At 38.8% G+C, this 67,421-nt stretch overlaps 1 protein-coding gene and 1 non-coding gene across 6 annotated transcripts; one reads left to right on the top strand and one right to left on the bottom strand.

Moving 5' to 3' along the window:
* The first annotated feature begins 13,164 nt into the window (after positions 1–13,164).
* On the top strand, positions 13,165–13,238 carry TRNAN-GUU (transfer RNA asparagine (anticodon GUU)). The gene has a single exon. It is a non-coding gene; the product is annotated as a tRNA-Asn (tRNA).
* Positions 13,239–22,349: 9,111 nt separating this feature from the next.
* On the bottom strand, positions 22,350–65,698 carry LOC149818830 (Biotin/lipoate A/B protein ligase family). 5 transcript variants are annotated; one of them, XR_016427011.1, is made up of 6 exons: positions 65,370–65,698; positions 64,055–64,293; positions 50,977–51,125; positions 39,082–39,144; positions 38,349–39,001; positions 22,350–22,737 (listed from the first exon to the last, which is right to left on the bottom strand). XR_016427011.1 is itself a non-coding variant. In XM_089984180.1 (4 exons), the coding sequence occupies exons 1-4, from the start codon at positions 65,549–65,551 to the stop codon at positions 22,519–22,521; spliced, it is 789 nt and encodes a 262-aa protein (XP_089840306.1). In that variant the 5' UTR covers positions 65,552–65,698; the 3' UTR covers positions 22,350–22,518. The 5 variants fall into 5 exon arrangements, 2 of the variants coding, with proteins under 2 accessions (XP_089840306.1, XP_089840307.1); XR_016427012.1 differs by having other exon boundaries at positions 22,620–22,737; positions 38,349–38,444; XR_016427013.1 differs by lacking the exon at positions 38,349–39,001 and having other exon boundaries at positions 22,613–22,737.
* Positions 65,699–67,421: the final 1,723 nt, after the last annotated feature.

Genomic DNA, 67,421 nt, shown 5'->3' with positions numbered 1-67,421 from the left:
AAATCGTTGTAATGCTCACCCTTTGTAAATGAAAATCGTAAAGTGATTACCGTTGTATACAGTGAACAAAGGTTTATAATGTTTGCCCTTCGTAAATAAAAATCCTATAAGCGATTAGAGATGTGTATTGTTCAGGAACTTTTGTAATGCCCACCCTCCATAAATGAAAATCGTAAAGCAATTACCGTTGTGTATAGTGAACAAAGGCTTGTAATGTTCGCCCTTCGTAAATGAAAATCCTATAAGCGATTAGAAATGTGCATTGTTCAGAAATCGTTGTAATGCTCACCCTCTGTAAATGAAAATTGTAAAGCGATTACCGTTGTGTATAGTGAACAAAGTCTTGTAATGTTCGTCCTTCGTAAATGAAAATCCTATAAGCGATTAGAGATGTGTACTATTTAGAAATTATTGTAATGCTCACCCTCCGTAAATGAAAATCGTAAAGCGATTACCATTGTGTACAGTGAACAAAGGCTTGTAATGTTCACCCTTCGTAAATGAAAATCCTATAAGCGATTAGAGTTGTGTATTGTTTAGAAATCATTGTAACGCTCACCCTCCGTAAATAAAAGTCGTAAAGCAATTACCGTTGTGTACAGTGAACAAAGGCTTGTAATGTTCGCCCTTCATAAATGAAAATTCTATAAGCAATTAGAGATGTGTAATGTTTAGAAATCATTGTAATGCTCACCCTCCGTAAATGAAAATCGTAAAGCAATTACCGTTGTGTACAGTGAACAAAGCCTTATGGTTTAGGTAGTAGGGTTTAGGGTTTATGGTATAGGTAGTAGGGTTTACGGTTTAGTGTTTAGGGTTTAGGGTGTAGGGTTTATGGTTTAAGGTTTAGGGTTTAGGGTTTAGATAGTATGGATTTAGTGTTTGGGTAGTAGGGTTTAAGGTTTCAGGTGTAGGGTTTAGTGTATAGGCTTTGGGGGTTAGGGTTTAGGGTTTAGGATTAGGGTTTAGGGTTTAGGGTTTAGGGTTTAGGGTTTAGGGTATAGGGTTTTAGGTTTTAAGAAGCTACCACGACAACGATATATCTTTGTTTGTCTTTGTGAACGATAGCGATATATAATATCATGATTTGACGAGCTTTGTGTTTTAGGTTTTTGGTTTTTTGGTTTAAGAATTTGGGTTTAGTGTTTAGGGTGACGAGTTTTGTCTATGTGAATGATATATCCTATCACAATTTACAACTTCATGCCAATTTAAGTCATACTTGCAAATCGATTTCGCTCCAACGATTTGTCCTATCGCGATATGTTTTGATTGGCTTTATCTAAGTTAACGATTTTCCTATCGTGATTTACATAATGTCATATAAAAGATGAAAAAGAGTTTGAAAAACAAATCCACACAAGACATGCTATCGTGATTTGACTGATACATCCTATCGCGTTGATTCATTTTTTAAAAGCTAGATGAAATGACATTATTTAATTAAATTAATGCACAATATAATTTATTTGCTCATGCTTTTTGAAAGCTGGCATTAATTTTTTTGAAAACTGGCGGTATGCGAAATGATGTTTCATTTATATATGAATGACACATCGCACAAGTTCTGATTGGTGTGGCTAAGCTTTGCTTCGTGAACAAGGAACAGACAAACTGATGTTTCCTTTATAAATGATGGGTTCGTGAATCGAACATATAACCTGGTTCATCGCAAAGGGGGTATCAATATCGAAGAAGGAGAAGACAACAACTACACGACCAATGATGGCAAATTAGGCGTATATTGTCTAAACATCGTGTCAATTTTCTTAAAAATTTATCTCTTTTATGGCGTTTATGTGATTTGTGTTGTGTACTGTATAACGAAATTTCAATATCATTTCTTGAATATTATGCTACTGTCAGTGGAACATCAACAAAAGACGGTGCCCAAAAACTCAGCAAAGACCTACAAGATAACATCAAACAGATGCAAAACGAATATGTAGAAGGGAACTTTTTGTCAAACCCTGTCTTTTGATTAAATATGTGTCCTATGTTCTTTGCTGCATTTTGAAAGACATGCCACAAATATAGGCGATGATGTGCATCTGGCCACACATAAGACATTGCAGCTGCAATTATGTGATCATTATCTATAAGTACAACTTCAGGTTGCTTCTCATTCATTGCCTGTGTAAATACTCTGAACAACCACTCAAAGCTTTCCTTGGTCTGGTCATACAAAAAAGTGTTGCCTAATATATAACTCTTTGAGTGATGGTTCACTCCGATAAACTGCGCAAATGCTCATTGTTCAATATTAATCTTCACTGTCATATAAAAAACAAGCACATCATTAAAGTATTCATAATCTACTATTGACTTTGAATCTGCCAAAACATATTCATAACATATTCATCTTCATCCAATTGCATTGCACTAAAGAAACCAGGGTCAATGCTTGATTTCTTCTGTAAGTAATCAACCAAAGAACACATTTCTCCATTCTTCATGTTATCTGTCATCTTCCTTCTCACGTGGTTTCTTAGATCCATAGGTGTGAATGGCACATTCACGCGACCACCATTTATGTGCGTGAACAAATTATATGTCTTCCTTGGTGCAATGCCGCCGCTATCAGCTATTTCAGCAATTGCAACATGCGCTTTAGTTACTTTACGATGTGACCTTAACATAAGAGTCATAAATGAAGCAGATAAATCATGGTTATGATCACTGATTAAAGTACGAACTATATATTTTTCATTCAGAAGTCTTCTTAACACCATTCTCGTTGGACATCCACATCTTGATTTTGTCATGCTTCTTGTTGGATTTCCACTTGACTTCTTCCAACCTTCCTTAGAACAAACATATATCTTTTTCACCACGACACCCTATGAATTTTTTGACCAAGAATACCTTCTAACACTAAAGCCAAATTTTAAGGCATAATCATTGTAAAATTTATATGCAATATCCTCATTATTAAACTGCATTCCTTCTACGGGAACAGAGTCAGGTGTACTATCATGTACATTCCCAGTGTCTGCACCTTTATCAAGTGTATTGTCATGATCATTTAACTCATTATCGAATTGCATTTCTTCTGCTGGAACATTCAAGTCAAGAGTGAATCCAATGCCTGCACCCTTGTTATCATGTGCATCATTAATGCACATGTTAACTTTTTTAGGTGCGTCATTAGTACAGATGTTCACTTCTCCATATCTTTCAAATGATTAAGATAGATCATCTTCATTACAATCAGATGATAAACTCACCACTATTATAAGTAAGATATCAATTTGTGTTAGCAAGCACATATGTTTACTACAATTTATTCAAGATGCATATAATAACAGATACTGATAAGGTTAAGCAAGTCAAAGAAACGATTGAATGAATCACAGTATAAAAGCAACGGTGATTTGTTATTTGCTTATACTATGCATCGAGTTGTTACTTACCATGCCAATAAAAGAAACAATTTGTCGTATATGTGTGTTGACGATAGCGATTTAATTATATCTACAATGTTGTGAAGCGATTTCAATATAAATCGCTAAATGAGCAGCGATTTGAATACGAAAATCGCTACCGCAAGCACGTAACAATGTATATTTGCACGCACACGTTTTAAAAGTCTTTCTACAAATATCTTACAAATTGATACTAGAAAACACATAATATCTTACAAATCGATATACATATCACATAATATATTACAAATTGATATGACAATTCAACATAATAGCTTACAAGTCGACACTACAAAACACATAATATCTTACAAATCGATATACATATCGCAAAATATATTACAAATCGATAAGGAAATTCAGCATAATAGCTTAAAAAATGATATTAACAAACAAAACAATATCTCACAAATCAGTAGTATGTTACTACAACCGCGATTTGTGATACATTGCATATACTGAGTGAATGGAGGATATCAGATGAGGTAGAGGCCCTTACTCGCATATGTAAACAAGCATTCTTGTCAACAGGTCCCAGCGACTTACAAATATCGTTAAGTTTTCAACCATAAAAAAGACAAGATCCACCTGCAATAACAAAACAATGCTTTAATGGCACTCACGACGACATACGTTCTTCAACGATAGCATGCTGACATGGAAAGGTACTCAGGATGCCTTAATGGCACTTGTTGGAATGTCTGTGCGTCATTGCTTTCTTCCATAATGCCTAATGACAACGAAAAATAAGAGAAGACTGTAAAAAGAGATGGCCAACAAATGCCCCTATGACGCCCACCAATGATCGAACCAGTCGACCGCGAACCCGGAAATGTTTCGTAACACAAGGCAGGAACGAGAAGGCGGCAATGTGTTATAACACAAGCTAAAAACCAAGGCAGGAACCTCGACTCGAGACAACGACAAAGGCTGCTACTCTGGTGGTAAAGTTTGTGTCATCAAAGGGAGCTCATGTTACAACAGATGGTGCAAAAATTTGCTGCTTAGGGCAAAAATAGAATGTTAGGACTTTGAAGAGTTAACATCATCCTCGACTTTCTGGCTGGAGGACTTTTTTGTCCTTTTCTCGAACCATTGTTTTCCTTTTTCTGAATGAAGGATATTTTTGTCATTTTCTCGAACTGTCATTTCATGGCGAGAATAACAGGAAAGGGTACTTAAGTCTTTGCAACTGCACTAGACTCTGATGCCAAGTGATGTCGACACACACAGGAATACGAGCCCCATGTGCTTATATATGTGGCGCTCATTGGGACCCCCAAACACGCATTGTGGCTAATGGCCATCTTCGGGGGAGAACACACACCACCCTCCCAAAACAAACATGTCTATGAATGAACCACATCAATTTTCCTATCAAAATGGGTTGGTACTGCCATGGTAACAATATAAGCTACATATAGGGATATATTTGCTTTAAAACTTATAAGTTTTTTAAAAAATAGTCGTGATATAATAAGTTTTGAATAAAAAACATGATATTTTTGTTTCTTTTATTTTTCTTTTTAGATTTTGTCTTCCAAAATGATGTTGAATAAGGAAGAAACTGATTTTTAAGATATCACTTTCGAGGGTTTATAATTACCCAATTTATTGTTATTTTGTCACCTATTTTTATATAATGTAATTATTTTTTTTATTTTTCTTTGGTATCTTTTTTGTGTTCGTTATTTTTCCTTTCACTTTGTGGGTTTGTTGTGGTCAAAGGCCTATTCTTCTTAATTTTGTGCAAATCTTTGCATGTTGCACTATATTCACCATTTTTTTTTAGTTTTTCATATCATTCTTTTCTATCTAAGCCCAAACTTTTTAATTCATGATATAATCTAAGTTTTTCTTTGTGTTTCAATATTTTGGCAGTTTTCATTTTTCATTTCTATTTTGCTTAAACATTTGCTGCAGTGAAAATTGCCTTCTAAAAGCATATATTTGCAGTTTTTTTGTCTTCATCTAGGTTCACGTGGGCTTTGTATAAGAACATTCTTTGTTTACATTTTTTTCTTAAGATTAAATGATGGTTGCAATTGATGAAATTAATTTAGTATCTCAATTTTACTGATTTTTATGTATTTTATAATAGTAAATAAGTTCTCGATAAATTAATGATATATAAGCTATATATAGCCGATATGCAATATGGGTGGCAAATAGGGGTGTCAACTGGTCGGGTTTGGTTTGGACCCAAATAAAACCATACCCAAACCTGACTTAAGATGATGGTATCGGGTTCGGACCCGGTTTCATTGGAACCACCATAATAGAAACCATACCCAAATCCTATAAAGATTACATGAACCTGACCCGGTCCAGACCCGATAAAATAATATTTTTTATCATTTTTACATTGAAAATTTGCATATCTTAATTGAAACTTGGGTTGGACCTAGGTTTCTTATGAAATTTCATAAACCATACCCGACTTTGACCCTATAGAGTTTCGTACAGGTCCCCTTCTGGGTCAAACTCGGCCCATTGACACCCCTAGTGCCAGACAATAAGTTGTTGATATATTAACTTGTGACCATGCATGCCCCAAACAGGTTTGGCATAGTGGGATGGGACCTAGGTTGCTAAGAATGTGATCTAGGTTCAAATCTCATGGGCGTCACCCTTGTGCAAGTCAAAGTGTAGCTACTTCTTGGGGCAAAGGGTAAGCCCCATGAATATTAAGCTGTCAAGACAGTGACTGTAAGTATGGTAGGCAAAGCCAACGCGGCTAGGTCGCTGATCCTTGGAGTGATTTCTTGGTGTAAATATGAAAAACAAAAATTGTGATCATGCATACCGCTCCCTCTCAAAAAACACTTTCCCTCTTCTGCAAACTTTTCCCCTTTCACCCTTCTTCTGCAAACCTTTCTCTAACATGTATTTTTTGGCTACATTTTCCATTGGAACGTGGGAAACTATAAAACCAGGGACATGCACCTTGTGCCTTCCATCCCATCCCTTCGACCCACCTCCTATCTCCCTTCACTTGTCATTCTTTATCTTGAGAGAAAATTCATTATTGATGAGTCAAAATTGTTGTGGTTTTGGCTCAAAAGTTTTAGCTTTTTGAACCATGCTTCTTTGCCCAATAATTCTCTTTCTCTTTTTGCCTAAATGGATTTTGAAGAAAATTTCACTTTATGAAATCTTTTTAGTTTCGGATTGATCATTTTTTAGAAAAGTCGTCTTTAAAATGTATAGAGTTGACTTAGAGGGCAAGGACGTTTGAGGACTTGTCAATTGAACTTTGAACTTCGATTTGGATTTCAATTCAGATTCAGTCGAGCTAGATTTGGTCTCGATCTTGACTTTGACCATTCTCTAAATGAGTGCACACTACACATTTATGTTAGGGTCTATATAAAACCCAGCTATGTCATATCTCACCCATTGAGATTTCAGCTCTCACCTTTCTCTTCAAAACATGTACAGGGTAGTCGTGTCATGGTAACTAGCCTTCTCAATGTTAAAGGTGACTTGTCCTGCACGTAATGTGCATGTTTAGTTATATCATATAAACAAGGTTGTATCAAACTCTTCTACACTTGAGTTTACACCTGGTGGGGCAACTGTCACTTTTAAGAAACTGTCATTATTGTGTACATCCAGGGTGAATGAAAGCTTCACTTTTGAGCAACTTCATATTGAAGAAGAAGCTCATCAAAAGAGGTTGTCACCAAGGTGAATATGATGAATTGTAAGCCAAAGTTCAAACTCAATTTTAAGTTTAAAAACAAAAAATTCAAATATTTCAAGAAACCCAAACATAAAATTATTTTCTACTATGCATATGACAAACCATAACATTATATGAGAGTATATAATCATGACAAGTGACAAGACACCAAGACGGAAGCTTTCAAAGAAAAACTAGTAATTGTAGTAAGTTTGATTTTCATAGTTCAAATAGACAAAGTGTAGTACATGGATTCGGGTTCGATAATTCACACTTGTAATAACTAAGTATGTTTAACACATATGATCTCATGAAAGAAAATAATTGAGTAAACATAAGAGACTCATCTTACAATAATTGAAGGAAAAGGAATTGTGGAACTCCAATTCCCATTTGATAAATGTCTTACCCTCACAATTATATATCATGTACCAACCGTGACAAAGAATCTTGTATCAGTCTTATTACTAACCACACATGATTTTAAGTTTGTGTTTGAATTTGGCAATTTAATATTATCGAAGAACCATATGTTTATAGGTAAGGAATTTGTTCTTAATGGCATATTCAAGTTAAATGTGATCAATAAAATTGCTTGTGCTTATGCTTACCTGGTTGACTTTCTTGAATTATAGCATGCAAGACTTGGTCTTGTGCATTTTGGTTTTATTAAGAAAATGATCAAGTCAATATTAATTTTTATATTTAAACATGGTTACGATGTGTGCATTCAAATAAAAAAAAACATTTTATGGAGTGAAAAAAGTAATAAAATTCGTAAATTCATGTTTGTGATTTGAAAAACACTTCAACTTGTGGGGGGATGATTTTTATTTCTTAACCTTTATTAATGACTTTTCTAAATTTACTTATGTTTATCCTATTAAAAGCAAAAATGAGTCTTTTAAAAAATTTAGAATTTTTAAAATTGAAATTAAAAATGTTCTAAATTACAAAATTGCATTAAGTTAGATAGAGGTGGAGATACTGATTTGAGAACAAAGATTATTTTATAAAAAAACAATCACATATTTGAGAGTAAATTCACATTTATTTAGGCAATCACATGTGTGAAGGGTAAAAAGGTCTTTTTAAAACTAAATATTTATGATTTTGGACATGAGGAGAATAGCAAAGATTGTAGGGTATTTCAGAAAATGCATCACATTTGTTGTATAGTATGATAATTTTTCATAATTTAGATGTCGTACAAGGTGATCGAGAAGGTCTCTCCCTATAAGAGACAATTTGGAAAAGAACCAAATTATGACATGTGAAGGTATTAGAAAGTACGTGTTTTGTTCTAATCTCTTAGCAATTCAAAGATAAATTGTCTCCCAAGGCTGTAAAGTGTTGTTTTATAGGTATCCTGAAGGACAAAATGACTATAAATGCTTTGATCCTATGAGTAGGAAAGTGTAGACATCGAGGCATATGGAGTTCTGGGAACATGTGTCATTCTACAGTCAATGATCCAAGGAAGAACATGGACTCTACTTTGCCCTTTTTGGTACCTTTTTCAGAGACTTCAGACAAAGGCAATGACAAGGAATGAGTCACGTCCAGCAAAACACCATTGAAGGGTCATGTATAGTCATTTCTTGATCAACATGATTTAGAAAAAGAGCCTTGCCTGAGTCAAGTCCCAATGTCCCTCCAATCGATCATCATGAGTCAGCGCCTTCATCTCATCTTGTTCCTCAAGTTTGTAGAAGTTTGGACAATTTGTTTATCCTTTTAGATTTGTTCTCCACTAATTGCTTCTCTACAACTCATCAAGCATTCCTAGCCATGATTCAATCCTATAGTAAACCAAAATCTTATATTGAGGTTGGGTCAAAGAGGAATTGAAGGCTTTGGAGAGGATGAAAGCATGAGAGTTGGTCAAAATGCAGAAAAGGAAAAACATAGTTGGTTGCATGTGGGTGTATAAAATTGAGACAAAGGCATATGAGTTTATTGAGAGATACCAACTAAACCTATCATACCAAGCTTTTGGAATTTGTTTTAAATCATATAATACTTTGTTCAAATGAAGAGCGTTTCCTTTGAGAATGTTTACTCCGATAGATGCTGCCATATAAACTTTCTCCACTAAATGTCAATTAAGAAACACATTTTTGACATACATTTGGTATATAGGTCAATGCTTAATACAAACAACAACCATTAAGATCTAGGGGCAAAGGTTCTCTCATAATCAATTTAATATTCTTGAAAATATCTCTTGGCAACTAATTTAGCCTTGTGTCTTTTTAGGGTCTCATCACTCTTAATTTTTACCTTTTATACCCACTTATAACCTATAGTTTTTTTTTTTGTGGAATGCCTTGAAGAGTCCAAGTGTTGGCCTTTTCTAAGGCTTCTAGTTTTATCTTCACAACATCTACTCATTCAGAATGACCCTTAGCTTGAGCATAGATAGAATGTTTTACATAAGAGTGAATTAAGGCAATACAAGCCTTGTACTTGGATGAAAAAGAACTATAGGTCACAATTTTTTTAGGTAGCTTGGAAGTTCTAGTTGATTTTTGTAATTGCCCTTCATATTGATCAATATATTTCTCAAGTGAACATAAAGGTTTGGAGACACTACAACCAGAATAATGGAGACAAGATTTATCACTAAGAGGTTGTTCTTCACTGTGGGATTTCTCTTCTCTAATCACATCATTATTAATATCAATCTCACAATCACAATTATCATCATGCTTTAAAGTAAAATCAAGTTAAAAAATACTCAATTACTTCCTCTGGTTTTTCAAAATCAAAGAATTTTTTTTTCTAAAAGGAAACATGTCTTGAGTTTGAAACATATAACTTTTCATTCTTATAGTCAAAACACTTATAGCCTTTTTTGTTTTCAACATAGCCAAAAAAGGCACAAGGGATGGCACAGGGTGAGAGTTTGTCATTTTTGTTGGTAAAAACAAAACATTTTCATCCGAAAACATGTAACTTAAAATAATCAGGAACAAGTTTCAAAAGTTTTTCAAAAGAAGATATGTTTTGTAAAGATGATGATGACATTCTATTTATGAGATGCACAGTGGTTAATGCAGCTTCAGCCCAACTAACTTTAAGAACATGACTTGAAATAAATAAAATCATGAAGGTTTTTATGATATGTCTACAAATTCTTTTTGCAAGACCATTTTGTTATAGTGTGTGCAGGCAAGATCTTTGTTGTGTAATGCCATGTAACTTAAGATATTATTTGATTTCTTTTGATAAAAACTCTCTCTCTGAATCAATACGAATGACAAAATTTTTTTCATTAAATTTATTTTTGACTAACTTATAAAAATCTTGAAAATGTAAGAAAACTTCATATTTATTTTTTAAGAAAGTACATCAAAGTATATCTCAAAAAATCATCGACAAAAATCACATAATATGCATATCCACCTTTACATAAAATTGGTGCGAGACCCCAAACATTTGAATGAACCAACTCAAGTGGCCTAGAAGAGAAAATTTCTTCAAAAAAGGTAATTTTTTTATTTTATCAGGTATACTGTTATTACAAGTAAATTCATCAATATTACAAAATCTTTTCGAATTTGGAAAATATAAAATTTTAGATACATTGGGATCTCCTAATCTTTTGTGCTACAAATTTAAGCCCAAATTTTGGATATTACAACAAAAAAAATCTTTAGGTATCTCCAAAAAATCCATGTAATAGATACCTCCTCTATGGCCTTCTCCAATCAACTTCCCTGACTGACGACCCTGCACCCAACAACCACTAGATGAGAAGGAAATATTACATCCATGGTCAAAATTTTAAGAAATTGATAAACGATTTAGATTGAGTTTGGGAATGTATCTATTTTTTTAAATCAATTTTTTTAAAGTTTTTAAGAGATTTTTCAAAATTCTCTATTCCTTTATTTTCAAAAGATGTCCCATCAACAGTAAAGACATTTGGCACACTTGAGTTGTTTTGGCATTCAGATAATATATCAATTTTGAGAGTTATGTAAAATGATGCACCAAAGACAAGAAGCCAAGGAGTTTTATCAAGAGTGGAGTCAAATGAAATTATGGTTTTGATTGAAGGAGATGGTTCTCTAAGAAGAGATTGAAGTGCTTTTACCAATTGAAATAAAGACATAGTTCCTATGAATGAATCTTGCAAGTTGCTCACATTCTTATCTTATGAGGCGATCCAACTGAAGCCACTCTTTTGTCCTCCCTTCTTAATTTGTGACATTATGGTTTAATGAGTCTCAGCTCATGACAAAATTGGTAAATGACTTTTCTTTTATCATATTCATTGTTATATCTCTCTGAGGTGGTTTATACCTACAAAGTAGGTTCTCAACCTATATACGGTAAATACAACATCATCATCATTCTTTTAAGAATATTTTTTTAACCTATTCTCCTCTATTCTTAGCTTTTTTAAAGTGTCCACCTTAGAGGAAACTTTTCTTCTGCAAAAGAATCGATTTGGTAGTATCAAATGCGAGCCTTAACCTATTAACAAATTGGTAGAAGTGTTTTATATCAAATTTTTATTGTCAAAACTTGATATCCTTGAAACAATGTAACTTTGATTCAAGAAGAGTTAACTTTTTTTCAAAAGTTCAAAAAGGACATTATAGTATTCCCTAATACTCATATCACCTTGCATCATAGTACAAGATTTGTCTTAAATATTGGACTTATTTGTAATGTCCTTGTGAGAGTACATCTTAAGATAATCTCAAGTATCATTAGAATGTTCAAATTTAGGAAGACTAAAATATTTTTTGATATCAATTCACTATTTCTTTCACTTTTTCTCATATTAGGATATAGCTTTGGTTTTTTTTTCCATCATTGAGAATCACTTTCTTTTCCATTCCGAGTATTAGTTTTTGCTCCTGATCGGATCCATCAACTAACCCCCCACTCATTTGCCTCAAATGTGATGTAAGACCATATTACACAATTAATATCATTAAGCTTTAAGGGCATGACTTAGACACTTGTCATCCATAGTTAAAAAAAAGAGTATCGGAGAGAGTGAGATAGAGAAAGAGAAGAAGAGGGAAAGAGATAGATAGAAGAGAAAAATAAAGAAGAATCTCTATGAGAGCACCACCATGAACCCCGCACCACTGGCACTTTGAGAGAAGGTTCACGACCACTCAAATCAATGTATCAGGGAAGTCTTTGAAGAGGTGTACACGAACACGAGCACATGAGCAAGTAGAAGTCAGTCACCAACACTCAAGAGCACTATGGCGGTGAATGACCATCAAGCACAAACAAGGTGACACTGTCTCTGCACTTGTCTTTGTGCTTCCATGACCACACAAGGAGCAAAAGAGAACTGCCATACTGTTACCCCAACAATATCAAGTTAGAGAAGAAAACAGAAAAAAAAACAAGAAACAAATTGGGCATTTAAGCAAAAACCAGAACACCCAAAGGAAAAGAGAAAGATGGGTGAGGAAACACACATTATGACCCAATTGTTAACCCAACAAATCCCTAAGCACACATTGCCCATCCTTGCATCAAGCATCCCAATTACAACAACCCATCAAAGCTCGATCGTTGTCATCAGAACACGATCAAACAAGAAATTAATATGAGAACGATTTTTACCGGAATACCTACAGGAACTTGGGGTGGAAAGGCTGTTGTTTCCCGTGCTGAACTGAGCCTTCGACGTGATGTTCCCAATCGACGCCATCACCACCTTCAGAAACACAATCGCGAGGTTGCTGCTTTCCGGCGGTTCTGGCAAGCTGGGGGGAGGTGCCTCGGATGTCGTCCCCAACTCACCCTCTGCTACAATTTACAAAGAAGGGCGAAGAGGATGAAAGTTGGGCCTTCAACTGCCCTCGAAACGTTCACATGCTTTTGCAGGGCATCGATCCAATGTGACTTCGAAACATACTCATGGGTTGGAGAGAATCCCAACCAAGTATGGCCAAATATTTTTGTTTGGTTACCCGCCAAAACTCTCATAAAAATGAAATTCAGAAGCCGGGAAAATAGACTCTCTATTTATTTATATATATATTTATTTTTATGTACAGTCATAACATGCAAGCTGGAATAGCTCAGTTGGTTAGAGCGTGTGGCTGTTAACCACAAGGTCGGAGGTTCAAGCCCTCCTTCTAGCGTGAACTTTTGCTGCTTCTCTTTTTTTTTTTCTTCTTTTCTCTCTCTCTCTCTCTCTCTCTCTCTCTCTCTCCCTTCCTGGGCCCTGGCCTACTTTTTTGGCTGCACTTTTCGGCAGCGGATTGGTAAAAAAAATTCGAGTGTCGCCATAATTTATCATATTTAAAATTTTTAATTTGGGAAAATATCGGCAAAGTTGTTCCCGTTACAATCGTGAGATACAGAACACAAAACTACGTTTTGCATTTGTCTTCAGTTTATCAAGATTTGGTCATGTTTCAATCTTTCCTAATAAAATTTCACTGAGTTTAAAAGTATCGGCGAGAGTCTATTTTGTCATGGACATTTGGTTACAAGCCATATCACAAATGTAGCTGATACTTTGAATTTCTCGCAGTTTGATACCGAGGGATTCACATGCCGTCACAAAGCCCTGATAAAATCATGAAAAGCTCAAAATATGTTTTTATTTCAATATATCGCAATATTGGGCCAGTTTTTTACGTTTTAATATTTTAATATATTCATTTTGTTTTCTCTGTCAAGATGTATTTTTCCAAAACGTGCAACTTGATCAAGAAATCATTTACCGTATAATAATAAAGAATATTTTATGTACTAAATAATTGGCAATGGCAAAGAAGGCGGTTTTCTTTTTTTAAAGGCAAGCTGGGGTTAGGCAGACCTCTACCAGTGGGTTTTGAACCTGCAACGTCCCAATACAAGGTGACGTGCACTAGCTGCTCCTACCAGCGGAGCCCCCATTGGTTAAAGAAGGTGGCTTTGGTGTGAAGCACAAAGAAAAAATGATAAATATTTTGTTTTAGGTGTCCTTCCCATTATCAATGATCACTTGAAAATAGCACCGGCAATTTTTTTAAAAGATGAAGTTCCTCCCTGAAGCAATTTATATAAGGGTAGGAACCCACTAGTGACAGGAACCCAAACAGCTGGTGGGGGTTGAACTTGAACCTAACAGGAAGAGGCTGGCACCTTCTTCCAATACCTGCTACCACTTGAGTAACCCAGGCCGGTGTATCTTGATGGCGAAGCAGAAAATCTCCAGGTGGGATCACTGACAACCAAGCCCTTACGAAGCCCACTAGTGAAAATCACCCACACACCTGGTGGGAGTCGAACATGGGGTAAACCGACAAAGGTGAACTTTTTATCACAATTTTCAATATTCTCTCTATTTCTAAAATCACAAATATCTGGATTTAAAAAGACCTTTTTATCTTTGGTACATATGAACTTTATCCTATATATGTGAACTTGGTTTTTCCATTTAGTATCACTTTTTCTACATCTTTCTCGCTTCTAAATGTGCCCTAAGTGACCTTGTTTTTGGCAAGGGTTCCTCATTATAAAAGAAAAAAAAAACTGAAGGAGTTCAAGCATCTTGTGATAAAATAATTCAGTTATTCTTTGAAATTCATTGGAAATGGTCATAATATATATGAAATTTGGTGCATTTATGCAAATACCTACTAATTGGTTAAAATTCTTCGCCTATCCAAAAATGCCAATTCTTGATTTTTTTTGGACCACTTTACCCTTTGTAGGTGTTTTGCATGAACCCACGACATTCTCACCAGAATGATGTGAATCTCCTACTCAAAGTGGATTCACACTTTTATGAGGAATACCAACAGTTGCCTGGAGCTCAACGTATCTTTAGCTAGTGTCCATCTCCCATGTGATTTTCTTAGCTTGTTTGAGTGGATGTTAGATGTTGTGCAATTAATGTTTTAGTACTTGTAAGGCTCTTTTTGGTAAGGTTTTAGTATGAATGTGCGCAAAATAGTTGTGAATCTCATTCTTTTTATGTGGTTCTTATTCTTTAATTTGAGTATGTCGGTCAATGTATATTTAGTATGCATCTCTCTAAAGAGATTCACAATTTGTTTCGGTTGATGTTAGATGTTTGCACATATAATGTACTAAAGTACTTGTGAACCTCTTTTTCATAAAGTTTTAGTGTGAATGTTAATATGTACACACAAAATAATTGTGAATCTCTTTCTTTTTTGGGTGAATCTCACTATTTAATTCAAGTATGCTTGTCATTCATGTGATATTTGAGCGAATGTCTAGGGTTTCATGCAAATCCGCTGAAAATTTTATTCCCTCTCTTATCATCCCCTCCCTCCCTCTATTCATTTTTTGTGAATTGTTCATTGTCATCTAAGTTTCTTGAGTATTCCGCAATATTAGAAAGTGGTGCAATGATAGGGATGCACATCTCTTCGTGTTTTAGTGAAAGACATGTTGCTTCGTGTTCAGACGAGACACTTTATCAAGAGATAGAAATGGGTATGGAGTGCTCCATTCACTCAAGCTCTCCTTGATTCTCCATCCTTCATTGCTCTCCTTGACTCTCCTTCGTCAATTCATGTTTCCTCAACAATGAATTTCTTCCCAACCCCCTCTAGCTCAATGTCAACATTCGACACCCTAGACTATCTTGAGCTCGAGGTAACTATGCAATGATCAACATCTCATCTAGGTGTCGTTTCAAGTGTGAGAGGAATTTCCAAATCCAATGGGTTGGCTGCTCATCGACCACATTCCTAGAAAAGGTCCTTAAAGGATTGAGAAAGGATTCAACTAATGGAGGTTGGTGAGCTTTGATTTGTAGGAGGACAACCTCAGCATCGGCATTATCTATGTCGTGTTTGGGTACATGAACGACATGGAGAAAGTGAAGGATTTAGTATATATGGTCAACGATGTTGTGTTCCTATTCAAGGACCTAATAGGGAAATTTGTCTATGCCCTTTCTCGTCCTATGTGGGTTTAGGTTAGTCTCAAGAGTAAATTTTAGAAAGATGGCATTTTTAAGTAACTTGGACGTGTCATTGGTGAGAAATATCTCTTTGTCGATGATTATTGTATTGACAAAAAGAATGGTGCTAGGGTATGTTTTAACCTTGAGCCTCTTCTATGTTTCCTCTATTGCAAATTGCAGGATATATGTCAAAGTTTTCCCAACGCTCCATTGTGGGCATAAGAGGGGGACTCAATATCTGTTTTAGGGAGGCCTGTCCACAAAAACCGGTCTCCTTTGCTCCCCAACTGTGATTCGGGAAGCAACAACCAGCTTGGTCGGGGGCTCGTGGGGAGGAGGATATGAATGAGGAGGAGGAGGAGGAGGAGGGAGGTAGTCATATGGATATAGATGAGAAATTTCCATCGCTCCACCTATCACCGAACAAACGGTACAGGTTTGAGAAGACCAGTTCCCAAACTACCTTCCACAATATTGTGGATCCCTAAATTTTAAAAAACAAAAGAGATTTTTTATTTGGATTAAAAATTGGATTTGAGCTTGAGACAAGTGATAGTTATGGGGTTTGTGTGTCTTTCCTCCTCCATCGAGTAGGGATCATCTGCACCAAGAACTTCAAATCTTCAATGCAAGATTCAACTTGTAGTGCTCGTACCTCATACGCGAGTCCTAGAATGAAAAGCTAGCTTGATGGTGTGGGCCATCACCAAGGATCAGAAAAAGGCAAGAAACACAAACACTATACGAAAGTTAGAAAAAATTTCATTTATAAAATGAACAAAATAAATAAAATAAGCATAGAAGGAAAACCAAATCTCATATCAGGCTTAGGTAGCCATTTTCTACAAGGATGACCAGTGCGGTGGGTGAGATTTAAGATTTGGGAGCTCTAGATGAGTAGGGATTTTAGTATAGTATGGGCACACTCAAAGATCCTGAATTCCTAATGTTGAAATGGAGGGGGGTGAACCCTTATTTATAGTTTTTTTGGCGGGTTTAAATATTAATCTCATGGATTTGAGATCTAAAGATACAAATGTGCCTGTGGATGGTGTGGCAAGGTCCTATTAGTTGTAGTCTAAAAGGTCTTTTTTTGATTGGCCATGGGTTTCCTAGCCTAGGATCGAGAGAAGGCATAGATTAGAGGGTATCTTAGAATTTTAGGAATGTGGGTAGGTTCATTGAATCCTATCACATGAGTTTGTGAGATAGGGATAGGACTCCAAGAGGTTTATCTCCAAATAATGTGCATTTTTTGACCAAATAAACTGCTAACAACACATGCTCTTAATGACACATGGTGCTAACGGCACTATAGAAGTGTTAACGATATTCTAAAATGCTAATGACACATTGAGATTCACTAACAACAATTCATCTTTTTGGACTCTCCTAACAGAACATTAAAAAAACTACTAACGACAATCCATGTGTCGTTAGCAGTTTTCTAATGGCAATCTAATTATCATTAGCAAAACTGGCTAAAAAATGCCTGAGAAGTTAAACTTTTTTAGTCATAACTTTCTATTTAGATGTTTTTTTAAGGTAATTTTTGATGCGGTGAAAAATCAACATCAATTACTTTAATTCATCTTTTAAATGCAAAGCCAAATTCAATTGTTTTGGTGGTTAAAAATGTGATGAAAGTGGGCCCTACTTGAAAACAAAATTTTTACTAAACAAATCACTTTTTTGTCATAACTTTTGATTTTGATGTTCAAATTGACCTAATTTTTGGCTTGCTTGACAAATAAGATCCTCTAGTTTAAGTGATATTTTTGGCAAAATTCGTGAGGATGTCGTTTCAGAGGCCAAAAATGAAGTTTAGGTTAAAATAACTTTGAAATGAACACAAAACACTAGATTTTGTCATATGACTTCTGACGTGAAATGACTTGGTCAAAATTGGGATGTCTACATATGCCCCTCAGTCTCAAGAAAAAAGTAGAAACTTTATTTCACACAAGGGCCTTTCAAGCATAATGAATAGTTGTTTAAAGTGTGAGGTCTTGTCGATGACCAACCATTGGTCTCAAGGTGAAAGAAGCATGATGAAATGTAGTAAGACAAATACATATTTTTAAAAGATTGACACAAAATGTCACTTCTTGCAAAAGCTATGACAATGATTTGTGCATTATGAAAACCCTAATTTGGCTAAAATTATCAAAGATTGCAAAAAAAAATCTTGTTCTCGGATCAACTTGTAGACCTTTGTGGGTTAAATAAAACCTGAATGATTGACTGCAATATGAATATTATTGATGAAACAATCAAATCATAATGCTAAAAAACTTCAAGATAAATAAATGACAAGACAAAGATGACAATTATGACTGACTAGGGTGCATGACATAATGTTGTGTGTCACGGTGGGACTTATGAAGTGCATTGTGAATTATCACCTAAGTCTAAAAATAATGCTCTATTTTGTTTTTTTAAAAGGAATTGCCCCGATGTGAACTTGATTCATTTGTTGTATTCGATTTCATCTCCACTATGACTATAATTCTACAGTTCCTTCTTAAAAGCAATGGGAAAAACCTTCAATTGGTCTTCTATGTTGTAGCTATATGTCTAGCTCACACAAGAAAGGGGTTTGGGTGCTAGCTGACCCTTCCCCAACTATCGGTCCACATGACTCGCTATTTGTTGTTCAACCTCGTTCATGTTGTACATCTATATGTTCTTTGTGTGCTCTCTTGTAAGACTAACTATGTTTGTAAAGCCTAACTATCTCCATAAAGCCTCCACATGACCTATAAAATGCACTTTCAACACTTAGGACTATACAATAATTAATTTCTTGCACTACATATATACTCACCTGAACCTTGATAAGATCACGTAAGAGACCAGGATAATGTCCTATGTTCCTTGCATGTGTCATGTCATGTCTATTGAATGCTTGTCGCTCACTCTTCTGTGGTGGGATGTACTTTCCTCCTCTTCCTTTGTCACCTCCTCAACCTCCTCCACCTCCTTTTCAACTAACATTACCCACATTGTCATGTGTGAAAACTTATGCATTTCATCACATTTGCATGGTCTCATGATGAGAAGGTGCTCCCATATCCAAACATGTTAATTCAATAAGTTGCCAACTTAGGTTACTACTTATTTATAGAAGATCATTAAAAGTTTAAGAACCACATAAACAATACAAAAACACAGTCATAACCTATCATACCTACAATACCAACAACCCAGCCATTTTTTTTCTTTAGTCTTCAATTGGAAGAGACTTTCATACAAGTGTGCAAGCCCAGCTATCCCCCAAGAATAGTCACTGATCATGTTCATATTAACCAAAAATATGATGTGCGAGGCATTAATTATTTTGCCATTGTTGTCGATGAACATACAATTTCCCCAAAAAGAGCAACAATGCCCTCAACTCCATTTCTTTGCTTACACCACCTTCAATTGTTGGTTTCTTAATTGTGGTTGCACCCTTTTCCACACCTCTTTAAATGTCATATCTCTCCCTCTACCATCTTAGCTTGATCCTATCACCCCAATGCATCATAGGTTATTTTCAACAACGATGCTTTGGTAGGCATTCTGTGACATGTTAATCATGCTATGTGTGCAATGTCCTCCAGTCAGGGTGAGCTCAAACCGAGGAAGGTGTTGGTTGTTAGATTCTAGATATGTGTAATAGCATCTACAAGAGGATGGGTGATCCTCTATGGCTTAACTTTTAAAAACTATCTAAAGTGCATGACATCCAATCAAATTTTTTTATTCTCAACCTGATTTTTTTAGTAGAACCAATATACCAATACTTTTGGTTCCTTTCTACAAACATGCTTATTTAAACTAGATAGATTATTTTTCATTTTTCTAACCTTATGTACATGTGTAAATTAAAGTTTCCTCTTTTTGAGTAAAGGTATCATCCAATGTTTCCTCAAGCTCAAGAGCACCACAGACTTCTCCAGTGAGCCCAACCATATCTTCATCAGAAACTCTATCATATACTTGTTCTTGTTTGACTACTTTCCTCCGCTCATGTGGATGTGCCATATTCCCTAATAACTCAGAAGCACGAGACATGTATCCACTTGTTGTCATCTAGAAACAAGCCTCAAGGTTCACATTTATTGAGGCCTAAACATTCAAATGCGCCTTGAAAGCTTTAACTAAGCTACTATCCCTACCCTCCTTGGAACCTTCCTTTAAGGGAGTCAATTTCTTTATGCTTGATCTTAAAACTCTTAGCATTTGTTTATAGTAGCTATATTTTTTATGAAGTAGATCATACATCTATGCTTGTGGACATGGCATAATCGGTTTCCAAACCACACAATCAATTTCACTCAAATATCAACATATGATGGATCAACTAATTTAGTGATTTTCAGCATAATAGAAGGCACAACGTACAAATGAAAAATGAGTTTGCAATGCTCATTTATTTGAATGTCCACTCATAAAGAACAATAAATGTGAAAACAACAAAATAATAACTTGGATTCCATGTGCATTATATGGAGCAACTGAGGTTTTTGATGAAAACTCTTCTTTCTAACAGATATTTGAGCCATTTTCTCATGATTTTTTAACCAACTAAGGTTATGGCAACTGGGTCGAAAGGCATCATTAAGGAAGAAGCAACACAGGAAACAATGATTAACATTCAATTCAAATAAACTCCATTAAAAAATATGTGGATAATGTACTTACCAATCAAAAACTCATTGGTGATGTGTTGAAAGAGGGATGAATGCCTTGTAGTAATGTTGGTGGAATGATAAAGATTGGGGAAATCAATGTTTGGTAATCGGACTAGAGATTGGGACCAAAATCCTAACTCATAACAAAACCCTAAGCAATTGTGAAAGTTCGAATGGGGAATTTCTTTATCTAAGGATTAGTATATGTATAACACTAGGTCTAAGACAAATACATGCTGATCTCTTTGACTAATACATATGCATCTCCTCAGGTATGCATTTAATAGTTGTTGACCTCCTATAAACGAGTGAGTGAATTCATAATGATCCAATAAATTTGCTAACCTTTTATTAAATATCATCACATCTGAAACTAATAAATGCATGTCTCCGCATATATGTATTGAGCAGTTGCTAACCTTCTATAAATGAGTGAGCAAATTTAGAACAACTAAATGACTCTGCTAACCTCTAATTAAATACCAACATCCCATACTAATAGATGCAAATTTCTCCTCAAGTGTACTGAAATAAGCTATGAATCTCATAGGAGAGATGCACACTAAATATATGCTAACCTCCGGACATCCGTTGGTATTCCTCATAAAAGTGTGAATCCACTTTGGGTAAGAGATTTGCATCATCCTTGTGTAAATATCACGGATTCATGCAAAACACCTACAAAGGAGAAAATGGTTCAAGAAAAGTCAGGAATCGAAGAATTTTGGCAAATTAGTAGGTATTTGTGCAAAATTTCATTGATAGTACGATCATTTTATGAAATCTATTTCCCCTTTATCTGGATTCTTCTTTTTCAAGGTTGTTGTTAGGGATGGGAAACATGATGAGCCCACTCGTAGGTTGTCTTATGGTTGGCTCATAAAGACCTCATGAAATAGGCTCAAAAAGCTTGAACATGAACAACCAATGTCTCATATTGCGTTTATAATATATTTTATATTATAGAAGGCTTAGCTTTTATAGACTTGTTTATAATATATTTTATATCATAGAATGAAAATGGTTGAAGTCAATAAGTTTAGAGTTCAAATCCTATTGCTTACAAGATTGAAACAATATTTATTTTGTAAATGAGCCAGTTTGAGCTTGGGTTAGTATGTTTACGGTCTAAATTTTATTGTTTAACTTTAAAAATAATATATATTTTTGTAAATGAGCTTGCTCAGCTTGTTTAGCTCAAGCTTTTCATGAGCTCAAGCTCACTTGGCTCAACAAAAGAAACGAGCCAAGCTTGAACCACCCTCTGTTCGGTTTGTTTGGCTCATTTGCCAACCCTAGTTGCCGTGAAAGAATAAACTTCTCGTCCGCCAAACCTTCGCCCTGGAATTCTCCTTCAATTTAAGCATGTCAGCTTTTAAGCACTTTCGGATTATGGGAATTGAAGGCAAAGAAGGGTCACCTCCTACCAAATATTTGAGAATATGCCTTTCTCATCTTATTTGTGGAACATCCATATAACCAGGCAGTGGGACAACTCTCAATGGCCCTTGCTGCTTAAGTAGCATCTGTTTCACTATGAAAAAAGAATAATTGGGGCTTCCAGCTTGCTTTTCTAAGAAAAGTAACAGTTTTAGATCTGCTTAAAACGTCATGCCCAAGATATAGAAATAAGCAAATTGAAATTTCTGAATCGTTGCAAACATTTCATAACACAACAATCATATGAAAAGTTACAGTTGAGCTAGCTATTAAAAAAAAATTAAGTCACAGTTGCTTGTGGTTCTCCACTCTTTGCAACACAGCAGGAAAAAAAATCTCAATTTGGAAATTGATCCTTCAATGCAGTAAGAATCAGGAAATTTGAGAAACAAGTGCTTGCTTTAATTCATCGACTGCTAGGAGCTTCGTCAAGCATTCCCATTCCACATTTGAATTTGTGGTGATATCCTCCAACTCCACGGGCTTTAAATGGAAATAGCTTCCAACAGCAGAGATTGTTCTCCTGATAAAACATGATCTTGATGACAAAATGTTTCTCATTGGACACAAGAAGTCAGTGTGATTCCTCTCCTGAAAAGAAGACCAAGACGTAACAACAATTATGGCATATGTTTCAAAGTGGTACCAAGACAGTAGGAAGAAAAAAAAAGAACTACAAGAACATCTCAGGAGTGGAATTGATCCATCGATGTCACAAATACAATCTCCAGTGTATACATTTAATGCAAGCATAGAAAAAAAGTAGGAACTGACTAGTTGCATCAAGAGAGTGGTCCTTTCAAAGCCTGCAAGAGCCGTCCTCATTAGGCATGTGCTTTGCAGTTTGCTGATTCGTTTTATGGCTCTTTTTCGTCTTCAGATTTAAGTGGAAGTTAAAATCGATAGGTGTCTTAGGAATTTTCTATGGGGAGGCAGTGGGCCTTCCAAAGCTTTGGTCGCTCGGCAGCGTGTCACCTGCAGCACTGATCGTGGTGGTTTGGATTTCAAAAAGCTAACTCTGCTCAATAAAGTCACTGCTAGGCCGATGGTTATGGAGAATAGCAACGGAAGAAGGCCCCATTTCATCTTTTCCCAAACTGAAACATAATCTCCCAGGGATGCTTTCTCAATAGAAAAGGAATTCCAAATGGTTCGCCAATTTGGAAAGGTATAGTTAGTAACTTTGATTCATTCATGCAGTTTGTTGTTCAAGCAGACCCACCAACTAATCTGAAGTGGACGTTAACAAAAGATGGTGTCTTTACACCTGCCTCGTATTATGGGGCCTTATGTGAAGCTGGGGGCCCCTGGATGCCGGATGATGCCTTATGGAGCGCTGGTCCTTCCCCTCCGGCAAAGCTCTTTGCATGGACGCTGATGGCTGGCAATATCAACACCCTCGACAGACTCCAAAAGATTGGCATTCAGTTGGCTAACATGTGTTATGTGCGAAAAGGACTGTGAATCGGCAATCCATCTGATGTGGGATTGCCCGGCGTTCCAATTTATTTTCAAAGCATCTTGGCCAGGCCTATCGATACAGGTACAACAGTCATCAAATACTTTACGGAAATTTAATGAATTTTATCTTCCCTCTCAAAAAAAAAAGACTGGTTGCAACAAGAAACTGCACATGCTACTTCCATCAAAAGCTAAAACATGTGCCTATTATGAGTCCACCACATCTATTACGGATCTAGACATGGATCTAGATCCAGGTTACGGTCCAACATAATCTCCCTCTTCAAAGGGTTCAATCAACCTCATACCATCTACCACTATTAAGCAAGCATATGACAGATCTTACAGAAAACAATGTGAAACAATAAATTGCTGGAGTTTTCAACCTTCAATTCAGTCCATCAAAATTGGATTACAAAAATTAACAAAGACGTTCAACATTTGCCCACAAGGCAGCCATATGACTAGAGAGCTTGTCTCCTTGCCATAGGCCCAGGGTAAGTATTGGCCTAAGTGCACCTCTTTTTGCTTTTCTTTCCCCGTGCTTGGTGCCTTTTGTGTGCTTTATTTTTTCTTTTCTTCAGATTTCTTTTTACACTTTTTTTGGCTTATAATTTTTTTCGAAATCGCTCAGTAGAATAACCATTTTTCATTTCTTGATATAAAGAATTATCCATTACAAAGTTCCTTAGTGGTCTTATGCCAAAATATCTTTTTTTTTTAATTGAGACCTTGCCATGTTTTGTATCTTTAGCTTAGAATTATTCAAGAAAATTTTAGGAATCTCTGCCTCACTGTAGGTTAACCATTGACATTAGTCCCACATCCATTTGAATTTGCAACAAAATTGACTTTTTCTTTCGTCAAATCATTTCCTTTATAAGGGAAACTTGCACAAATTGTCCCTAGTGAACATCTTTTAAGAAAAACCATTTCTCTTTTCGAAGAATTTTTTCTAAGAAAAGTCAAACAAAGAGTATGGAATTAAGCCCTTGTAAAATTTAAATTCATGCCATCATGATTTTTTTATATGCTAATGATTGTACTGATCTGGTCTGATACATCAATGTTCCAAATCAATAACGGGAAGACAACTCCATAAAAGAGAAAGCACTTTCAGGATTCCAAAAGGATGAAAAAAATTATTTATCTCCTTTGAAATAGGGAAGAGGATTTTGTTAGGGCAAAAGCATTATGGAAGAGGTGCGGAACCTTCCAGATAGGGCAGGGCCCTCGTCCTAAGCTTGATAACGAAAACCAACCCCCGCTAGCCTTCCGACCTTCCAGCATCGGGCAGGTGCCAAACTTGAGCTTGGGCTCCGGTAGGAGCAACAAGTTCGACGGATTTGACGTTTTCTTGTTTGTAAAGTGTGACATTTTCCTATTATCCACTCCAATATGTAGCATGTGCTATGCAAGGCTAGAGGTTGATGATGGAAGCATTATAGAAGACGTGTGGAACCTTCCAGAAAAACCAAACAGTTTCTTGGTTTTCCTGCAAATTTTTTTATATTTATTACCCTTTTTTATATTTTTCTTCCTTTTTTCTCTCTTTTTTTATGACTTGCGCATATATTTTCTTTATTTATTTATAATGATCCCGTCACAAAAGGCACACATCCTCCTGAATCAAAAGGAAAAGACAACCAAGAAAATGTTTCTCTTCCTGCATCTAAAAAATGAGGAGCCCAGTCCCTCTTCCTTGTTGGTTATGCGAGCCCTTGGTCTTAAAAAGCTTAAATCCAATTCTCAGGGCTTTTGGGGACATTCCATTGCCTTGAGAATCCAGAAAAATCCTTCTGTTTTCCTCTTTTCCAACCAATTTTTTCCTTCTTCTTCTGCCCCTACTGTCAAATTGTTGACATGTTAATAGCTGGTTGCAGTCATTCTGATAAAGTAATAGAGGTGGAGAAACCTTTCTGTTGAGGCTCTTCGATCGAAGTCCTGACCGGGTGACATTGCCATCCATCCCTTCCCCTGGGATTCGGTTTGGACTGAGATACTTCGAGGACCACTTTCAAGATGGGTTTTAGAAAATTATTTGGTTGAAAACTCTTGGTGAACCTTCCAGCAATAAGATTAAAATAGACAACATTGGGTTGGGATTTTGGATCTGACTCAGGCTCCATCTCTTTCGGTTGACAGGGACCTACTTTCCCTACAGGGTTTTGTGTCCTCTTTGAGACAATCTGCTCTTAGTCAACTGAATCTTGGGGAATTGCAAGGACATTTAAGGAAGCAGAATTCGATTTTGGCTTTGGTGAGGTAAAAAACATTATAATGGTTTCAAGCTGGGTGAAGAAGACAAAATTTTCATAAGAAGCTTCAGATGGAGATGCAAAAACTTTGATGGTTTCTGACAGGCCTGAAAAATTGAAAATTTCTTAAGTAGAAGCTTTGTTAGCACAATAAGAAGGATTTTTGTCAGAAACAGTTTGATTTTGAAAAGTGAAATTTTAATAGGAGATTCTGAAATCACATCTGTTTCAAATGGGCCTGAGAAGGTAAAAACCACATAGGTGGGATTGTCCATTGCTTCCAATAGGCCTGAGGGAATGGAGATCTAAATGGCTTCTTTTGATAAATTTTCAGAAACAGGAACTTCATTTTCGAGAGGAATAATTTGAATTTGTTTAGAGGATTTTGAATAGTTTCCTCTGAAGGAATAAGGATATTTTCTAGAATTTCCGCCAAATTTGAAGAGTTTTCTTTAGAAATTTCAGTTGATTTTGAAGGAGTTTTATTGTGAGAAATTCTTTGGTTGACTTTAAAATCTCTTTTTCTCCTGGAGAGGTAGACTTTGGAAAAGTAGGAACTTCGTTTTCAGAAGATAAAGAGGGAGGATCTTGTGATTTTGGAGAAATTTGATCTTTTGAAAATCTTTGAGTAACTTCTTTAGAGGATGAAGGCTCATTTTCAGGATATATTGGGAGAGTTTCTTTATGATCTTGAAGGGGGATAGACGCGAATTTATTTTGGATGGTAAATGAGTTCTGGGGGAATCTCTAAAATCTTTAAGCATGGGATGACTTTGACATTGGGCCAATCGGAGGGATACAAGGCTACCTCTTGGGGACTAATTCCATTTTGATAAGACTCTTCAAGAAATTGAATCCTCTCAAGGAGCTCCATTTTACTAGTGCCTTCCTCCACATTTTCTTTTTGCAAGTCATCTTTTTCCCTGAAACATATCTTCCCTCAAAATCATCACTCTCTTCCTGGCAAACTTTCTTCCTCCTGTGAGAATGAGTGATTTCTTTATGACTTTTCTTCATTATTTTTTCAGGTTTCTTTTCCTCATGATCATTCTCTTTCCTGCAAGGCCCCATTTTTGGAAGTTTTTTTACCCTGCTTGAACAAAAAGTCTGCAGTCATATATTCTTTCTTGAACAAGAAATCCGCAACTGTATATTCTTTTGGGGAATTTTTCTTTTCGATTTGAACTCTTATTTCACCTATCATTTTCTTTATTTCTTTGAATTTTTTATCATACCGAGATTTTTCTCCAGCCGCATGATCATTTTCTTCAGACTTTCTCAGGTTGTCATTCTCCTTGCAAAATTTTTCCTCGAAAGCATATCTTTCCTCTTCATAGTACCCAATTTTCTTCTTGGATTGGTGATTTATCTTCCTTCCACTGAATCTTCAATTCCTCTTTTTGGTTTTGTTCTCTTTTTGGGAATGTAAATAACATTTCTTCTTGTGAACATGAATTTTCTTCATAAATTTCGATGATCCTCCTTATTTTGGGTTTTTTCTTCAGAATGTCCCTCTATCTGAATCATAGCTTTCCTTGCGGGATTTACCTCTGTTAGTGACAATCTGTTAAAATGTAGCTCTTAAAAATCATTATTGTAAATATAAATATATATATTTATATACATAGAGATATATTTACATATAATACATTATATGTACATATATCTCTATATATATAAATATATATATTTATATATTTTTACCCGAAAGGGTATTTTTGTCATTTCCTGTTTTGCGCATATTCCCCTTTAGAATATGCTGTAAATTTCTTTTTGTTTTTTATTTTTGTAATTCTTTTTTTTTCTTTTTTCTTTTTGTTATTTTTAATGTGCATTGAGGGTCCCCCAATAGAGTCGTTGGGGACCCCCAACGGTCACAAATGTGACCGTTGGGGGCTCCCAACGACTCCTTTGGGAGCCCCCCCTTTGCACCTCCTTGCATTTGTATAAATAGGGGTGTTCCCCCCTTGTATTTCCTAAGCTTGAGAGTCTCAAGCATTTCCTCCTTCTTTATGAAACACATGCATTATTGCATGTTTATTATTTTTACGCTTTTTGCGTATTGTGTTAAGTGTTGTGAGAGTGCCTTCGTGCACTTCTTTTTTAAGTATTTATGCTTGTATGTGTATTGTCTTTTCGTAGACAATTTCACATGGTATCAGAGCTCGGTTGGTGATCAAGAATCGTGGGATTCTTCCTTTTTCGAGTGCCTCGAAAACCGTGCCTTCGGATTCTTAGAAGTTGAAGTGGTGGATCTTGCTTCTCAAATATTTTAGAAGGATCTTGTGCAAGCTAGAAGTTGAAACATTGTGTTGGTACGCCTCCTCTTTTTCTTTACTCCTTAATGGGTGAAAAAGAGTCTCACTTCGCCCTTGGCTTCAAGTTGAATGGGTCCAACTATCATATTTGGGCCGGGAACATGGAGGCTCACATAAAAGGTAAAGGATTATGGGGTTATGTGCAAGGCACTATTCCGGAACCGGAACCCAAAATAACCGTGATTGACGGAAATGAAATCAAGGTTCTTGAGGGAGAGGAAAGGATCAAAGCTCTTGAAGAATACTCCAAGAAGCACGACGAATGGGAAATGAAGAACTTCAAGATTCTTTCTTGGTTCTTCGCATTCGTCGAAACAAAGATTAATGCCAACATTATCAAGTTCAAGAAAGCATCGGAAGCTTGGCATTATCTCGAGAAAATGTATACATCAAGAGATCTATCCCATAAGTATTACCTTCAAAAGAAGGCCCTCTCCCTTACTCAAGGTGAAATGTCCATTAGGGAATATTATGCCGACCTCTCCTCCATTTGGGATGAGCTTTCCATGCTTGAACCAAAATGGAGTGGAGAGGCAATTGAACTCCGCCACAAGCAACTTGAAGAAGATCGGTTCTTCAATTTTTTGAATGGGTTAAGACCAGAATTTGAGCAAATAAGGTCATCCCTTCTATCTTCATTTACTCCTCCATCTCTTGAAGATGTTCTCACCAAATTAAGTGGTGAGGAAACTCGTATGAGTTTATGTAAACAAGGATCAAATGTTCTTGTGGTTCTTTGTAATCATGAAGAAAACAATGAGGTCAATGCCGTATCAAGACCCGAAAATAATGTAAAGACCTATCGTCCTCCTCATTTCAAATTCCAAAATCAAGGAGGAGATGGTGGACAAAGAGGAAAGAGGGACTATAGCAAGACTATTTGTCACTTTTGTAAGGAACCGGGGCATATCAAGCCCGTATGTCCCAAATGGAAGAGGCTTCTCGCTATGGCCACCACCGGTGTACCACAAAAGGAAGAGGCATCATCAAGTGGGTCACTCTCGTTGAATCAAATAGTGGAAGCCCTTCAACCTCTTCTCAAGGGAGCTACATCCGGTGCCGCCGTGTCTACCTCTTCCATTCCAGGTAAAGTTTCTTGGCTTTTAGACTCAGGTGCATCTTTTCATATGTCCCCAAACATGTTTTCACTTTCCGATTTTTCAAAAAATGTTTCTCCATCCTTTGTTTCCACTGCGGATGGAACCTCCCTTGAAATTAAAGGAATAGGTAATTTTGAAACTCAAGGTTTTTCCATTCCAAAAATTAGATTTATACCTAAACTTAACTTAAACCTTCTATCTGTTTCTCAACTCTCGGACCATGGATGCGATATTAAATTTTCATGTGACAAATGTTTAATACAGGATCGCCGGTCCGGGAAATTGATTGGGGAAGGCTTTAGAAAATGAGACTTATACTATATGGAATCTCTCCAAGTTCCAAAATCATTTTGTAATGTTGCCCGGAACAAAGATATAAACATATGGCACAAAAGACTTGGTCATCCTAATGTCACCAAGTTATCTTATTTACATTTTGCAAAGGATCTATGTAAAAGTTCATTTTCTTGTAATGATTGTATTCTCGGAAAAATGCAAAGTTTACCGTTTAAGCAAAGAACTATGTTCTCATCTAAAACCTTCGAAATTGTTCATTCCGATGTTTGGGGACCCGCACCTGTTGTTTCAAAAGGAGGCTTTTCTTACTATGTTATTTTTGTGGATGATTTCTCTAGGTATTCATGGATCTATTTCCTAAAATACAAACATGAAGTTTTTACATGTTTTAAAACCTTTCACTCAATGATCAAGAATCAATTCAATAGTAATATAAAGATTTTTAGAAGTGATTCTGGAGGAGAATATCTCTCCAACCAATTTAAAACATATCTTGAGGATCACAGAATTATTCATCAAAGGTCTTGTCCTAAAACCCCTCAACAGAATGGATTGGCCGAAAGAAAACATAGGCACATCATTGAGACCACTAGGACCCTACTTATTTCTCAAAATATTCCTAAGAACTTTTGGGTTGAAGCAGCCCTCGCTTCTGTTTATCTAATAAACCGCTTACCATCTAGGATATTAGGAAAAATATCCCCTTTTGAGATCTTATATAATCTTGAACCTGATTATAATAGGTTACGTGTTTTTGGGTGTAAATGTTTTATACTTACGGATAAAAATGATAAGCTCTCTCCCAAAGCTATCCCCTGCGCCTTTCTTGGGTATTCCGAAACTCAAAAAGGGTTTCGTTGCTATGATCTTCGAGATGATAAGTTATATGTTTCTAGAAATGTAACGTTTTTAGAAAATGAGAGTGGATTTAAAAAAAATGTTCCTCAACAAGAAAATTTTGATTACTCATTCCTTTTTTATTTATTGGCTAGTAATGAGGATATATCTAGTGATGATGATGTATCATCAAATCACGATGAGGAAAATGATGGTGATGTCGAAGAACATAACCCTCTCAATGATCAAGAAAACAGGATTTCAAGTGATCCGATAACCTACTCCCGTAGAAACCAAGACACCTTTAGAAGTGCCATTGACCAATATAGTGAGCTTGTACCTACTCTCGATCACCGAAGATCTGAGAGGAATAGGAGACCGCCAACTCGTTTTGTCTCTTTTGATTCTTTTTCACCCCGGTATAGGGCTTGTCTTAGTGCCATTCACTCTTATTTTGAGCCAAGGAATTTTGAAGAAGCTAAAAAATGTATAGAATGGCAAGAAGCCATGCAAAAAGAACTTAGTGCTCTCAAAAGGGCTGAAACTTGGGATTTCCAAACTCTACCCATAGGAAAGAAAACTATAGGTTGTCGATGGGTTTTTAAAGTTAAAACTAAAAGCGACGGATCCCTGAAAAGGTATAAAGCTCGCTTAGTTGCAAAAGGGTATGGGCAAGAGTATGGAATTGATTATGAAGAAACTTTTGCTCTTGTAGCCCGAATGGTTACTGTTAGATGTCTCATTACTATTGCATCTATTAAAAATTGGAATATTTTTCAAATAGATGTGAAAAATGTTTTTTTAAATGGTGACCTTAACGAAGAGGTGTATATGGAAGCGCCACCAGGCATGAAAATTCCTAAAGATAAAGTTCTTCGTCTTCGAAAGGCTCTTTATGGTTTGAAACAGACCCCCAAAGCCTGGTATGACAGATTTACCAGTGTAATGCTGGAAAATGGTTTCTCCTCATGTTATAATGATACTGCTTTATTTACTAGAAAATCTAAAGCAGGGATTGTAATATTGTTACTATATGTTGATGACATGTTAATTACAGGTGATGATGTTCAAGGAGTCAAGGGTATTAAGTCCGTCTTGACTTCAAAATTTGAGATGTCAGACTTAGGTTTTCTGACATATTTTCTTGGAATTGAGGTTGCCTATTCGCAACGTGGTTATTTTCTATCTCAGTCTAAACTTGCTTGTGAGATTATTGACAGATCAGGAATTTTTGATGACAAAGTATGCGAAACTCCTGCAGTTGTGGGAGCCAAAATGAAGATTGACAATGGTGTTCCTCTAACCGATCCTACTCCCTACAGGCAGTTGGTAGGTTCTTTAATGTATCTTAGCATTACTCGACCCGATTTGTCACATGCTATACACATCACCAGTCAGTTTCAGCATGCTCCTACAACTGTTCATATGAGCGTTGTGCTTCGCATCATCAGATACTTGAAGGGAACGGTGAATAAGGGAGTATTCCTATCCTCCTCTTCTGAATTAAAATTGCTTGCTTATACTGACTCAGATTGGGGAGGTGACCCTAGTAACCGTCACTCCACCACTGGCTTTTGTATTTTCTTAGGAGAATCTTTGATCTCGTGGCGATGTAAAAAGCAACAGAAGGTCTCCTTATCATCATCCACTGAAGCCGAATACAGAGCCATGGCATCTATCACCATGGAAATAGTATGGATTCGACGTCTTTTGGAAGATATGGGAGTAGTTGTCAAAGAACCAACAAAGTTATGTTGTGACAATAAAAGTGCAATCTACATTGCCAAGAACCACACCTTTCACGAGCGAACAAAGCATATAGAGATGGATTGTCATTATGTCCGAGAAGAATACTTGAAGAAGGTCATTGATCTACCATATGTGACATCTGAGTATCAACTTGCCGACTTCTTCACAAAAGCTCTATGTTCGCCTAGATTTCATTTCCTTCTTGACAAACTTGCGGTTATCACACCGTAAGTTTGAGGGGGGGTGTTAAAATGTAGCTCTTAAAAATCATTATTGTAAATATAAATATATATATTTATATACATAGAGATATATTTACATATAATATATTATATGTACATATATCTCTATATATATAAATATATATATCTTTACCCGAAAGGGTATTTTTGTCATTTCCTGTTTTGCGCATATTCCCCTTTAGAATATGCTGTAAATTTCTTTTTGTTTTTTATTTTTGTAATTCTTTTTTTTCTTTTTTATTTTTGTTATTTTTAATGTGCATTGGGGGTCCCCCAATAGAGTCGTTGGGGGCTCCCAACGACTCCTTTGGGAGCCCCCCTTTGCACCTCCTTGCATTTGTATAAATAGGGGTGTTCCCCCCTTGTATTTCCTAAGCTTGAGAGTCTCAAGCATTTCCTCCTTCTTTATGAAACACATGCATTATTGCATGTTTATTATTTTTACGCTTTTTGCGTATTGTGTTCAAGCGTTGTGAGAGTGCCTTCGTGCACTTCTTTTTTAAGTATTTATGCTTGTATACGTATTGTCTTTTCGTAGACAATTTCACACAATCCTCATCAGAAGATGAATCTTCATAGACTTGGACAAATTTTTTATATTTCCCTTTGATGTCCCGTTCTGAATCATAATATTTTCCCAAGAATTTGAATTTCCCAGGGACATGCACTTCTTCAGTGAATGAGGTTTATTCACAAACTTTCTTAGCCCTTGATTTTACAATATTCTTCACATCATCACCTTTCTTGAGAGACTTTGATTTCTTAAGGATGTGCACTTCATCTACACTAGAACCTTCACTGGAATACCACCTCATTTTTCTACAAAATTTCTGGCAATTCCTCCAAAACCACTCTCTTTCTTACTTCTGGTATTTCTTCAAAACCACCCTTTTTTCTTCCTTGCTTAACTCAAGAGACTTGTTCTTCTTATTTTCATACTATTCTTCCTGTGACTTCTCTTCCTTAAGGTTTCCTTGGAATTAATACCCCTAGAATCTTGGAAACTTGGATCCTCTTTCTCTTTTGGATCTTCCCCATTGACCTTGGATCTTGGGACCCTAACCTTCTCAGCCTTTAGGGTTCTGACATTATCCTCATTAGAAGAAGAGATTTGGAGATCCTCATAGACTCTAAGCTCCTCAATCGGGAGCCCACCATCATTGATCGGCTATACGAATGAACCTATCCTAGATCAACCCATGGTTTAGGACGACATACAAGGTTACACACAATACAACTTATAAGTAATTTTGAAACAGAGTTTCCTAGGTAAAAGGTTTCTCAAGAAAGTCCTCTTCAGGGTTTTAGGAAAAGGATTCCCTTTCAGACCAACCATGATATACCCAAGCTAATGCTTTTGATATGTGTGGAACGGTATCCGACTCCTTTGGTCCACTGCCAATATACCCAAGCTAATGCTCCTAGTACAAGCATGTAGATCTTTTGATCCAAATAAATGGGAGAAGTTCAAAAACAAGTGCATACAAGAAAAATGAGTGACTCTAGACCTAAAAGAAGAGGATAAAAATAGGAAAAAATCCTACCTTTTGAAAAACTTTTTATTTGAAAACCTAGCCCAAACCCAATTAATTAGTGCAACTAATTAAGTAAATAATAAATAATTAGCAAGTTCTCATGTACCAAACTAGTTATCTTCTAGTTTTCATAAAATTACTGCAACTAATTAGGTAAATAATATTAGTTACCAAGTTACTATGCAATTAATTTTTTATTTTTTTATATTATTAAAATTAATAAATAGCTCAGGGTTGTCAGGCCGGCCCGATAGCTCACGGGCTGACCCGAACCTAGCCCATGTATATAACGGGTCAGGTAGCTAATGAGCTCAGGCCTAAAACCTTAACCCAAACCCGGCCCATGGCGGGTCAGATCAGCTTAGCTTATCGCTTATCGTGCCGCCCGACCTGTTGCTCACCCCTACCTCTAACTTTTGAAACAAACTTCCTTTCACGAGAATGTAGGATCCTCGCTGGTACAAGGTCAGACCGCTCCTCCCTAAGTTGTGGGATAATCCAACCAAAGCTAAGATATTCATGAGCTAGAGCACCTGGGAGGTAAGCCAAGGGTTGTGCACCCACCCAAGGCTCAAGCAAAGAAAACAAGTGTGTGCACAATTAGTGAATGTGAAAAAGAGAATTAAAGGTAGAATAGATTTATTCGGCTTTTGGCGAGCCCTAACCCTTGCTTGTTGAACTAGCAGAACCTCCATGCTCTACCGCAAGCCGAAAATCCGATAGAGTAACACTACTCTAACCGGGAAGGACACTCTCCATAGGAAAAACTACTCTACTAAGAAAAGGAAATTGTTAAGCTATACTAGAGTAGTTCTTAGAATTTTCCCATGAATTACGTAAGAAAATCCTAAGAAATTAGTGGAAAGCAAACTACCCTAGGTGAGGAAGAGTGCTAAGCACTCTACCTTTTCTTACCTTGGTAGCGAACCAAGTAGGAAAATCTAGCCTAAGAAGATCCACTTAGGAAAACTATCTACTTTCATAAGAGGAAAGCTAGAGAAATTACCTAAGAGCCACTCCTCAAAGCGAAGAAAAAGAAGGAAGAAGGTAGATGCTACCGAACTCCACCAAGCACACTCAAGTATAGGAACAAGAGCTTGAAAAGATTGGAGATGGGTTGCAAAATGAGCAAAAGAGGGTATTTATAGGCATCGAGAACCCTAAAAATCTCAAAAATCTTCAATATGGGGCTAAACACTTTGGGCATCAAAATAGCCCTAAAGAGATCCGCGATATATACCATCTATGGCTAAGCTAGGCTGGCAATAGATGGTCCATCTACCGCTAACTTTATCAAGTTGGACCGAATCAGATCGGGTTGGACCTAGGTGCAAATCCAAACCCATAAGTCCATTGGTAGATGGATCATCTATCGACAAGCCTTCGAATCTGGATCTAAGCCGAAGTGGGTCGAATCTGGGTATTGATCCAAACCTGAAAGGTAGTCGGTAGATGGGTCATCTACTGACGAGCTTTCTGGATCTGGATCCAGATCAGATCCAAATCCTCTTGGCCTGTTTTTTACTATTTTTGGAAAACACCCATGTCTCATGAACAAGAAGTCCGTTTGACGAGCGGCTTGCAGCATTTGAAAGTTAAAATCCTCGTCTACAATCGGTCTTTTGGGCTTGAAACCAAATTCAATCATTTTGAATTGTCAAAAATGCCCTCAAAGTGGGTTCTACTTTCTGAACAAATTATTTTCAAAACTGTTGGTTGAAAATGATTGAGGATGTTATTTCACATGTCAAAATGTGATAAAAACTGGATTATCCTTTGGAAGATCCTACAACACTGAAAACCTTTAGAATTATTCTATTAAAAAGCACTTTATCAAGTGAAACTTTAAAATACCCTTTTAAAAATGCTTAAAACCCCTTTTCTTGTGCTTGGTGACGCTTGGTATAGTAGAAGACTCCTTTTGCCAAATACTTCGTATTCTTCACGAATAATGAAGTATTCAAAGGTCCACACCCTAAAACTCAAGGAATGTGAACAAACGCATCCTGATTTCTGACAAGTCATGGCAGGACATGATGCCGGAGACAAACAAAATTTTGAGTGTCAACAAGCCCTTAAAAAACCTGCTTACATGACACAATGACATGGTTCAAAACTCATTCTCTATTAAACTGCATCAATTAATGTTCTGAACTTGTTATGAACTTTGCCTTTAAATCACTTTATCTATGTGCTTAGATTGAGACATCAAATCTTTATATGATCTTATAGCAATATTATAGGGTGTGTTAGGATCAGTTCCTACATAGTCAAAAGTGCTGACTAGTCCGCCTAGTCGACCTAGGCATAAGTAAAACGCCTTAGCTTTGCAATTTCTAGGTGGGTACCTTAAAAGGTACTAATTTTACCGATTAGGGTGCCTAATCGATGACCAAGCTGCCCTCACCTAGGCATGAGAGTGGTTAGTCATTTTTTATTGTTATTACATGTATTTTTTTTTGTGTATATATATATGTGTGTGTGTGTGTGTGTGTGTGTGTGTGTGTGTGTGTGTGTGCGCGCGTGTGTTGTGATTTGTTCAATGACATGATGAAAACATGCTTAGTTAATTAAATATATTGATTATGTGAGATATATATATGTGTGTGTGATTTTTATTTGTATATAGATATGAGTTTCTGTAACATGTTACTCATATATGTATGTATCACTGTGCTTCTGTGATTCTTGCTATGAAAGGCTGAAAGTATTTTTTTTTTGTATATATAAATAAATAAATGTATATGCATGCAGGTATATATACATATTCTGATTATGCTATGAATACAATAATACAGGTGTGTATGTGTATTAAAATCAATTTTTCTGCGAAAAGCTGAAAGCATATTTTGTTGATTATACTGAATATGTTATGAATAATTTTATATTTATATAATATATAAATATATAGATGTATGTATGTGTATAATGCGGATTGTGCTGTCCCCTTTTTCCGTTAGGTTACATTAGGACCCTCCAAAAATCATAGTTTTAGATGTGTTTATCATTGTTTAATCAATAGAAAACATGCTTTTGATTAAGCATCTTTATGCTTAAATGTATATTTTAAAGAGGTAAAAAAATCAATGGTTGATATTATACTAAAATTTGATGATAAAATATTCACATTTTTACATCAAATCAATTTGAAACAAAGCTTGCTTATTAATAAATAAGCAATCATAAACACATCTAACGGTTCAGATCTAGCATAAAACACCGAAAACTATAATTTTTTGATGATCCTAACGTGACCTAACGAAAAAAGTGGCAGCACAATCCCCCCTCTCACTCTCTCTCCATTATATATAGGTTATGTATATTTTGTGAAAGCATGTGTAATTTTGTACTTGTGTGATGAAAAATATCTTATTATTAAAAGAATTAAACACATTTTATGTATATTTTTAATTTTTTAATTGAGGTACCAACTAGTCCGACTAATCCTGCATAGTCCTTGACTAGTCTTTTTAAGGGTCTACTGACTGGGCACGACTTAGCGTTTTTGACTACATAGATCAGTTCATATAGGCATTTGAAAGACACTTTTTTCCCTTCATCTTTTTGCATTTGTGAAATTTTTCAGTAATAAATGAACCAGATCCACAACATTCACCAAGTTTTTTCGCTAAAAAGATAAGGTAAACAAAATACATCTTTTGTTAAAGAATATTCCAATCATAAAGGAAAATTTTGAAACCAAGAAGCCTAAAACCGACGAGGATGATTTTCACATAGATAGGCTAGATATTTTGAAAGAATATGTTAATATGGCCCAACATTAACCTAAGCTCATCTTGTAGATTAACAAATATTTTCCATATTGGACAATGTAATCCTAGATCACATACTATAGAAAATGGTTAGAACTCTTCAAGTTCAATCCTTAAACATTTTGAATGAGGATTGCCAAGAACTGGAGGATCATATGATTGGGAGCCAGAGAAAGTGAAGTGCACCGTCAATATTGCTAGAATCCTTTATTTTAAAGTGTTTATCAATTGTTCTCATCTTGATCATGATTTAACATATATAGCATCATAACAATATTAAGACAAAATAACTAATATTACTAAAAAATAACTATGAAATCTAAAAGACAACATAATAACCAACAAAAAATTGAATCATAATTCAAATACCTCAACTTGGGCATTCAACTACGTGAGTTTAGACTTCCTCAAAAGTCAAATTCTTCCTCTACTCAAATATCGAAAAGGTTGAAAAAATTAACTAACGTCTCATTATTAATGTAGATATTAGTATGTATTATTTAGATTTCCCAATTCTATCAATGATCATGTATAAAATTATAGATTGATAACACAATCCAAAGCTTACCAGCATTTAAGGCTACATAAATAAACTTGGTTTACCAACACAAATGTCACAAATAAATGTATACCATTTGCACATCCCACACATATTTGTTTCTTTTGATAGATGCTTTTGCTTTCCCATGTACTCTAACTCAAAGATGCCTTTAGCCCCCTACACAGTTCTGTCAAAAAATCTCAAGCTTTTCAAATACTCAGTTGAAAACGTTAGATACAGAACAAAGAAAAAAAATCATACCCCATAAACCCCTTAGCAGGACATGCATACAATAATCATAGAATACGCAAAATAACAATTCACATCAATAAACAAACATTAAATAGAAAGTTGGAGAACACACAAAACACTATTTAAAGAGGCAATCAAATAATATGTACAATCTCCTCACAACCAGCTACATCCTTTATATTTTGGGTTTAAACTTAAAAGAGATAGAAGTGGGCCAGCTCAAAACTTTTGGGCACAGATGGAAAAGGTTAAGGTTCAAAAAATCACTATGGAAATAATCTAAGAGTAAGATATGAAACCAATAACAGGGTGGTGGAGACACATTAAAAAACACGTATATTCTTATCTCATCTACAGAAGCTCTACCCCCACAACAGAAACTGACCAAAGAAAAGGAAAAAGACATGAGAAAATAGAATATAGAAATTACAACCAAGTAGAATGCATGAACCCACAGCCATGTACACCAAGAGAAGTAAACCATAAATTTTCCTGTCACAAAAACAAAAGCTTATAAACCATAAAAATTGAAAATGTATTACTTAAAAAAAAAACAAGAAAAGAGATTCCACCTTTAGGACACCAAGAACGATGGAGACATCCTCCTTCATCAACCTCTTCCTCAATCCTTAGATCTATAATAGAATTGAAGCGTTTGTTTATGAACTTCATGCTAATTGAAAAAAAATAGGAAAAACCTATAACCCTAATCAATCATTCATGATTCTTAATGCCCTAACATGAAAAAAAAAGAAACAAAAAGAATAAAGTAGATAAAGGGATGTGTGTGTGTGTGTGTGAGAGAGAGAGAGAGACGGTGTAGAGCCATAGAGTGGTTGCTAGCTTGCCAACATGCAAAATGCAGGAACCACAGGCAGGTAGGTTGCCCCCCACCAAAGAACGCCGTAACCACGAGGTTGCATCAGGTGGTCTGGGGTTAAGCCTCAAGCACAAGAAAGAGAGGGCCACTAGGCCAGGGGGGCCGATGGTATTGACTATTGAGAGAGAGAGAGAGGGTCCAGCCCTTTTTCAATTTATTTTTAGGGAGGCCTGGTATATGGGTCCAAGCACTACTCCCCCCCCCCCGGGTTCTACCCCTGATGTATGGATAAGACCATGAACAGCTTTTCAACCCCCAATGTCAATCAGCATAAAGTCCTTGAGTAAACAAATTGGCTACTTGGTCTTCGCTAAATATGATTTGGTCTTTAGCTCCTAAGTTTCAAGTTTCAACCTTCTCACAAATATAATGGTTTTCTAGTTCTATATGCATAACCTTTATTATATTGAACAATTTGAACTGGATTTATTGATATAGCAATTCAACATGCCTTAACTAGAAGATTTCAGCAATAGCAGCAACCATGCACCTGTACCCAACCCTCTCTGTTGGGTCTACGTAACGCCCCAAAATTTTAACTTGTAATTTTGAAAACATTTAGAGAAAACCTTTCAAAGTTCAGGATTTTGATCTTTCAAATCATAAGTGGAAGCAATTTTCTTTTAGAGAGAAAAACAAATTAACAATTTGATGCAGCCCACGTCGGAGGAGGAATGAAAACAAATGCCCACCTTGAATCGGTGTGGCTGGAACTCTTTATTTATCTCAAAATGATCTCAATAAACAATGGAAAAACGAATAACAGCAATGAACTTAAAAGAAGAACAAGGTGCAGAATAATAAAAATGCAGAAGGAGAAAAGACGGCTGAAAACTTTCTAATAGTCTGCCCCACGCAACCCTAGGAAGGGCCTTTTAAAGGCTATGTACTGGACCCGAGTGGCGGGTCCAGATGTGGATCTGAGCCACGATCCGGGTCAGCCTCTATCTGCAGCTGGTTCTGGGGCGTGCGAACTCCACCACGCCCGGCGTAGGTGCGCAGGGGTACCTCCCTGCGTCGTGGCTCCGTCCCTGCAAGTGAGTCATACACGCGGGGTCCTTCATCTGCCCTTTGTGGCGGATCGGGTGGCACGATGGACCCAATCGGGTCCTGCCCTGCATCATTCTCCCCTGGTTGGGAAGAAGTCGGCTTTGTCGACTTGTTGTTGCCATAGTAAGCATATAGATCAGCCACGTTGAAAATAGGGGAAATATGCCAATCATCGGGCAGCTCAAGGAGGTAAGCATTCGAACCCAATCGCTGAAGGATCCTAAAAGGGTCATACTTCTTAGGACTTAATTTGCTATAGGTGCCTACAGGAAAACGCTCTGGACGCAGATACACCCAGACGAGTTGACCGACCTCGAAATGGACATCACGACGACCCTGATCTACGAAGGCTTTGTAGGTCTCGTAGCTTTCAACAAGTTTGGCCCGGACTTGTCTGTGAATGTCACGCATATATTCGACGGCATCAAAGGCATCCGAAGCTGGAGCTGAGAGATCTGACACAGGGGCTAGATCAACGACATGGGTGGGAGACCGACCATACACTACCTGGAACGGAGATTTACCAGTAGAACGGTTAATGGAGTTGTTATAGGCAAACTCGGCATGGGGCAATACAAGATCCCAAGTTTTGACATTTTCGCCCACTAGGCTCCGTAACAAATTGCCTAAGGTGCGGTGCACAACTTCGGTTTGGCCATCAGTCTGGGGGTGATACGCACTACTGAACTGAAGCTTAGTCTTCAACAGGGCCCATAACGATTTCCAAAAGTGGCTCATAAAACGCGTGTCGCGGTCAGAAGTGATTGTGTGAGGTAGACCATGGAAACGGGCAACGTCCTTGAAATAATATGAGGCGACTAAAGAGGCATCGGTGGTGCGCTTACACGAGACAAAGATAACCATTTTGGAGAACCGGTCAACAACTACTAAAATTGAATCAAAACGACGTGGTGTGCGGGGAAGGCCCACGATAAAATCCATGGATACGTGCTCTCACGGCCGTTCAGGAATGGGTAACGGAGTATACAGACCACTATTCTGACGATGACCCTTGGACACTTGACACACATGACAGCCTTGGATGAACTTGACAACATCTTTGCGCATTTTGGGCCAAAAGTATCGTTCATCTAAGAGAGCGAACGTCTTATCATGCCCGAAATGCCCTGCTAACCCTCCTTCATGTAATTCAGAAATCAACTGAAGTCTAAGAGAAAAATTGGGCACACATAATTTGTTACCACGAAAGAGGTAACCATTATGAATACAAAAACGGGGGTCAAGGGTGCGACCTGAAGAGATGCACCCTTCCCAGACTTTGTGAAAATCAGGGTCTGTGGGGTATAATTCCTTGCATTGTTCGAAACCAATGACCTGCACTGACATAGTCATCAGAAGGTTGTTCTTCCTACTAAGAGCGTCAGCCACCTTGTTCAGGGTACCAGATTGATGGCGAAGCGAAAAGGTGTACTCTTGCAAGAAGCTGACCCACTTGGCATGACGAGCACTCAACTTCTTTTGACTATTCAGATACTTCAAAGCCTCATGGTCCGTGTACAAGACAAATTCCTTATAAATGAGATAATGTCTCCAATAACGAAGGGCTTGTACAACGGCATAGAACTCAACATCGTAAGTGGAGTATTGGCACCTGGCCTGAGTCAGCTTCTCACTAAAGAAGGCAGCGGACCTACGATTCTGACTCAAGACAGCGTCAATCCCCACTTTAGAGGCATCACATTCAACCTCAAAGACTGCACTAAAATCTGGGAGAGCTAAGACAGGAGCACTGGTCATTTTTTCTTTGATGATCGTAAAGGCTTTGCTAGCCGCGGGCGTCCAATGAAAACTAGTACCTTTTAGGCACTCCGTGATGGGGGTCATAAGGGTACTAAAATTCCTCACGAAACGTCGGTAAAAAGTGGCTAACACGTGGAAACTACGGATCTCTCCTATAGTCTTTGGGGTAGGCCAATCGACAATCGCGCGGACTTTTGCAGGGTCGGCCTTGACGCCATCAGATGACACAATAAACCCTAAGAACATGACACTGGACGTCATAAACTCACACTTTTTGGCATTGGCATACAATTTTTCCTTTCTCAAAATATCTAAGACTTGACGCAGGTGACTCAAATGATCGGACAATGAGGAACTATAGATCAAAATGTCGTCAAAGTAGACAACAACAAACTTCTCAATACACGGACGCAAGACCTGGGTCATCATGTTCATAAAGGTACTTGGGGCATTAGATAACCCAAACGGCATGACTAACCACTCGTACAATCCATCGCGCGTCTTGAATGCCGTTTTCCACTCGTCCCCTTCGCGTATACGAATCTGGTGATACCCGCTTTTTAGATCTATTTTAGAGAAAATGAAGGCACCAGATAACATATCAAACATATTGTCCAAACGAGGAATGGGAAAACGATATTTGACTGTGATGTGATTGATCGCACGACTATCGACACACATGCGCATGGACCCATCTTTCTTAGGAGTAAGTAAGGCGGGTACAACACAAGGGCTAACACTCTCGCGAATGAAACCCTTTTGCAGCAATTCCTGAACTTGTCTTAATAACTCAGTGTGCTCAGTGGGGTTCATGCGATATGCGGGAAGGTTGGGTAGACTCGACCCTGGCACAAAGTCAATGGCATGCTGAACTACCCTTGCCGAAGGTAATCCATCAGGTAGTTCATCCGGCATAATGTCGCGGAACTCCTCTAGAAGAGGGGCAACGTCCGCGGGAATGGACACTCACGAACTCATCACTGGCTTTGCCACTAGGGCATAACAATAGCCATCTTCCTGACAATGGTTCAGGAAAAGCCGGTACGAGAGGCCTGCGAGTTGGGGGACTCGCTCAGGTTTGTCCACAGTGGGAAAACCAGTCTCCTTGATAGGTAGAAGGACTATCTTATGGCCATTAAAGACAAAAGAGTATGTGTTCTTGCGGCCATCGTGAGTTGTCTGGCGATCGAACTGCCAGGAACGTCCCAAAAGAATGTGACACGCGTGCATAGGGGCTACATCACACCACACCTCATCGTGGTAGTGTTCCCCCATGGAAAACCGGACTAGGCATCGCTGAGTGATGGGAACCTCGTTTCCTTTCTTGAACCAGGCCATCTTATAGGGTTGGGACAACTTTTCGGTGTTGAGTTTCAAGGTAGACACCACACTCTCAGACACCATGTTCTCACATGCTCCGGTGTCAATGATGACATCACAAGCGTGCCCCTCACAGTTGCACCGGGTCCTAAAAATGTTATTCCTGAGCCATTTCGATGGGGCCGATTCTCGGGGTGTGGTCAACACATGACGGATGGACAACAAACTTTCGACGTTGTCGTCGAACTCTAACTCCCCTCTCATCCTCAACTTCAACTAATGACTTGTCATCACTATCACTCTCACTTGCGGACTCTACAATTCCTTCAACAAGATGGGTGTTCCTGCTCACGGTGGGACACTTGGACGCGACATGTCCTAACTCTTGACACCTAAAACAGCGAAGGGTCGACTCACTAGGTTTGGCTTTGGACCGGGTGTGGAAAGCTGGGCCTGACTGGTCAGGTTTGCTAAGGTTTGCTCTAGGCTTTGAATCACTAGGGGAGCTTGCTCCCCTGGTTGGGAAACCCGACTTGGGTCGACTGGTGGGTTCACTACGGGTCGTCCTATATTCTTGACTCCGCTTCAGCTTTTCCTCGATGTTCATGGCGTAACTGCTGGTTTGATCTAATGTTTCAACTGTGACACAACTAAAATCATCAGAGATAGCAGGACGGAGACCCGAAATGTACCTCGTGACCTACTGACGAGTTGTTTCCTCGATCTGCACACGCAGGGAAAGACGATGGAACTCCGCAGTGTACTCTGCTACAGTTCGGGAGCCTTGGTGCAGGGTCAGGTATTCCTTGTAGGCTCGCTCGGCGTGATCAGAAGGCACGAATTTTGACTGCATCAATCTTTGTATTTCCTCCCACGACTGTACGCGCTCTAATCCCTGCCGCTCCCTCGATCGTTGTAGCTCCACCCACCATGTCTGGGCTAGGCCTCTCAATCGCGTAGATGCTAGCGAGACACGACGATGTTCAGCGACGGTATGATAGTCGAAGAAGAACTGCACTGCATAAGACCAGTCGAAAAATTGCTTCGCGTCGAATCGCCCTGCAAACTCCGGAAGATCCAGTTTCACTCCATACGTGGAGGAGTGGTCTGGTGCTCTCTGTTGTCGCGGCTCCACCATTCCTGCAGGATGCTCGTTCCATAAATTGTCGTCATCCCATACTGCTTCATTGTCCGTAGCGCGGTGTTGTTCGCCGGGATGCTGGTGCTGTCGAACTCTCCCGATGGAGGGTCGGCGGTCAGGGCACGCCGGTTCCTGCTGACATTGCCTCGATCTGGTTTGCCCGTGGACGGGCACCATCTGCGGCCGGTATTATGGTACTGGAATGACGGGAAGTCCAAGGAGGGTGGAGGGTTCGGGTGGGGTTCAGGTTCCTGGCGGGTAGAGTTGGTGTAATATGGTTGTGGGTTAGGAGTATGGTGTTGGGTCGGATGTTGTGTAGGGTTCTGGGCCAGGGTTGGGTAGACAAGTGGGTTTGGGTATGGGTATAGGGCCTGGTGGGTATATGGATGGGTTGACTCGCCCGATGGAATATGGATCGGGCCCATTCCTACACTACTCGTCGGACCCAGATATGGATGGGCTGGATCGAGGTTCGAGTTGTGGGGATAATAGGCGTGGTCTGAACTCGATCCCCGATCCATGAGATTATGGGTCTGGTTTTGACCCGGCTCAAATCCAAACTGGAGCTCCGTCCGGGTCCGATATGGGCTAGGGTCGGCATGGAATCTACTTTGAGGGTCAAAATTACTGGGTTGGTTCTGGTTCGGGGTTGCCCGCGCACCTGAACCAACTAGGTAGGTTGGGTAAGGGGTGTCTAGACCCAAACCCGCTCCCTGAGACCCAAGGGTTGGTCCCAACGAAACGGGCATGTGCCCTGCTGGAACGAAAACCGGGTTGGACCCTCTGGTGTCAGGTCCCCCCCAATGGGATTGGCCCGCTCCCGCTCGTAGAGGTACCGTCTCGGAGCCTCCCCGCGCGGGATCGGGAGGGAGAGATGGCTCTCCCCTGGTTCGGACAGACAAACCCGGGTCTACAACTGGGCCCAGCGTGACGCTGGGGCCCTGTCGACCCGGATCCACCTGCAGCACCTCATGCGTGGTGCTCTGCCATAAGCCAGGGCCTGCAAGTGGGCCCAGCGCAAGGCTGGGACCCTGCAGGCTCGGGTCGACCTGCAGCGTAGCCACAGGTACGCGCGACCACGCGCCGGGACCTGCAGGTGGCCCGAGCGCACCGCTGGGACCCTGCAGGCTCGGTCCCACCTGCGATCCCAACGCAGGAGGACGATGTTTGGAGGGCGGGGCCGTTACCAGGGAGTTGTTGCTCATCGGGGCTCCCTGGTGTTGCTGCAGGTTACTCAGATCAGGGGCGATGGTTGTCGCCGGCAGGAACGCAGTGCTTCGACCCTGCTGGATTTGCGTCGGCTGCAAGGGTGCGGTAGCGCTGGGGAGCGAACCTGCGGCTGCGCCCTCGACGAGGCCTGCGCACAGTGTTGCGCACGGCTCTTGGGGTTTCTCGAGTGTTGTGACGCGATCTTCAAACCCGTTCATCCTCTTTGACAGGCCGGCGATATCCCTACTCATCCGCAGCATGTTCTCTTGGATTTTCGTCAACACGTCCATGACACGCAGTAAGGGGTCTTCGCTGCCAGCCTCCTCACGCTCCTCGCCTCGCACTGGATCGCTCCCTGCTTCAAGAGCCATCTCGCTGATGAAGATGGGTGCGGCTCTGATACCACTTTGATGCAACCCACGTCGGAGGAGGAATGAAAACAAATGCCCACCTTGAATCGGTGTGGCTGGAACTCTTTATTTATCTCAAAATGATCTCAATAAACAATGGAAAAACGAATAACAACAATGAACTTAAAAGAAGAACAAGGTGCAGAATAATAAAAATGCAGAAGGAGAAAAGACGGCTGAAAACTTTCTAATAGTCTGCCCCACGCAACCCTAGGAAGGGCCTTTTAAAGGCTATGTACTGGACCCGAGTCGCGGGTCCAGATGTGGATCCGACCCACGATCCGGGTCAGCCTCTATCTGCAGCTGGTTCTAGGGCGTGCGAACTCCACCACGCCTGGCGTAGGTGCGCAGGGGTACCTCCCTGCGTCGTGGCTCCGTCCCTGCAAGTGAGTCATACACGCGGGGTCCTTCATCTGCCCTTTGTGGCGGATTGGGTGGCACGATGGACCCAATCGGGTCCTGCCCTGCATCACAATTATGGGCACGTTAGCTTACAAACCAATCTTACTTATAGAGAATAGTCAGGATGTAAAGAGGGTGATCTCGGGCCATGTTGCATTGCGCCATCGGTCGTCAGTCTAGTCCTACTTGCCACCTGCCCATGAAATGGGTCAGTTTCATAACAAACTGGTAGGTGCACAAATAGACAATGTAGAATAAATAAAGTAGGACATCAGTTTATTTTATTCAAAGCAGTAATAGCATTTATAATTGCAAGAAATTAAATCTGAACAACATATTCAAAGAACATCTAAACTGAAGGAAAGATACAACACAAGATGTAAACAACATTGTGTATAGTTAACTAGCATAGTTAGTTAATTAATACAAGTAAAGGACAAGCCATCATCAGTCATATTCATCTATATATACGCATGCATGAAAATATCAGTTGTTCTTATCTCAAGATTCAACTACTTTATTTAATTCATCCAGAGTCCTCGTGCAACTTTCTCCTACTTCGGGATGTTGTGTCGTCGCGCGTGCGTACGACTGTAGGTGATGTAGGACATGGGTTGTGGGGCACATGCGGGATCCGTCGTGTGAACTGCAAACAAACAAACGTGATTATTAACACCCTGCAAGCGTTGACTAAGTTGGGGTTCGAACTTGCAACGCCCCAACACAAGGTAACGTGCACTAATTGCTCCTGCCAGACAAGTGGTGCCCCCGTAGATTCCACCAAAAAGAGAATCAGGCAGAGGCATCGCCCCTGCCTGGCGGCAGGAGGGCGAGCCCCTACCTACCAAGAACAGAGAGGCAGCATGAGGGCGAGCCCCTGCCTGCCGAGAACAGAGAGGCGGCAAGGGCGTCCCTTGCTTGCCCAGAATAGAGAGGTGACAGGGGACGAACCCCTGCTTGCCGGCAACCGAAAGGGAAAGAGGGATGAATGAGAGAGAGAGGGAGAAGGAACGGCATGGGGACGTCGGCCTCCTGCCGACCTTCCGGCAAACAGAGAGAGGGAGAAGGCGCAGCAGGGGGCTGCCAACCTCCTGTCGGCCTTCCGACAAACAAAGGGAGAGGGAGGACACGTCAACGTTGTCGGCCCTCCGGCAACAAGCAGAGGAAGAAGGAGGATGTGGCAGGGACCATTGGCCTTCTGCCAACCCTCCGGCAGACCCAAACAGAGAGAGGAAAGGCTCGGCAGGGGTCGTCGGCCTCCTGCCAACCTTCCGGCATACCCAAGGGAAGAGGGAAGGGCACAACAAGGGGTCGTCGGCTCCCTGCCGACCTTCCGGCATACAACGAGAGAGAGGGGGGCCACGGCAGGGGACTACCGGCCCTCTGGCGACACAAAGAGAAAAGGAGGGTGCGGCAGGGGGGCGTCGGCCTCCTGCCGACCCTCTGACAGACAGAGGAAGGATGGAAGAAGACGAAGAAACAGAAGAAGAGAGGGTAAGGGGTTACCTGAGAGTTGGCGAGTGTTGGCGTCGAGCTCCCCTGAGAGGCGTCAGACGCAAGGTTGTCGGCACTGGGGTGCGATCGCATGTCGGGAGAGAGAAAGAGAGGAGGAGGGAGGCACAGGCAATGGAAGCCCTCCCTCCCCTCGACGTGCCTTTAACGGGGATCAGGGAGCAGAAAAGGGAAACCCCGATGGGGTTTCCTGTTTTGGCAAGGGGGAAAAGGGGAAGTGTTGCGCGGGGGGGGAGGGAGAAGGGTTTAACGAAACCCTCACCCCCGATAACCCTAGCGGATCCGGGTCCGACCCGGCTCCGAAATTATTATTTTTTTTCGAAAAACGTGGGTTTTACAATCTAACTATAGTTATTTGTTTCTTACTGCTCCATGACACTAATTATGGATCAAGATATACAAAATAACCTAAAGTAGACCTTGGCATGATCAGATATCCTGTTGATATTAACATTTGGCATGCTGACATCACCTGCTCCAGTTTTGTCAACCTGCCTTTATGGCATTTTGTTACCCCATTTTTGGGGCTGCAGCCCTAGCATATAGACCTCGGCTTCACACTTGGTTATTGTTTATAAATGCATAATATATTGCAGATCTTGGTTAAAGTGCTGAAAAGCCACAGATATATTCTCATGAATTTTTAAGATTCAATTTTGTGATCATGATCGGTTGTAAGTGTAATGAAATACAAAGAACATAAACAAATGCCTCTTATGGGCAAGCACAATACACACAAAGACCACTTACGGGTCAAGATAGAAACACAATCAGAACGCCACTTATAGGTAAGAGAGAAACATAAAAAATATGAATTTGGTATTGATAATATTCTTGAGAACAAGCTTACAATACAAGAGGGGTTTGCCCCCATGTATATACACCACACTCATGGAGGCCTTGGGACCACCCCCCAATGGCTAGAAATATAGCCATTGGGGAGGTCCCAATGACTTTATGGAGACAAGACTATAATGCCCTTAGCTTTTAGCTAAAGAGCATTATGTTAAATAAATAGAAAAAAGAAAAGGTAAAAGACTGATATGCCCTTAATGGGCACAACTAATTATTTAAAAGAAAAGACTAAAATACCCCTAATAGGTATTACTTATTACATCAATAAATATATATATATATATACTTTAACACTCCTTCTCAAACTTACTATGTAATTATTGAAACTTTGTCAAGCAAAAAATAAAACCAGAGAGGAGAAGGAAGAGTTTTCGCAAAGAAGTCAGCCAACTGAAATTTTGATGTTACATGTGGCAGGACAATGGTCTTCTTTAGGTACTCTTCACGAACATAGTAGCAATCCATCTCAATATGTTTGGTGTGCTCATGACACGTGTGATTGTCAGCTATGTAGATGATACTTTTACTATCACAACATAACCTTGAGAGTGATTGCATATGCACCCCCATGTCTTTCAATAATTTTCTCAATCACACAATTTCTGATGTTGTGATGGTCATGGCCCAGTACTCAACTTCGATTGACGATAATGACTCATGTTGTTTCTCGCATTTTCAGGACACCAATTAGTCACCTATAAAGACACAGAAACCTGTAGTTGAGCGTCTATCATTAGGATCTCCTCCTCCAATCAGAATTAGTATAAGCAATTAATTCAAGTGGGGAGAAAGAGGACAAAACAATCCCTTTAGAAACAGAATTTTGTAATATTTTGCATGTGATATTAGATCTGGTGATGGTCAAGTATGTAAGAGCCCCAATAATTTGGACATGAATGTAACCAAACCCATAAATAGCTAGATCCAGCAAGAGTTTTTTCATCTTTCTAGTTAGGTGGAGTAGATGATCCGGATTGGATCAAAATATGTTTTTTCCTGCATAAAAAAAATCAAAATAGAAGAGCACCGCTGAGACGTGGACCCTCTTATTAAACTAAGGCTCTGTTTAGGAGCCAACCGTCAGAGGATGGAGGAGAAGAGATGGGGATTCCACAGCTGCCAAATTTGTTTGGGAGCAAGGTGTTATTAGAATCGTGGTAACTAGCATGACATTCAGCGTCATCAAAACCCATCTATTTCCTCCAATGAACTGCTTTCATGAGGAGGTGGTAATTAGCAAAGTTAATGTTGACTGCTACTCCGGCTGCCCATTCAAACCTCCATCTACCTCAACAGCTACCCTTTATCATAACTGGCAACAGCTACTCGTTTCCGGATTACCAAAAGCATTCCCAAGCAAGCAACTAAAATTACAAATTTCAGAAAATCCAACTACTGCTTTTACAAATTCATGGATTCCATACTTCCTACTCCAGCTATCCTCTCCCAAACAGAACCTAAGGGCTATCTCTAAGTTTTACCAACGCATAGTCCGAAGAAAAATTTATATTACTGCCTAAACATGTTTCCTTCATATTATAAGATAGTACTTGAATCATTCAATACTTGTCTAAAATATTGAAGTTTGAACTCAAGATCAATAAATACTCCACTCTAACATCAAAATTTCACATTCTATTTTTTGCTTTTAACTATTTAAACAAAGTTTTATTATGAATAAAAAATAGCAGTCCACAGCACAAGAGTCAAAGCGAGATAGCATGAGCATCCATATTCAGTAATTTTACACTAACAGCACCTGAAATATGCACACGGAGCAAAAGCAGGAAGTGCATCACTAAGAGGGTCTTGCCACTAAACACTCAAAAGACTAATATATCAAACATCAGTACTGCAAAAGAATCAAAGGACAGACCTAAAGTAGGATTTTATCAATGAGAAAGACAATTCTCTCTGAGAACCATACCATCCGATATTTAGGCACCTTTGTTGGATGTCTTAAGTACACCATGTTACAGGCATCAAAGTCCCACAAAAATGAAGTATGGTGAACCCACCGGCTTTTTGTTATAGACTGTGCATTTCCTCCAAATTTGTGATCACCAAAGGCATAATCTGGAAAAAAAATACAAACTTTAGTGCTTCAGAACAAGCATCTTCACAGAAAAAGGGGTTTCCACTATTTTGTGTTTCACAGTTCTTTGGGAGAACATGGCACCCATGCAGGCGACGCCAGCTGGGCCATCCTTTAGGAGTACGCTTAACATGGCATGCTCATGACACCCAGCATAAATCACAAATGACAAATGCAAGAGAAGTAACAATAGTGCAATAATAGCAAAGAAAGAAAGGGGCATGACATAAGTGTTGACGTCGACTCCCATAGAGACGCTAAAACAAAAGATCTTATTCATATTAGGGTTAATCTCTTCTTAAATAGAGATTAACCGTGAGCACCAAATTACAAAAAGACCCACACAAAATAGACAATAATATGAAAACCTCAAAAGACCCTTATAAACATGTCTCAACACTCCCCCTCAAGCTGGAGCATAGATATCAATCATGCTAAGCTTGTCACAACAATGAGAGAAACTAGGTCTCGACAGAGCCTTGGTGAAGACATCAACTACTTGATCTTCGGAAGATATATGATATGTGCAAATATAACTAGTCTGAACCAAGTCACGTACGTAGTGACAGTCAACTTCAATATGTTTAGTCCTCTCATGAAAAACTGGGTTGTTGGCAATATATGTAGCAGCCCTATTGTCACATACCATCAACATAGGTAGGGATACTTTCACCTGAAGGTCAGTCAAAACTGATTTTACCCACATAATCTCAATTGCGGTCTGAGTCATAGCTCGGTATTCCGATTCAGCACTCGACCTGGCTACAACAGTTTGTTTCTTACTCCTCCAGGTAATGAGATTTCCTCCCACAAAAACACAAAATCCAGTTGTTGACTTTCTATCTTCAATAGACCCCACATAATCTGTGTCAGTATAAGCAACAACGTTCAAGGAGGAATTTTGTTTAAACAACAGTCATTTACCAGGAGATGACTTTAAGTACCTGAGAACCATCATAGCTGCATCCCAATAAACTTTGGTAGGTTTATCCATGAATTGACTGATTTTACTCACGGCTAATGAAATGTCAGGTCTAGTAACAGTCACATATAACAACTTACCCACCAAGGATCTAAAACTGGCACTATCCACATATTCAGACTTCTCATCGAACATATAAGTTTTGGGATCCATCGGAATGCTAGCTGGCTTCGCTCCTAGCATTTCAGTCTCCTTTAATAAATCCAAAACATGCTTTCTTTGTGACAAAACTAAGCCCTCTTTGTTTCTTGCCACCTCGATACCCAGAAAATATCGGAGGGGACCAAGATCTTTAATAACAAAATGTTTCTGAAGATGATCCTTTGTTGCAAAAATATCTTGGGCACTGCTCCCTATCAATATGATGTCATCGACATATACCACCATAACAACAATTTCAGCACTAGTTTTCTTGATAAACAAGGAGTGGTCGGAGGCTGACCTGACAAAGCCAAAAACCGACATTACCTCAAATAATTTATGAAACTGAGGGCTCTGCTTCAGGCCATAAATAGTCTTTTTCAACTTGCACACCTTCTGACACTCTCCCTGAACCTCAAAGCCTGGGGGTTGTTGCATGTAGACTGTTTCGTGCAAATCCCTGTACAAAAAGGCATTTTTGACATCCAAGTGAAACAAGGGACATCCATAGTGCACAACAATAGAAAGAACGAGACGAATAGTGCCAAATCGAGCAACTGGGGAAAATGTTTCAAAGAAGTCAACACCATAAGTTTGAGTATAGCCTTTTGCAACCAACCATGCTTTGTACCGTTCAATTGACCCATCCGAGTTATATTTAATGGTATATACCCATTTGCAGTCAACAATATCTGCATCAGCAGGAGGATCAATCAAGTCCCAAGTGCCCCGAGAGCAAAGGGCATCCATCTCATCCCGTATAGCCTGCATCCATTTGGAGTCAAATAGAGCTTGACTGTGATGGAGTGGAACAGAGGAGGCAGACAGAGCCAAAATAAAATTCTTCATAGATGCCCCAAGTTAACTTCTGAAACAAACTGAGAAATGGGATGAAGGGTGCACTATCTCTTTCCCTTGCGCAGAGCAATAGGAAGATCATCATCAAGAGCAGAAACTTCAGTATGCTCAGGGATACTTACCTCAGGAGAAGGGGATAATGGGGGCATGGAGGTAGGTGGTAACCTGTGAGTGTATACTATCGGAGGGTCTCGATAGCGAGACACACCAGAGGATGGAGCCAAGGACTGTGGAGGAAATGACTCTAACGGAAAAGGAGGAATCGGCAGAAGAAGGATGTCGCCATGACTATCCCGTAACCTTGGAGTAGTACTCGAAAAATATGGAATAGACTCAAAGAAGGTAACGTCCGCATTGACATACTCTTTATGGGATGTAGGGTCTTAGCAACGATATCCTTTTTTATTCTTAGAATACCCAAGGAAAACACATTTAATAAACTGCAAAGCAAGTTTATCTCGATTAGGACCCAGCTTATGCATAAAACACACACATCCAAAAACTTTAGGGGGGATAGGAAAAAGAGGAACCTCTGGATGAAGAATTTGAATTGGGATCTGGTCTTCTACAGAACTTGAAGGCATGTGATTTATGAGAAAGTTGGCAGTCAAAACTGCATCGCCCCAGTATGACACAGGCATATTGGATTGAATCATTAGGCACCGAGCAACATTGAGGATTTGTCTATGTTTCCTCTCAGCCACACCATTTTGCTGGGAAGTATGGGGACATGTAAATTGAGGTTGAATTCCATTAGTAGAATAGAATTGAAGTAAGTCTTTGGATTTGAACTCAAGAGCATTATCAGTGCGAACAATTTTAACACACACGTCAAATTGAGTCTTTATTTTAGCAATTAAAGATTTAAGAATAACAGGGACTTGAGACTGATCTTTTAACAGGAACACCCATGATAACCTTGAGAAATCATCAACAATAACCAAATAATAATGACACTGAGACCTACTAAGAATCCTACTCGAACCCCATACATCGACATGAAGAAGATCAAACAATCTTTGACTCGACGGACTCTGACTAGAGGAAAAAGAGCTTTGGCAATGTTTTCCCAATTGACATATTTCACATTGAAAAGAAACTGAAAGAGGTATATGAGAAATGACACGACGAAGTTTTGGCACTGAAAGGTGACCCAGACGATGATGCCACAGCAAAGGACTTGAGGATGATGTAACAGCAGAATAGACCGAACCCACTGATTGATGTAGATAATACACACCACCTTCTTCATAGCCGCCACCAATCCTCTTTCCCGTCAGCAAGTCCTGAAAAGTGCAACACATAGGATCAAAAATCACCCTACAATTCAGCTCTTTTGTCATTCGACTGACAGACTGTGTCACAGGGATTCGGCTAGCAGGGTGTCGCACCCGCGTCGACGCAACTCGACGCGGGTGCGGCACCGGGTGCGGTCAACCCGACCCTGGGTGCGTTGACCGCACCCAGGGTCATTTTGGTTCAGTTTTTTTTTTTGGGGGGGGGGGGGCGGGGGGGGGGGGTTAAAAAAAATCTGGAACAAAAACACAAAAAGGATGAAGAAAAGTTCTGGACCAACGAGTGATGTGTTTCTTATCCTTTTTTGTTATTGTTAGGTAGGTAGAAGGGAAGAAGAAACACCTGCAGAGAGGCGAACCGCATCTCGTGGCGATGCGAGTCGAGGGGCTTTTGCAGGGGGCAGAAAGCTCTGGTCTTCTTCGATGTGGGATTTCCATTGCGAGTGTTGTTGTTGCTCATGATGGCTTTGAGGAGCCTCCATTTAACATTTGCTCCCTCTGTTAACCTGATTTTTCTTCTGAACGCACAGACGAAATGGGCATAGAGAGAGAGAGAGGCGTCTACTGTTTCCTATCGGTCTAGGCTTGTCCTGCAGCGTGTATGCGATGAACCCGAAAAGTGTGCCTAGGGTTGAATTATTAAAAGACGAAGTTGTCGATTTAGCTTTCTTATCTTATTCATTTATTTTGCACACTGTTTGAAGCTTTTGAGTGTCAAGATTAGGGGTATCAACGGGTCGGGTTTACTAGGACCCGACCCGTACCAAGCCCTATAAGGTCAGGTATGGTGATAAATAAAAAGACCTGATTAAGATTCAGGTTCAGACCCGAAGATTCGATTAATCCCAGTATAGTTTGTGAAATTTTATGTCAGACCCAGACCCGACCTGTGTTTCGATTAAGACTCGCAATTTCTCAATGTAAATATGATAAAAAATAGTAGTTTATCCGGTATGGCCTGAATCTGGTTCATGTAGGTTTTATCGAGTTTGAGTATGGTTTTTCTTATGATGAATCTGCCTGGACCCCCGCCCGCTGACCGCGCAGCGGGACCCAAGCCGGAGGGAACCCCTGGACCCCCCTTTTATATACATATATATATATATATATATATATATATATATATATATATATATATATATATATATTATTATTTTTTTTTTTTTTTTTTTTTTTACAATTTTGCCCCTGCCGCACCCCCGCACCCAGGTTTTTTGGAAGTGTCGAATCCCCGCACCCGCACCCGCACCCATGTGACATAGCTGACAGATAATAAATTTTGTGGAAAAGGAGCATGAAGAACATTTGACAATTGAAGAGTACGGAAAATAGACATGTTTCCCTGCCCTACAATTGGGGAAGAACTGCCATCAGCAAGAATTACCCTTTTATGATCAGACACAGGTTTTAAACTTAAAAAATTACACGAATTTTCACACAAGTGTCTAGATGCTCCTGAATCAAAGATCCACCTACCACCTTGGCCAGATAGGCCATCACCTGTCGAGCACGCAACCTCAGCGACAGGAGAATTCGAAGTAGATGGGCGTAAGGCTAGAAGCTCGTCATATTCAGCCCTGCTAAGAGTTACAAAATCATTGGAATAATCTGCATCTGATTTGACCACTTGAGCCAAGGGAGCAAGCTTTGGACGTTGAAGAAGGAGGCCTGCCATATTTGTCAAAGCATCTATCTTCTAAATGACCAGATCGGCCACAGAAGGAGCACTGCAACTTGCCTCTGCCTCCAGTACCACGACCTCTTCCTCTGAAATTTGTAACAGTTCCTCGACCACGACCAAATGAAACAGATAAAGCAGAAGATTGGGCTTCCGACTGAGAATTACGAAGAAACATAGCCAGCCTGCTCAGGCGATTATATGCATCAGCAAGAGTAGGAACGTTTGTTCCTGTCAACATCTGAACTTTAGCTACCGAGTACTCTAAAGATAGTCCAGTAAGAAAGCGAGCCACCATGGTCTACTCTTGGTGAAACTTTTGTTTGTTGAAGCACAAAGGTCTATGCGCATTCAGCCTCTCAAACACAGCCTTAACGGATGCGTAGTATTGAGCCAAAGTTTGATCCCCTTGTTGCAATTGATATATTTCATGTTCTACCTGAAGAATACGACTCACATTAGTTTCTTGTGAGTATGTATCACTCAAGTTATCCCACATCTGAAGAATAATATATGAGACTATCGGCAATATGCGGATGCACACTATTCATAATCCAGGACATAAACGATATCGTTGGCCTCTTCCCACGTTGCATATATTCCAGATTTTTCTATCGGTTCAAACTCCAACAAAATATGCTTCCTGCAATGACCTGAGACGGACATCATAAATGTTCTGCTCCCCTTTTTGTGAATCAGCCATTACGACCAATAGTTATAAAAATCACAGTAGTCAAGTGACCTTCACACAATCTGATATTCAGACTTTAGATCAGATGCACTAATAAAGCTTGATAGAACAGATTGGGCAGTCGCAGCTTTCAGCAATCACGTCCAAACAATTCTCAAAAAACAAACTCATCCACAACACTGACCTACCTGTCCACACGACTTGATCCAACACCTGACGTGATCTTAGATTTCAGATCAGCCAAAAAAAACTCGACTGCTACTCGATCTAGGGCAACCTTCACTTTTTTTTCGACATCAACACCAATGGTCAGACCTAATCCAGATTTCTGTCACGACACCATACTTGTTTTAATGGTGTTGCAGCTGACAGAAACCTAGCATCAGGTCTGACCCTTCTGTAACCGACGTCCTCCTCCCAAAGGAAGCAGATCTAATCGATGATGAAGAAGCTAAGGCACCTACCATATCTGCCGCTGCTGCCGAAGAAGGAGATGAGGTGACGTCAATATGCCTCAGGCGAGAAGGACCTCACCATGCTCTGATACAATGTTGACGTCGACTCCCATAGAGACGCTAAAACAAAAGATCTTATTCATATTAGGGTTAATCTCTTCTCAAATAGAGATTAACCATGAGCACCAAAATACAAAAAGACCCACACAAAATAGACAATAATACGAAAACCCCAAAAGACCCTTATAAACACGTCTCAACAATAAGTAATGGAGCTATAGCATTAAATAGGCAAATCCCATATGTTCCGAGTATGTTGTTGGCAAGAATGTTCAGAGGTATCCATACTCGCTGGTAGCCATACTCACAAGTGGTCTTGCTAACATCTTTCTTGCAATGTTTGCTTGGGAATTGTTGGCCACTAAATGCCATAAGCCTACAACAGTTACTTTCAGTCTTTGTTTGCTTTGGTTCTTTTCCATACTAGTGATTGTGCCTAATAATGTAAATGTGTCCCATTACATTACCACTAAAGGCTAGTTTGGTCGCCTACACCACTTGGGTGCTGCACATGCTCCCATATAACAATGAATGTGTGACACGTGGATCTCATATAAAATATAGAAGACCATTTACCCACTTAAAAGAATATTGCCAGGTAAATATTTGATTTATAAAGAAACAAAAGTTCATGCATTTATCATCACCTTCCTCCCAAGATTTAAAGATTTGTATATTCAAGAAAGCAAAGCTGCAACCTTAGAAGCATTAACTAGAAAGGACAAGGCCTGTAATTTTGAGAACAATGCCAAATTCACAATTTCAGAGAAGGCAACATGATGTGAAACTGTGAGCTATGGTTCCTTGTTCTTTTGGAATGATTAGAGTTGAAAAAGATATGTTCAAAGTGATAAGCTGTTGAGAAGTCTCTCTTCTCTAGGAACGAAGCAAGGATCATGTTTCTAATTCGAGGAGGGATTCTGTGTTGGCCACTGGGTTCATCAACTGGGGTCAAAATGACCATTTTTCCTACCAAGGTGGAGACCTCTTTTTCAGACAACTTGCCCCAAAGGAGTCCACGAGATTTGATAGGTTTGTGTTCTTTTGAAGAAAGGGTTGAGGTAGGGGCATCTGATAGAATTTCCCCTCATTTATGGAGATGGAGGGTGCACTGTCATTTGGATGGTTGGAACTAACAATGAAATCATTTGTGGTCTTCTTCATTATTTGGAATCATTTTTCACTCTCATTCCAATGAGACATCATATTCAAAAAATGAGTGTAGCTGAGATGCATATGCTGAGATGGATGTGTGGAAATACAATAAAAGATAAGATTCGGAACGAGGAGATACGTAAGAAGGTAGGCGTTGCACCCATTGAAAATAAGATGAGAGAGAATCGTTTACGGTGGTTTGGACATATTCGACGAAGGCCTAATGATGCTCCAATTAGAAGGATGGAGAAATGGGAAAATATATTAGTTAAAAGAGGTCGAGGTAGGCCTAGGAAGACATGGATGGAGGTGATAGGAAAGGATATGAATGCTTTGAACCTCACCGAGGACATGGCATTGGATAGAAATGAATGGAGGAGAAGGATTCATGTGGAAGACCCAGAATGATTTTCTTTGTTGGTTCATATCGCCGACCCCAATTGTTTTGGGATGAAGGCGTAGTTGTTGTTGTTGTTGTTGTATTCCAATGAGAATCACCAGTAGAAGCATGCCATCTCTTATGGCACATTTGGCACACGATTGCAGGCCTATAATTGGAGGAAGATGCACCATCATAACTATATGAAGGTGGAGTTAACAAAGTAAATAATAAAACATGTCCTACTTGATGAAACTGTTCTCCTTCAAAAAAATTGTTTGCTTTGTCCAATTCCTCAAGGCATATTCACATGACCGCAGCCATGATATGTATTTGTTGCAAGCATCAAAACATCATGCTGGTCACGTGCATCATTCTTTTCCAATCAATTTCCAGGGATAAATATGGCCAGCATGATCAAACAACATGGCATATAGCGCTTTGAAATCGATACTTGGAACTTTTCCAATTATCATGGTGACCAAGATCTTGTGCTCAAATCCAAGATCATGAAGTGTTTACCTAATGATATCACTTTCTATAATTGTAACTATCACAACAAATTGAGATGTAATGAATTTAATGTGATTCAAGTAGTTCATCACTTCAAGTTTCCACGTCAATTGTTGCCATACTCCAGTTGATAAAACTTGGAAGTGAAATTTTGTTCAAACCACTTAGTAAATGCTCCATAGTTCAATGACTTTTTTACTTCTTGGGCTTTGAAGCAGTAACTTTCCTACACAATGTGGCTATGATGTAGGCAACCAAACATTGGCTTTATATGAAGCGATAAAGTTTGTTTGTTCTTCAAGAAAATTTTCCGGTGTACTTTTCAATCGCATAGTCCAACAAACAAAACTGGGAATGGAAACTTGTTCAAACCACTTGTGCAAAATAGCCCACCGTAATCGATGTTTTAACCTACTGAAAATTGAAGTAGAGCTTCCCTAGACAATGTGACTGTGATGAAGGAAATCATGGATTGGCCATTTCTATACCAAGTGACAAAATCTGGGTTCCTGCTTGAGACAACCATCTTGTCTTATTTTTCATCTTCTACTTCTTCAATCCAGACCCCTTAGATGGCAGATGGAATCTATCAAAGTGCCCCATTAAATCATGAGAATTAAGAAATAAATGGTTTGTTGAAAATGGAAGAATCCAATTTTCCAATGCTAAAGTGAGTTATGTTGTGTGTTCCTGAGTGGAGCTGTGTTGTGAAGGTGTTGAGTGGGTATTGTGTGTTAAGGGTCGTGGAGTGCTACTGTGTATGGTGTGAACGAGCATGGTCAAGTAGCTAGGAAGAAGCCGGTAACTATGAATGCACCTTTTATGAAGATAAACCATATTTTAGGGAGGGAGAGAAGAAGTCCACCGAAGTAGAGTTGGTCCAACCGCTAGCTTGTTTTTGACACCTATAGAGATGAGCGATTCAAATCAATGATAAGACTAGCAGTGAAGCTTCTGAAGAAGTGAAGTCCTATACTCGAGGGGAGAGAACTGTAAGTTTGTAATTATGAATGATCCTCTCCCTACCATTTTCAATAAGGTCACTCAAGAATCAAGCCAATCTCTAATAAGAGTATGGAAGTCCTGACTACTCCAACTACAGATGTTGACCTACCTATTGCAATAAGGAATTCTTCTAGAGCATTTGTGACTAATTATGAGTCAAACACTATTTCAAAAGTGCAGAAGAAGTTGTGCGACATCCTCAATAGAGAGAAGCCATGATAAATGAATTAGACATCCTTACCAAAAGAATACATACTAAGTTATATCCATGAAAAAAGGAAGAAAATGGAATGCAAATAGGTATACACACTTAAATTCAAAGTTGATGGATTCTTTACAAGATACTTTGGCTAAGGGATATAGTCAGATGTAAGGGATTGACTATCATGAAACCTTTACACCAACAGCCAAGTTAAACTCTTTAAGATTATTTATAAGTTTGGCAGCACACAAGGGCTGGATGCTACATCAATTAGTTGCAACGAATGCATTTCTTCATAGAAGCTTGAATGAAGATATATACATTTTTCTTTCCTTAGGGCAAGCAAAAAAAAGCTATACATGAATTCAAGCAGTCCCCTAGAGCATGGTTTGAAAGGTTTAGTAAGGCAATAATCCAAATCGAATATAAAAAGACTATCAATGATTAAAAGTGAGAAGACTCCGATATTTTTAGCACATGTGATTGCTATTGTGAACACAAGTGATGATGTATTAGAAATAACAAGACCTAAAAAGCATCTTCATGACCTGATATAAAATATTAGGATCTTCTACATTCCTTTCTAAGCAAAGAAGTCCTTAGATCAAGAAAAAGGATCTTATTATCGCAAAGAAAAATATGCTAGATTGGCTAAAAAAGACTGTGATGCTAGGGTGCAAAAGTGTGGGCAGCACAATTGAACCAAACCACAAACTTGGAAAGGTGGAAAGTTGAATATATAGCTAGGTATCAAGGACCAGTTGGCAAGTTTATTGATCTAATCATTACTCGGCCAGATACAGTTTACGCTGCTAGTGTTATCACTTATCAGTCAGTTTATGCTCACTACCTCAACATGGGCAGATGTATATTTTATCTTAAGAGACTTGAAGCAGAATCTCAGCAAAGGAATTTCATAAACTAATCATAGTCATTTTTAATGTTGAAACATACACAGATGTATATCAGCTGCCTCCTTAGAAGATAGAACATCTAGTTATTATACTTTTGTTGGTGGAAACCTAGTTGTCATGGAAAAGTAAAAAATGGATATTTATTTCTAGATCTAGTGATCTTGGAGACTTCTCCATTCCTTTTCATGAGATGAATCGTGACTTCATGCGCAAGATTCAAAAGAAAGAAAATGCAGAGGTTTTGAAGAAAATGGAATCAAGAAGGGCAGTTGGCCCAGATGGTATACCTATCGAGGCTTGGAAATGCTTGGGAGAGAAAGGTTTAGAATGGTTGACAAATCTTTTTCTTTTTAACAAGATTTGTCGAACAAATAAGATGCCTAATGAGTGCAGGAAGAGTACTTTGGTGCCTCTATATAAGAATAAAGGTGATATACAAGATTGCACAAACTATCGTGGTATAAAACTCATGAGTCATAATATGAAACTTTGGGAGAGGGTGATTGAGTCTAGGTTGAGGAAGGTTGTCATGATATCGGAGAATCAATTTGATTTTATGCCTGGAAGATCAGCTATGGAAGCTATACATCTTCTTAGACAACTTATTGAGAGATATAGAGAGAAGAACAAATATTTGCATATAGTTTTTATTGATTTGGAGAAGGCATACGATAGAGTACCTAGGGACGTTCTCTGGTGGACAATTATGAAGAAAGGTGTTTCTCTCAAGTACATTAGTAATAATTAAAGATATGTATGAAGGAGTGGTAACCAATGTCCGCACTTGTGGAGGGGTGACAACCAATTTTTCTATAACAGTTGGGTTATATCAAGGATCTGCTTTAAGCCCTTTTCTATTTGCTATAGTGATGGATGAGCTTACGAGATCAATTCAAGAAAATGTGTCGTAGTGTATGTTGTTTGCTGATGATATTGTTTTGATTGATGAGTCTAGAATTGGGGTTAATGCTAAGTTAGAATTATGGAGACAGACATTGGAAGCAAGAGGTTTTAAGTTGAGTAAGAGTAAGACAAAATATATGGAATGTCGGTTTAGTAAGCAACGAAGTAGTGATGGGAGTGTAGTGAAGCTTGGTGAGCAAGAAATACTGGTGGATGATTGTTTCAAATATTTGGGATCTATCATTCAAAAGTATGGAGAAATTGATGGAGATGTAAATCATAGGATAAAGGTTGGGTGGATGAAATGGAAAAGTGCAACTGGAGTGTTGTGCGATCGTAGAATGCCATTGCGGTTGAAGGGAAAGTTTTATAGGACGACAATTAGGCCTGCTTTATTGTACAATACGGAATGTTGGGCCGCCAAGAGACATCATATTAAAAAAATGAGTGTAGCTGAGATGCGTATGCTTAGATGGATGTGTGGAAATACAATAAAAGATAAGATTCGAAACGAGGAGATACATAAGAAGGTAGGTGTTGCATCCATTAAAAATAAGATGAGAGAGAATCATTTACGGTGGTTTGGACATATTCGGCGAAGGCTTAATGATGCTCCAGTTAGAAGGATGGAGAAATGGGAAAATATATTAGTTAAAAGAGGTCGGGGTAGGCCTAAGAAGACTTGGATGGAGATGATAGGTAAGGATATGAATGCTTTGAACCTCACCGAGGACATGGCATTGCATAGAAATGATTGGAGGAGAAGGATTCATGTGGAAGACCCAGAATGATTTTCTTTTTTGGTTCATATCGCCGACCCCAATTGTTTTGGGATGAAGGCGTAGTTGTTGTTGTTGTTGTTGTTTGTATTTCTAGATCTAGTGATGATGCTAAGTAACTAGTTACAGCACTAGGTATGTGCGAAGGCTTGTGGTGGAAGCCCATCTTGAGTGAGCTTAGAGTAAAGGTTAAGATGCCCATGGACAATAAGGCAACAACTCAAATTGTGTTAGATCTTGTATACCATGAAAAAATCAAGCACATTGATATAGAATGCCATTTCATCTAAAAAACAGAGGAAAGATTGTTTCACGCTATTCAAATTGTTTTAATTTATTCACATGCAATGTCAACTTCAGTTTGTTGATATTCTAACAAAAGTTATGCGAAGATCCAGAGTCAAAGAGTTTATAATCGAGTTAAGGATGAAGTCAAGGAAATTATAAGCAAGTTGGGAATGACTGACTTCTTCTTCCCAACCTGAGGGTAGAGTTATATTTGTCCTTTAGTTGTAAAACCCTAAACATGACGTACATAATGTTGTTTTGAAAGAAAAAATGGAACAAATATGTGTGCTCTAAGTTCTTCTCTTCTTCTTTCTCATAATAAGTTTTTCTTATTTTATTGTTTTTTTGTCTTCCTTGTAAAATCATTCAAAATATAGATTATCCGCTTTCAAGAGGTATGATGTGTAGGCAAAAATTACCTAATTATAAACACAAGAATGTGGAAATGCCATAATATTCTAATGGTTATTTGTTACCACATTTGGTTAGAAACTTTGGGCATGCATTTCAGTTCTTTGCACCATTCTACGAATTAAACTGCACTATATAATAAAATGCTGAAATATTTATCTGCCTCAGTCAATAAGGGAAAAAGGAAACAAATTTGCATACCATTCTCACGAAGGTTGAAATTATTAACCACTCCAAGCACTTCTGCATAGAACTGACCCGTCCAAGACATGATTGGTTGCGGGAAAGGCTGCAACTCATGAATTGCATCCTTGTTGCATATGAATGTGACAAAAATAGTATCTGCATCAACAATTACAGTTCCTCCTCCACTGAATCTTCTAATTACAGGTATCCCATCACTTATTACTTTCTCAACTTCAATTAGCTGGGATAAGTTCCTATAAAGTTTAGTTAGAAACGGAATTGTATTCCATATAAAATTGTGCAACACAAAGGACTCTGAATTTGGAAAAGTGACACCTTGCCAAACATAGTAACTCATTGACCCTCGCACAATGTTGTGGTGCAGCCCTATAATCACAAGATTCACAACAAGATCTCCTGGACTTGTTCACAATCAAATTTAGAATTTATTGTTTGTAAAAAGTCGCTCACATGGCCTCACAATTAGTTATGTAACTTTCCAACTCAAGAAGCTTTTGGTTTGAAAGCTCCACACAAGATAATGAGCAGCTTTCAGTGTGATGTTTTATTTAAGCTACGATATCATCTCATTCGATCTACAGTGAAGAGCACAGGATATGATATCCCTTCAATGACATGGCTGCCAACCACTTGAAGGAAGGGAAAAACATAATGCAACAGGGATACTGAAAACTACAAAACAAGCCAAACATAATGATAAGATCCTATAAATTAATGGGAATTATATGGGAAAGCTAGGAACCAAACCGGATAACAAATTCATGGAAGCAAGAAAAGCAAAGTAGGAAAAGTTGTACTGTGGAGTACATTGAAAGTTGTTCCCAAAATTTCCTGCTTTTTCTGGATTAGTGGGTGCATTGAAAAAAAAAACTATGCGTGGCAGAAGAAATCCAGGTAACCCAGTTCGCCAGTGACCACATTACCTAAACTGAGGTTTTCTGAAAGGTGAGGGCACCGCCATGAGTTTATGGTTCTAAATCTAATCCACTACTAGTAAACGCATTTGGCAAAAGGAGATTTGTTACTGCTTCGAAACCCAGACACCTTGGTTAAACCCCAAAATTTTACAGATTTATTGGATTTAACAAACAAAGCAACCAAGTATATGGTGTTCAGTCATGGGCTTTTATAAATGAGAAAACTGCCTCCCCATCGCAAGTCTCTAACGATGAGGCAAAATTTCCATGAAAACTCGGCCAGAAACCAGTATTTTCAAGTTGGGTATCATGACTTCTACCCAAAAAACAAACAGATTTAAGGAACAAAGAAGTAGAGAACAAGAAAACGAATGGGAAGAGGAGATTATTACCCCGATCGGCCCGAGACTATGGTAGGAGAATCGGTCCCGTCGTTGACGATGCACCAATTTTTGGAGGATTTGCGGAGGAGCTTCTCCTCTAGGATGAGTTGATCAAAGATGGGTTTCCCCTTGAATCTCAGGAGGTTCATTAATGGTAGAACACACCCTTTGCCAATGCGTGCTGCACCCATCTCTCTCTCTCTCTCGTAAGTCTAGTGTGTCCCGTATCTCTCTCTTTGACTGTTGTGGTGTTCAAAATGGTTCTGGCATCTCTCTCGTTGGCTCGATCAACAACATTCCCATGCATCTGCATTCTGAGACCGGAGTATACCTTAGTCACAAAGACACACGACGATAAGGGTATGTCACTCGCATTCTTGATGCGGACTCGAGAAATTTTCTATAAGTAGGACACGATGACACGAGTACGTAAAAAAATATTGCAAGTTGTGCAAAAAATAAAAAAAACTAAGTCATACTTACGGGTTACATCAACCAATTTCATTTTCACAAACTCACAATTCACGCTTTCACAATCACAGCCTCAAGCAATCAAGCATCTGTTGAGAGAAACTAGAGTATAAGCAACAAAAATGACAAATATAAACAAGTTAATCATCATTATTAATTGGAGAATATTCAGTTATTCAGAAAGCGCCATCACCCAGGAAGCGGATCAGGTCATGCTGAACATGAGCGTTTTTTCTCATGCTGACATCATGGCCGTCCGATTTGCATTTTAAAAAGCTCAAAAGTCAACAAAACCACGTGGCATTCATCCAAAATGCAAACAGACGGCCACGATGTCCGCATGAGCAAAAACGCTCATGTTCAGCATGACCTAATCTGCGCCCCATCACCCATGCCCAAGTCAGAGAGCCCGATGCTTAAATGAAAAAAAAAACAACCCTAAAAGTCAAGAGAACCCGAAAACATGTGCTTGGTAGATGAATGTTGTGACATTTGTGATTTTTTTTCTAATATTATCTGAATAAGATGCATTTTTTATGTTTAATAAATGTGTGTAAATTTTAATTAATTAGTATTCGGATCCCCAATAATTGTAATAATGGATTTTGGATATGTTAAATATGAATTTAAACCCTACTATTTGGATCCAATACAGGTTTGAATTAAATTATAGATTTGGACTCTTGATTTAATTAGTGAAATTTGATATAATTAATGATATTGAACCATATTGTGGGATGCCACCCATGTAGGACCCACTTAGTGTATGAGAGCCCATATGGATGGAACTCCAAATCAGATGAGAAGAGGTTGGGATGTCCCCACCTCTCTCTTAATTGGTCAATTAATTAAACAAAAAAAAAGTCAAATATGGTAGGATAATGGAGTGGGAATCCTCATAAATTAAGAAGTTTTAAATGGGATGAAATTATGGAAATCACAAACCTAATAATACTCTATCCCCTATCCACACCATTTTGGGGGAGAAAGACTCATTTTAATTATAATATGTATAGAAGAGAGGGCTAATAAAAGAACTCCCTCACATGCCAATCTCATCTCTCTCTCAAACCCTTTTTCACTTAGATTTTTTAGGTTTTGGGGTCTTTCTTCTCCCTCTTCACTCACGCCCCTAGGGAGAACATGATTTAAGGTTGAGGCTGCTGCCATTACAATTGCAACACGAAGATGGTGGGGTTGAAGCGATACTACACTTATCGATTCCAGTGTTTCATCTATTCTATTCGATTTTCATGTAGGATTTCATTAAATTGTGCGTGTGCATAGCACCGAGGGTGGATATGCATGCCAAGTTAAATTACATATCTGTATTTTTTGATGATATGAGTCTTGAATATGTGTTTTAGCTAATATCCCATGAATTTGGAGGGTTACAAGTCTTCGAATAGGTTTTTGCTAAAATTGTTTTAAGGGAAAAAACCCAATCATGTTTGTTCTTCATAAAAATCTTGTTCGATATTTCTAAAACATGATGGGTGTGTATTTGATGTGATCAACATGTGTAAACCCTATTTAAATTAATATTCATGGTGTAAAATCAAAATAAAAAAAATAAAGAACCTGAATATT

The sequence above is a fragment of the Nuphar pumila genome, chromosome 13 (genome assembly GCF_984573655.1).
Source record: "Nuphar pumila chromosome 13, dmNupPumi1.hap1.1, whole genome shotgun sequence".
Classification (NCBI taxonomy): domain Eukaryota; kingdom Viridiplantae; phylum Streptophyta; class Magnoliopsida; order Nymphaeales; family Nymphaeaceae; genus Nuphar; species Nuphar pumila.
Note: the sequence above shows the minus strand (reverse complement) of the source record. Positions and strands in the feature narration are given on the sequence as shown.

What these genes read in the sequence shown, in the direction of transcription:
- LOC149818830 (XM_089984180.1), bottom strand. Translation starts at nt 65,551, where the DNA reads ATGGGTGCAGCACGCATTGGCAAAGGGTGTGTTCTACCATTAATGAAC. An exon ending in ATAGTCTCGGGCCGATCGGG is followed by an intron (nt 64,294 to 65,369) that starts GTAATAATCTCC and finishes TAAACTTTATAG; the next exon opens with GAACTTATCCCAGCTAATTG. An exon ending in AGGTGCCTAAATATCGGATG is followed by an intron (nt 22,738 to 50,976) that starts GTATGGTTCTCA and finishes TCTTCTTTTCAG; the next exon opens with GAGAGGAATCACACTGACTT.